General features: G+C 38.9%; 3 protein-coding genes across 3 annotated transcripts in view; all 3 read left to right on the top strand.

Moving 5' to 3' along the window:
• The first annotated feature begins 18,378 nt into the window (after nt 1–18,378).
• On the top strand, nt 18,379–32,903 carry LOC113568790 (plexin-C1-like). The gene is made up of 16 exons (XM_081712535.1): nt 18,379–19,369; nt 19,529–19,660; nt 20,623–20,757; nt 21,009–21,109; nt 23,149–23,254; nt 24,533–24,689; nt 25,025–25,127; nt 25,762–25,855; nt 27,754–27,792; nt 28,199–28,329; nt 28,414–28,590; nt 30,313–30,415; nt 31,464–31,643; nt 31,870–32,025; nt 32,283–32,374; nt 32,648–32,903. Exons 1-16 carry the CDS (start codon nt 18,449–18,451, stop codon nt 32,706–32,708), a joined length of 2,688 nt encoding a protein of 895 aa, XP_081568661.1. The 5' UTR covers nt 18,379–18,448; the 3' UTR covers nt 32,709–32,903.
• A 20,530-nt stretch (nt 32,904–53,433) lies between these two features.
• Nucleotides 53,434–61,439, top strand: LOC145657485 (plexin-C1-like). Its single transcript, XM_081712534.1, has 12 exons — nt 53,434–53,598; nt 53,886–54,019; nt 54,355–54,457; nt 55,486–55,579; nt 56,476–56,514; nt 56,921–57,051; nt 57,136–57,312; nt 59,033–59,135; nt 59,338–59,517; nt 59,744–59,899; nt 60,159–60,267; nt 60,549–61,439. The coding sequence occupies exons 1-12, from the start codon at nt 53,471–53,473 to the stop codon at nt 60,632–60,634; spliced, it is 1,440 nt and encodes a 479-aa protein (XP_081568660.1). The 5' UTR covers nt 53,434–53,470; the 3' UTR covers nt 60,635–61,439.
• A 2,063-nt stretch (nt 61,440–63,502) lies between these two features.
• The window catches only part of LOC118240958 (plexin-C1-like), a 17,014-nt gene continuing 8,427 nt past the window's right edge, over nt 63,503–72,089 (top strand). The window contains exons 1-5 of the mRNA XM_081713863.1: nt 63,503–67,607; nt 67,767–67,898; nt 68,828–68,962; nt 69,284–69,384; nt 71,750–71,855. Coding sequence (XP_081569989.1) covers nt 66,687–67,607; nt 67,767–67,898; nt 68,828–68,962; nt 69,284–69,384; nt 71,750–71,855 — 1,395 coding nt within the window. The 5' untranslated portion in view covers nt 63,503–66,686. The remainder of the gene's footprint in view (nt 67,608–67,766; nt 67,899–68,827; nt 68,963–69,283; nt 69,385–71,749; nt 71,856–72,089) is intronic.

Raw genomic sequence — 72,089 nt, 5'->3', positions numbered from 1 at the left:
AAAATATGGACTGTGGCTTTTTTCCCACAAAGTCTGCCAAGTAAGTTTACTCAATAATTCACCCTGAGAAATTTTTCGAGTGCAACTGGGAACTTTTACAATTTAATCGGAACACTCTTGGTAACAGCTTAGGCGTTTATTTAACATGGTGAGAGAAAAGCCTATACCTGTAGCCAAGGTATCTCAGAGGTCAGTGGCACCAGTTAACCCTAATTCCAGCATAGGAAATGGTACCCTTCAGTTCAGAATGATTGTGAATCAAAGAATATAGAGAACATAGAGTCTTACTGACATCTTCATGTTTTTCTTGCCAGTTCAATTCATCTGAAACTTAGCTTATGACTAAGTTGTGTTAAATCGTAGAATACACATGAGCTCCATGAACTAATAACTGATGAGGTGTTGTTAAACAACTTGGAGTCTTACTACTAATCACAGTGTGTGTCTTTGCATGTGCTGGGTTAGCATAGCTTGCCAGAGCAAACCATGTGTGTAAAATACTTTGGTAGCACAATAGTTTAAACAGTAAGAGTCTCACATTTACGTGGTAAATTTCTCATGAAAGTCATCTTTCATGCTGAGATTCTATGCGGCCACAATGGAAACCTTTCTCATCATCCTAGATCAAAGAAAGGGTGATGTAAACATAAGATATATTCTCATTGACAAAGTGAATTGACATGAAAGAAGAGCTGTACAGGGAGTCTGCGCACTCACAGGAGATGTTTTGATGGGGCTCATCAGAATAAACAGACCATTTCAGAAAGGTTGCAAGTAAGCAAGTATCCCCACACTTTAAAACAACTCAGAACTGTAACACAACAGACTCAACCCAGATGCTCACAGATAAAAATAGGTTAGATTTATTCAGAGAGGGATGATTTAAAGCTATTGTTATTAAACAGAAACAGGTCAAGATCCAGAGAACACACAAACAAAGCATGAATGGGATAAGCACAGGGGTAACCAAGATATCAGTTCAAAGAATACAAAACGAGAGAAGGATCGAGCAGAGTCAATAACCAGGAGTCAAAATAGTTCAGTAAAGGGAGAAATAAATGCAGGAAATGCTCAGTACAGGTGGAAACATTCAATAATCAGGGGAGGAGGATCAAAGGAGCTGGATACGATTGGTGGAACTGGATGGAGTGACAGATGGGCTGTTGACAGTTGGATTAGGGGAAACGTAGTCAGAGGCAGGGAGCGTGACAGGAACAAAGCAGTGTAGAATAGAGCTTTATCTCACCAAAGTCCCTTCATGCACAGGGCAAGTCAGTTTGAACTCTTTGCATCATTCACAGTTTATGACAGATGCACTTGTCTGGAGCAGGTTACAGAAATAACTGTAGGCAAGTTAGGCCAGAGTGTAAATCCCAGTGTAAATATATACATAGTGTTCAAATGCCTTGCCTAAAAATAATGAGCTATTTATCTGGGAACTACATGATTCCTTATTTGCAAAAGACACCTTATAGCAAACACACGAAGCACACACGTTTGATAATAAAACATCAATGCAAAAAGAATAAATAAATCTATAATTCACTATAACTTATTCACTATATAATAAGTCAAAATATAACATCATCATATTTCTCTGGAATATATATGCACACATTATGTTAACAATATGTGCTTCATGCATTACGAAATGTTTCGGGCATTATGAGCTTAGGTTTTCGGATCTAGATGCAGACAGTTTTCGGCTCAAAAAGGGTAGCACAAAAAAGGATAAAGAACACTAACCCAAAAATCTAACAAAAAACTTATAATAATAATAATGTTATTATTATTATTATTATTTACTTTATAGTTACTTTAGGTTGTCATCTAAAATGTATCTCATTTTTAGCAAGTTGGCACTTCACTACCCACAATGCTCTGTGTGTAAAACTGTATAATTTTGGCTAAAATGTTAAATTAGTTACCTGAGTAAGCAATACTTCAAGCATTATTCTTCGCTCTCTAATGATAACAATAGTAATATGTATTAGCACATGTGTTTGTCTATCTTCCCAGTGCAAACTTGTGTGAGCCTTTTGTAGTATATCAGTATAGTATAATCTAAGAGTCTCAACCCTTTCTCATGAATTTCTCATGAAAGTCAGCTTTGAATCAGATTTTTGGAGGTCACAGTAGGGAAACATTTGTTATTTTGCAGATCAAAGAGGATAATTTATAAAAGCAAATCATTTCTATGGAACATTCAAGAAATTCCAAAAAGGAAGACCACACTCACATGAGAGGTTTTCAGACCACTACTTCAGAATTCATACCACTTCAGAGTGTTTAGAAAACACACATTCGTGATGATAACAGTTCGGGGCTCCAGTTCCCAAACGTATGTAATGTATTGTTAAGAACATTTTAAATGAGACGGGCTGTGTTAAATATAAAAGCATTTAATGATGATCTTTGTGTCGCTATGCTTTTGGGAAACAACTTTGCCATTCCATAAAGGGGACTGTGTAAGACTTTACCAGGCATAGGGTCTGTGGGCATGACGGTATTCTGCTACTCTTCTTCTACAGCACCTAAAATGCATTAGCTGAGCCACAGAATGACCCGTGTGGTCTAAAGTAGTCAAATTCAATCACTAAGAGGCTGGGGGCATTTAGAAAGAAGAAACAAAAGGTCACATATGCGCCATTTCTGAATGTTTGTTTAATTACTTTTGATAAATCATCCAGTGTGACTCACAGCTAAATCTATATGCAGACAGGGAAAACAAAGGGAGGTATGTGGCTTCTGTAGACTGTCCTCATCTGGCTGAAAAATCTCAAATCCCACAAGCTAGTATTAATCAAAATGCCGACTGCAGTTTTTGTGAAAGTTTAGGAATGATTATAGATCTACATACTTGAAAACTCATCATTTTACGCATAAGGTGCTGCTAATCATTGTCAGTATTTGCTTATATCACCTATTTATTTATTTTAGGAATAAATCATTTCTGTGAGTGAATATTATTGTTAATTGCATTAAAATTGGACTGGTTGTTTACAATTATGTAAATAATTGTGATTCTTTCTCATCATTCACCTGATACAGCTCAACCTCAACAAAACCAGCACTGACTTTCATGTAATCTTTCACCTGCTAAAGTAAAGCAACTCTGAGATCAGAAGTGCTCATGACATTCACCATTCTCTGCCAGCTGATGTCTGTCTGAGGATGAAAAAGAGCACACTCTTCAATGTCTGACAGCAGGACCTCTAAGGCCCACTTCCTCTCTAAATATAGTATGGCTCCAGAAAGGCCCACTCATTCAATAAAGGCCCAGATGGACAGGATGTTTATCTATGCCACCAGGGTGTAGTTGTGTTTCTGCATCTGAAGTTTTATATGACTTATCGTGGGCCAGAAAACAGACAGAAGAGTGTCATGAAAAAGAGCAGCTTGCCAGACAGACGCGGCCTGTTTGCTTTATACGACATTTTGACCAAGAATGGAACGTTGCCGGGTCCGTGGGTCAAGCAGTGCTGTGCTGACGTGGGCGGGGTGTGATACTGACATGTCCCTACTTGCTCTTTATATTTCAGACAGTTCTTCCTCTGTAAAAATCATCAGCGTCTATCCTCTCAGGAACACTCTGAGCCAGCAGGGCTGCTCACATGTCATTCCCTGTCTGACATCAACAGGGAATGTTAGGAGGAAATAAAACCACAACCATGCAGGAATATGGCCTGAGCTTAGGTTACCACTTAAAACTGGCAATCAAGAGCCAGAGAGCAAATTCAATAGGTGCTTAACCAGCAGGAGAGAAACTTGCTTTCATTCAGTTTACACTTCGATTTCTGGCACCAGGTGTTCCAGCGTACTAATGCTTCAACTCCACTGAACTCAACCAAGGAAGAAAACTCAAAGGCTGTGTCTTCAGAAGCTTCATAACAGCACTGATGTTGGAACTGACCCTCTACTTCACACAGAGCTCTTTAGAAGTCCAGATGGCAGGCTTTGAGGAAGCAGAGAAGTGTGAATGCATGAAAGTAATACCACAGTGCAAGGAAAGACAGGTGTCCCTTGATCAATCTGGATGCTTTAATGTCATTTCAAAGTCCTTCACACTCAGACAAGTTTCTTTCTTTTTATGCACCCCCCCATCATTCATGTACAACTACTAGGATCAGTGTAGGACATTTGGGAGGCTTGCATGGACCTTTTAAAGCAAATAAAAGACAGAAAGACTGACAAATGCGGTAAACACTGCATAGTATTAAAAAGGTTTTCATTTTGGGGTCTCCTGTATTTTTGTTGGGGCCCCATTTACTGTTACTGAGGGGTTTAGGTTCTAGAAGAAACTATGAGTAATCCAGCAAAGGATTACAGATGAAATACTAAAAACATTAAATAATAAATGTTCTTAAGCAGTAGCAAATGAAACACATTATGATATTTCTTCTACATCAGTACTAAGCCATCACATATCTTCTGTAGATGAAACTATTGAAACCATCTTTGTAAACCATCTAGTGTTACCATGTAGTACTGGAAAACGAGAATGTTAGAGGTGGATAGATGTCTTACATGACAATATGAGCACCTGATGTTGAATACATGCAAATTTTGCTGTAGACAGATTCATTCTCTTACATAAGAGCACCTTGGGTACATGTCACAGCGACACTGTTACACACAATCAAATGAACATTAATGAGACACAATCTTGACTGTTATTGTCCTTACTAATACTACACTTTTTAATTAACTAGTCACATAAGTTATCCTCTCTGGGTTAAGTAAGGCTAGACAGAGAACTTTGGAGAGAAAATCTTTATTCAGTCATTGACACAAAACACATTTCTGAATCATTCTGAATTAAACTTAAAACATTTTTCTCCTCTTATTGAGGGAAGCTTGTCAGATGATGACAGATGACAGAGAGCTCCAGCTGCAGATGCTGGAAATAAGTGGAGCTTGTGAAGAGAGCCATGCCATCTATCATGACAGGCCAGCAGGCTGCTGTCCTGAAGGAAGACACATCTGTCAGGCCCAGAGTGCAGACCAACAGAGCAAGGACCCAGAGACACAGCAGGCCCAGAGTGCTAGACCAACAGAGCGAGGACCCAGAGACACAGCAGGCCCAGAGTTCAGACCAACACAGTGGGGACCCAGAGACACAGCAGGCCCAGAGTGCAGACCAACAGAGCGAGGACCCAGAGACACAGCAGGCCCAGAGTGCAGACCAACAGAGCGAGGACCCAGAGACACAGCAGGCCCAGAGTTCAGACCAACAACGCAGGGACCCAGATACACAGTTCAGACCAACACTTGTCCATCTGCTGGAGATTTCACATTGATGTTTTGTTTCAACTTCAAACCCATGTTAATGAGAATGTGAGTATTGATTCAAGATTTTTGGTTGTGGTTATGGTAAAGATTATGTATATTTACATTACGGTACTATCAAAAGGAAGAGTTCACAGAGAGTTCATAGTGAGGAAACTAAACCTTTTTCTCAACTGTGTGTGAGCTCATATAGAGTACTCAGTGGTAATACAGTAGTAATACTTTGTCTTGTTCTATCATTTCCAAATGACCACTTTTCCCAAAGCTCCAAACCCAAACCACAAAACTACAGATGATCGTACTCATCTTATCTCCATAAACATTTTACATGAAGAATACTGTCTGTACAGATGGAAAATGAAACTGAATTAAACAGCAATGCAAACCAGTTAAACTGTAATGCAAAAGTTTTAATCAAATGTAATTGAAGTCAAATGTAATTAAAACCATTTAAATGTTTCTTGTAAATGTTTCTTGTAAATTTATTTTGTATTTATGCAAAGGCAACATAATTATACAAAATCTCCTTTACTGGTAGAACCAAGTGCTTAAAGTACATGTGTGGGACTGCATGTAAATGTATGAGTTTTCCCTAAATTAAATTAATGTTGTAATAGTTCCTGAAACAGATATAGATAGTTTTGGGAAGTTGTCTTGAATAAAATGACATACTGCAGACAAGCATTGTCTTTGATCTGCCACCATACAACCATCAGCCAAGCGCAATCTCAATGCTGGATGATATATAGCAAGCTCTGAAAAGTTATTCCCTTTGTTTTATTATTATTGTATTTCAATATTTTACTATTTCTGTTTTGGACAATAATAAAACAAGTCATTTATAATCACAATAAGCCATTCATATTACCATATTACTCCACAGGAATGTTTAGCAGTATCCCATGGTAATATAGCCCACTGCTAGCAGTAGCCCAGCTGCTTTAGTGTTCAGAATACATTTACTATCACTATGTGTTTAAATTGCTAATAGCCAATTCTCCATAACTCATTCGTTTTGTGATCATTTTCCTTTTTCTCTGTAATTTTGTAACAGTTGTAATGTCAGAAAGCTATACAATCATATCTGCAGTAATGACGTAAATGAGATACTACTCTTATGAGAACAACAGAGAACAACAATAAAAAGATCAGACAAGAGAGAACTGTATGATGTGCGATTGCATTTTGCAGGTGAAGACCTTTGTATTTTGAATTGTCTTCCACAGTAGAAAGCGCATGCTGTGTCTGAAGTCTCTGAGTGGACAGTGGCAGGCAGCGTCATGGGAACATGCACCCCGGTATCTGGCCTTGTTTTCTCTTCTGAACACCCTTCTATTGTTTGATAGTAACATAACCAATCCACGTGCACAAACCTTTCTACAAAATGCACATGCATGTGCATGCATGTTTGCATGCGTTTGTGCGTGCGTTTTGTGTATGAATAAGCCAGGTTTTCCATCATACTCATCTGAGCCAAACAAAAGAAGAAACAAGACCCAAGGACAACTGCACAAGTGCTCAACTGCTTGTGTGGTGACATAAGCGCATCAGTGAGGTGGTGACGTATAGGTTAGTTTACTTAACTCTGCATGTGCGCGGATATGCACCCTTGACAAGGGAGAGCTCCCCCATGCATCACTGAATATTTACACAATTTATTATTGAAGCACAGATATTCTTAGACCCTTCTAAAAATAACCTAACTCCACTGCTTCAAGCAGTCTGCACTCACACCTTAACGTTTCACTTCTACAACTGTCAGAAGACGGACGTTAAAGGACCAGAATTCAAAATGCAGTATTGTGGCACCCTCTTGTGGTTGTTGCTCATATCAACCGCATTTATATCTGTAGGGATTTTGAACGCACTGTCGGTCCGCCGTAGATACTAAATGAACTAAAGGTATAATCAGTGGGCAGCTGTATTCACTTAACTTTGGCACTCACTTATTTGAAAAACGTTATAGTTAGGAATATGTAATTACAATTCATCACTGGTCATTATGGTGACCTTTGGATCGAAAAAAAAGTACTGCATTCATTCTGAAATTACATCACGGAAGGGAAGCACACATTTTTGTGTGATATTGTGAAACGATATTACAATGATGCTGCATCATGACCCCGCCGAAAGATCTGTGGTTGCTCCCAGACTGTGGAACATTAAAGCTTCTCACCGCCATCCCCGTTAAAACCGGCTAGCGAGCTCACTGGCGTTTGGGGCCAACTGAGCGTGGCTGCTTTTGGTTAAATGCACAGTATTTGTGGATTTAAAAGGATTTTTCCTTGATTTTGATCTGAATGTATTTCATTTGTGTGTTTTACTCTTAAATCTTAAAGTGTTTATTTTAGTGACTATAAAGTGTTTATTTTAGTGGCTATAAAGCACTTTCGGTTGTTTTTGAATGTGCTACACAAGTAAACGTCACTTGACTTTTCCGGAGTTGTCCTTTTAAACTGCATTTAAGAAAACATGTAATCGGGCCTCACATTTGTAGAAAGTAGCTACCTAAATGGATCGGAAATGGATTTCAGAGGCTACTGTGAGGTCTGAATCCTTGTGAGTGATGTGATTGGTGGGTGCGTTTGAGTGCTGTCTGGGGATTGGCAGGGATTGTGATACGAGATAAACTAGAAAATACCAACTGTACTCCGAAAGGAGGAATGAAATATTACCTTTAGTCTACTTTGACCATACATTAGCTAAAAGCAAAAAAATGAGCTGATTTACCAGGGTACTACAATTTGTAGTGATTGGCTTACAGCAGAAGTGACACCTGGTGGTTTTTTAAAAATTATAGCATGCATAGTTTCAAAACTGCATAGCACTGCCAACTATAAATTACTGCACCATTTTCAAATTTCAAGTTCTGCAATATATATATATATATATATATATATATATATATATATATATATATATATATATATATATATAATTTCTTCTTTTTGACATGAAAATGGAGTACTATAAAATGTCAACTATAAGCAAATGGCAGGCAATAGATTTACATATTCTGAAACTATTAATGTTTCTTCCCATCTTGTTGCTCCCATGTTTTCCACATTTCTAATGTTGTAGTAAAAAGATATCTGGGATTTTACACCCTCTTATAGTTCGCAAGTTATAGGGCAGTATCAAACCTATCTGAAACAGTCCCACGCCATCCATTTTTTAGATGATGTTTGAAGCTTTAGATGTCATTAATCACGTGGTAATAGTAACTTTGACACAGGCTTCAATGAATGGTATCGAATCAGTGTGCTTTACAGTAGTGATATGAGCTTTGATGTTTTGTTATCAAATGTCCCATCATTAATAGTTTGGAAAAAAGCTATTAGAATGGATAATAGAATAGATTCAGTTATAAAATGGCAGGAAAAGTATGAGCTACTGAGATCAACAGCAGCATGATACTGTGACAAGGGGAATTGGATCTGGAGAAAAAAAGATTAAGTGGGAAAATTAGGCTTATAGGCCCATTCTGTTATATATGACAAAGCCTTATACAGTGTTCATTTGGCAGGAAAACAATAAATGGTTTTTGACTGTCCTCTAGTGGCAGTGTCTGGGCCTGGTTAAAGAAGTGTTTCCCAACTGCTTTCAAACCGCACTCAAAAAATGTGGAACAGCAAAGAAAAAATTATACAGAAAACTTAAAAACAGCAGTGTTGTGCCACTTTAGCGTTATGGAAAACAATGATAACACTTTAGCGTTATGGAAAACAATGATAACACTTTAGCATTATGGAAAACGATAACATTTAGCGTTATGGAAAACAATGATAACACTTTAGCGTTATGGAAAACAATGATAACACTTTAGCGTTATGGAAAACGATAACATTTAGCGTTATGGAAAACAATGATAACACTTTAGCGTTATGGAAAACGATAACATTTAGCGTTATGGAAAACAATGATAACACTTTAGTGTTAAGGAAAACAATGATAACACTTTAGTGTTATGGAAAACTCTGGTCTCATGTAGCATGTAATGAGAGGGCACTCACTAATATATCAGTAGATCAGTGGAACAAGGCTGCTGGTTCTTTGGATACGCATTTGGGATGTTGTTCATTAATTTGTCCACTAGAGGGGGTGTATTACTGTAGATGTTTTAAAAGGTCTGAACGTCTATGCATGTTATCAATTTAAGTACAAAAGAGTGATTTGTAAAAATCAGCGACTACCTGTGTATATTAACAGTTAATCTTTAAAAGGGCTAAACGTTTTTTTGTCTGAAGCCAACATTTTAAACGTTAGTAGGAGGGTTTTGGTGTGTGAAATAATACAGTAATGAAGACAATAAATTCCATGTGTTATGTTCGTGTGAATTGTAACGAGTTTGTAGTTCAAGTATGAGTATTTGTAGACTGTGCTGGATTTTAGGCAGGATTTGACTTGTTTGTATTTTATCATCACAGATTAATATAATTTGTTATCATATTAATTTCATATGCTGAATGTATTTACTAAATATGATCTCATTTTTGTAAAGAAATTCCTCTGTTGTGACGTATTGTGACTAATTTCACGGCTGTAATTAAAATCCGTGTAGTTGACGTGATCGATTTTTGTCTCGCTCTCTGCTCCGCCTGGTTAGAGAGGACTGGGGTCAGACTGGTGGATGGTGATGGCCGCTGCTCTGGGAGACTAGACGTTCTTTATGAGAGAGGGTGGAGGAGAGCGGAGAGTCATTTCTTTCCCTGCAGTGGTGTTGCGTAGCGAGCTGGACTGTGAGAATGCAGTCGGTGTTACGACTGGACGTGAAGGTGTAGATGAAATTGACTTTTTATTGTAATGGGAATGAATCATCTGCTTCAGTGCCATCCCATCCGTCACACCCATCCTGATGCTCAGGTGAGAGTTGAAACCTTTTCACCACATATTTTGGTGGTTGATCATTTTATGTCTCCTCAGTCCTGGACCACAGTGTGTGAGACTGGCTTTGACTAGCAGGATGCAGAGGTAGTCGGTGGGGAGCTGGATTTTATAAGCTTCTTGTAAAATATGAGATGATTTGGTGAGCTTTTCCCTTATAAATAAAATTTTACATTGTCTCTTACTAGGAAATAATGATCTGAGACTGGTGAATGAGAGCAGTGGCTTTGTTGGGACTGCGGAGATGTTTCATAGCTGAGAGTGGAGGAGAGTGAAAGAAGATGAGTGGACCATGACAGATGATGCAGTGGTGTGCAGACAATGAAATGTGGATCTGCTGTTGCAGCTGCACTGAATCTGAACATGATGGAGTTGCTGACTCTTGGTCTTCATTACTTTAAGAAACACAGGTGACTCTCTGATTTTCTTTCAGATACTAGAGGAGTGGGGAACCAAATAGTTGTGTAGGTGTAGAGGAAAAATCAATAGGACTCGAGTCAGATGTGCAGATGAGCGAGCTTTATTGGTTCTGTCCCTTATGCACCGAGGGAGAGAAGCCTCAAACTTCTCTCTCACATGAGTTCATATACCCCCACCATTCCCCGTTGTTCTCTCATGAGGTAATCTCGTGACTCCAGGTGCCAGGCCTCTCAATCATCCTTGAACGTTCTTTCCTGCTAAAAGCAAGTTGTTACTCCCTGCTGCTGCGCCGCTGCCCAGCAACAGTTAAGCGATAACTGTCATACTCCATCACTTCTCTATTCGCCTTTCTTGCAGACTGGTCAAGTTGAGGGCAAAGGTCACTTAAAGGTCACATTTTCCTTACTTCCTCCTTTAAGCAAGCATTAAGCATTTTCCCTCACAGTAGGCGAAGAGGACTGTTACTTGCTATAGGGGTTATATTGTAAGGCTCTGTGATGATTACCCTTGTATTGACCATTTAGTTTGGATTTATGATAATAGAATTTTTACCTGAGTCTGTATCTGTGGTAAACAGGATTAAAGCATATATCTTCACACTTTTAATGAGCTTCTGTCTTCTAGTTTGAAGCTGGTATATGATAGAATTGTGGAGGTGGAGCCTTTTCAAACATATATAACTATCATAAGTACACTTCTACTTATAGACTATAAATTTCCATCAAAACAAAATAGTTTCCATTATATTTCACATTTCTGCTTAGTGAGCCGGCCATGACAATGAGGATTTCTATATAAAAAACATGGCTCTGTGAGCATATTAGCTAACAGGTAAGCTACACTGAACAAACTTAGGTAAATGTACATACACAGACATTATACATAGGTCTTTTCACAATTCTCCCCACTGATTTTACATTTCAGGGTTTCAAGGTCAGATATGAAACAGAAGACTAACCCTCATTAGCAGAAAGTATTTGCTTAGCTGTCAAACTTTGCTTAACACAAGATTAAAAGTAATAAGCACTAATAAACCCTGCCTGACTGGTTTTATTACCTAAAAAAATACTCAACCCAAAAAACTATGGGTAATTGGCTTATTATTTTTATTTCTGTATCATAACCACATCCAAATAAATCAACCGCATCACAGGCTAATCAATTTTGTAGAAGGCTTACAAGGAAACCTACGGGGGCTAAACGCGGTAATGGCTGTAAACCACTTAAACAAGGTGATAGCTTTGGGCTAAGGGCTCTAAGCACTCTTCTGGCCCTTTTATGCACATTGCTATAGAACAACTCTACTGCCCTCTCAAAAGAAAAATGTCGATGTAGAGTTTCTCTCTGCTCTCATCCACAAGGGGAGAAACAATGACAACGTGGTGGAGGAAACTTTCACTCACTGAAGAGTGGGGGCACTATCAATAAGTTTAACGCTTCCTTTCCATGAGAAATTTAGATGGTTTACATATGCATGAGATCAGGTTGATTGACTCAAAACCCTTCAGAGAAAGATCTTGCCACCTAGCTCCAGTAGATATAGAGGCTGTGCGCAAACATCTCCGTGAACTTCAAGAGAATGGGATCATCTCTGGGTCAAGAAGTTCCTATGCATCCCCAATAGTGGTTGTGCATAAGACGTCTGGGAAAGTCAGGATGTGCGTTAGCTGAGTGTCCAGTAATCCACAAACCATCCCCGACCATTATACCCTTCCATGAACCGTTACCATTGAGTATCCCCTTTACAGCATGTCAGAAAGTAAGTGGTTCACAGTCTTAGAGTTGAGAAGTGGGTATTAGCAAATTCCTATGAGTGAAGCTGATAAATAAAAGATGGCTTTTATTTGTCCTCTAGGCTTTTAACAATTTGAGCACATGCCTCAAGGAATTTGTGGAGCACCTGCAACCTTCCAGAGGGTTGTGCAACAAAGACTTTTGGGAGATGAACTTTCTTGAGGTGTTGGTATATTAGGATGACCTAATTGTTTTTGGAAAAACTCTGGAAGAACATGAAGACTTCTCAAAGTTCTTGATCGGTTGGCAGAAGAGTGTCTTAAACTATTGCTGGACAAATGCCAGTTTGGTAGGACCTCAGTTACCTATGTGGATCACATCGTGTCTCAAGATTGAGTAGTCACTGATCCATCAAAGATGTCGGAGCTGTCAGAGCTCAGATATTACCAGTGTTTTGTAAGGATTTTCCGGCATATCTTGTCCTCTCAATGAGTTACTTCAGCACTATCCACCACATTACAGCAGGAAAACTAAAGCTGGAAAATCCATCCAGAGTAAGACCTGCTCCAAGGCTTATGAATTTTTTGGCTCCCGATGGACTGAGGAGTGCAATGTTGCTTTTCAAGAGCTACAAGCTAGGCTGACCCAGGCTCCAGTGTTGGCTTTTGCTGATACACATAAGCCTTATGCCTTGTATGTTGATGCTAGCCTAGATGGCTCAGGTAGTGTTCTGTATCATGAGCATAAGAAACTACGGCCTGTTGCATTTATTAGCAGAAGCCTTTCTCCATCTGAGAAAATCTACCCAGCTCACAAGCTGGAATTTTTGGCTTTAAAGTGGGCTGTAGTAGATAACCTACATGATTATCTTTATGGAGCCTCATGTGAGGTAAGAACTGACAACAATCCTTTAACTTGTCTACATACAGTTTCAGTGTAAAATATAGACCTGGGCAGAGGAATACAGATGTAGACTCTTGGACCAGGCACCACCACACCTTTTTCTCGGGAGGGTGAATGACAAGAAATTCCTGCTCCCGGGGTGTGAGCAATGTGTCAGGGACTGTCACTTGACAGCAGGAAGAGTGCTCGATTGGGTTGCCTTGTAAATCAAATTGGGGCCCATGTGTCTGCCATACCAAAGGCTTATTGTCAAAGTATTATAGCGGGCACTGATCAGCTGAGTATTTTCAGTTCAGAAGATATCCAAAATGCACAGAGGAGTGACCCATGTATTGGAGAAGTTTGGTCATCTCTTAATCAAAGAAAACCTGCTGCGTGTTAGGACTAAACAACCAAAAAAAAGAGTTTTAAAGAGAGAATGGGGGAAATTGTCTTTTAACCCTCAATGACTATTGTAGCGAACCGTTAAGCTCCCTGAACAGTGAACAAGATGATAATTAGTGGTGTTGTACTAAAATCTTTGCAAGATGATAGTGGACATCTGGGTTTCGCCAAAACCTATGCCGTAGTATGAGACAGAGGCATGGCATGATGCCTCACCCACATCATATATAAAATATGTGTCAAGGATGAAGCAGGATTGGGAAGGACCTATCACTTAGCCCAGGCTACGGCTGTCAAAATGATCCAAAGCAACAAGGAGCAATATCGTCAAACAGTGCAATATCACTGAGTGAGTCCAGGGGACTGAGTTCTTATTCAATATCTTGGTCTTAAAGGGAAGCAGAAACTTGCTGACTGGTGGGGGTCAACTCTTTATGTACATTGCCTATAGCCCATAGTTGGGATGGGGCCTGTAAATGCACTGTAAATATTTCTTACCCCTTTGGACAGGAAGTTAGGTTAAATCTCCAAGTTGACTCTGAGCCAGTAATTTCAGCAAAGGCTCTGCAGTGGAGGAACGGTAAAGGAAAGAAAGCAGCTGCTGACCCAGACATATGATTCAGGTACTGAGTCGATACATGCGGCCCAGCGCCTCTGACTATGGGTGTTATGTGGGGGACCTTGGAAAGGGTTCTCAGAAAGGTGAAGAGGGTAGGGAGGAACCTACAGTAGAGTTGAACCATTTACCTGTTGAGAAGGTAGATGACTCCCTAGTCTATGTGACCCGGAAAGCTTTACCCAAAACATCTATACTCTCTTTGGAAAGGGAAACAGAAGAGAACCAGGGGGAGCATAAGCTAGATGGTCACCTCAAATATCCCTATTGCAGGGGTAACTGAAAGCCTAAGAAGGTTTGAGAGGAGTGAAAGGCCTGCTGAGTGTTTAACCTATAATAGTTTGGGTAAGCCTAGAAAAGAAGCCAGTGGTAGTAACTAACACGTGTGGTGTTGGAATACCTTCCAGAGACAAGACTTGTTTTCCGTTAAATTTTAATAATCATCACGCATGGTGGTGCAATTCCCATGATTTATATATGACTTGTTCAGGTACACCTATGTTATTGTATTGTCTAGTTGTTGTGAATTAAGCACAGGATGATACAATCCTTGTGTGTAATGCAAATGTTTGTTTTTAAGTCCAGCATGGGGACATGCTGAGATTTGGTGAGTGGTGAGTGTAGGGACCCCCCAAAAAAGGGGAAACCCCATATTGTTTATTGTCTGTTTTTTTTCTTTTATTAATGTTGTACTGAGTATTAAATACTCAACCTTCCAGCATACTTTGCTTTCGTGCCAGTTTTCTGGTAGGAGCTGCCAGCCTTTGAGCAAGTTGAGCAATCGGATGACTGCTAGGATTAAGTGACATTTTCGCTGACCTACCTGTGATGAAGATTATTATTATTAATTATTATTATTATTATTTGGAGAGAGAGAGAGAGAGAGAGAGAGAGAGAGAGAGAGAGAGAGAGAGAGAGAGAGAGAGAGAGAGAGAGAATTGATTGATTGGCATCTTCCCCTGAACTTAGTTTTTGGAGACTTAATATATGCAGTATATAGGCCCGAACTGTATTTTTTATTTTTTTTTTTTGCTTCCTTTTCAAGTCTACCATTGTTTGTTCCTTGAAGCGAGTTAGCCTTATTGAGTTGAAAAGCTAGCTGAAACTACATGCTACTTCATTGAACTAGCACCCCCTAGTGCTTGACTAACGGTGTTTGATTCTCAGCACCACTGCTTGTGTGGATGTACTAGGAGGACCAGTGCCTCAACAAAAATCGATGCACTTGTGTCGTGTGCGTAGCGAGAGGAGACACGAGTAGCGGCTCGCTCGGACGCTACAGCTCATCTCCACGTGCATCAAGGACTCGCGAGTATTGCCTCAACCTGCTCCTTATTTCCTGTACAATCTATTCGGCATTCTACACATGCGCACCAATGTTTGGGCCCCAAAGAGTGACGACGCAAACGCTTGTGAACGCCTACGTGCTTAGCTTGACATAGCCAAGCTCAGGTTCCTTGTTGCCTTTACTGTGTTGACAATTTACTATCGAGTGTTTTCATTTACTAATTTCATTGTTGATTATTTTGATTGTTGATGATATAAGTAATAATTTACAACTGAGGTCTCTGAGGGTAAAAGAAATATGGATATTAGTGACATTTGGGTATTTTCTTTGTGCATTGGAATTGTTTTCACACCGATGGTGGTGACTTTAAGGAGTAACTACATAATTAATTCATTGTACTTCTGTTGAATCCGTACAGCCACTGAGGACATACTGTTGTTTCTTTTCTGTTGTTTCACTTATTTCTTTCTTTTTTGTGCAGGGTTTTAAAACGTAAAAGTATGATAAGTATTTTTGGAGGCACTTATTACACTGCTAACACATTATTTCTGAGATGTGCGCCTCGCAAATTATATTTATTTTATTAGGGTGCCTTTAGGGAGGGGTTACATTGTTAATATTATTCATTATTCACAATATTACCCACTTTAAACATCTGTGCCTTTTTCATTCATCATATCTTAAACATTGCACTTCTCCTGCAGGTGACAGTAGCTACCCTCTTATGTGCTGACTCCTTACCCCGTTCTGATGCTCACATAGTGCAGCGGAGAGATGCTACAATTATGCAAATGGCGCGTGTCCTATTGCAGAGTGTGCCGCTGGGAATGTGAAAGGACTAGGATGTGTCTGGCGGGAGACTGCTCTACCATCCAGAAGAGGTCTGCTGGACTGTGAGGGCATGTGCCGGGCTGCACAACATGGCACAGCAGAATGGTCTGCTCGTCCCTGACAGCCCCACGACCTTGAACCAGACCTACATCCCTTCCCACCAGATGAGCAGAATCTTCACGCTGTGACTGCAGACGTGATGATTTGACTGTGAATGGGGGCCGGTGCAAAGGTATATTTAAGAAGCGCTTTTAAATGTAACCGAAATTTCAGACATGATCCCTTTTACTTCTTCTAATTCATTTGTAAGCTTTTCAAACGCTGTAATGGTATCAATTTGTGTTTGTAACACAGTATCAGTGAGTACTCAGCCAATGCTGGGGGCAGACAGATTGCCGTAGACATGCCTGGGGCAGATGGAATGCTGTAGACCCCGGTACTGGGCTGACAGTCTGTAGCTGTACCAACCCCACTGCCCCACTGATATTGATATTCTAATAAAATATCGTAGGCAAACAGTGGTTGTGTATATTGTATCTTTCAATCAAATATCATAAGTATAAAAGCATTTGTCTTGCTCTCCTGTGCTTCACTCATCAACAAAAATAGGTATTTCCCTCCTTTTCACTAACCATACCACATAATATGTATTCAATAATTTTAACCATTCTAACATCAAATGATTAGGCTGGAAGTGTAAGCCTTCCCCCACTGGTTACATAGATACACTGCCTTCCTGTCACTATCACTTCTTTGCTTTCATTTTTAGGTCTGACTACATTTTTTTTTCACCTCAGCAATAGTGTAGCTGGTGGAACGAACGAACATTATTTATAGCTGCAGATGCATGCTTGTATACTCAGTAAACTTCCATTCACTGGTGACGCCACTGCCAAGGCCACCAAACAATATATTTCTCCTCACCCGGATCTCTGCCACAAGAATCTCCAACTGAACCTTTCTGAAAAGTTTCCTTTTAGCCTGTTGCTCTGCCATTATCACCACAATCTCATACAAGAATGAGGTCAATTACATTGACCAGTTATGGGTGGTAGCAGGTCGGGATTTACGAGAAGGTTATGATTTATAAAAAGGAAACTAAAGTTGTGTATAATCACGGTTTTATAAATCTGAATTTTTTATGTATATGCCAGTTCCTGTCATTTTTGCGTAGGCACACTTTCACTTTGGATTCCACACAAAGTTGAATACATGAGGCTCTGGGACCTGAAATACTCCTTCCCTGCATATTTCAATGTTTTACACTTTCTTAGATGTCTTATTCAATGTACATTCTAATTAACAAGACAGAAAAATAAAACTCATCCAATCCATTTGAACATGTGGGTCTTTTGGAGGTTTATGTATAAGAACTTTTGTTTCCTGACAGTCAGGAACAACATAACATGTGGGGGGGACATATCTCACTGCAGAACGCTAGAAGCCCAAACATGACGGCAGGGATAACCTGAGGAAAGGTGAATAAGCAGATGTATTTATGTGTGATCCAGTGGCGTAAAAGAAAAGAATTTTAGAACAGGCTTTTACTATCTATACTACCTTATTGACTGGAGAAAGAGTTTAAATGTGTGCTGTGTTGAGTATATTTCACCTATTCTCAGACAGCTGATATGGCTACCCGTATCTTTCATTTAAAGACATCTTTAATGAGCTCCAAATTCTCATTGTACCTCAGAACTGATTATTAGGCTTATTCCCCAAAACGTTCTCAGTAGTATACTATTACTTAACCTTATCTAAAATTGATTGAGATTATATATAAAAAAAAATAAAAAATAAAAAAAAAAAAATATATATATATATATATATATATATATATATATATATATATATATATATATATATATATATATATATATATATTAGTGTTTTGCACTTTTAAATGTATCGTACGAAAGTCTCTGTTTATCTTTGCTTCTGCAGCGTAAGTTTGCAGTGATCCGCGAAAAACCGTAAAATCGCGCATATAGGTGTGTTCCAATTTAAGAGCGGATGACTTGACCGTCAGTCTCTCAAGCGCGGAATAGCTTAACCGCGGATGTGATTTCTGGTTATTATTTACCACATAGGAATGTGAAATGAGGGCTGTATTACTTGGAATACTGGTGTTATTCAACTTTGGCGTTTACGCGTTGGATTACAACTTTAAAGGAGAAATTAGAAACTTTGTTGTTGGACAGGGTAAGGTGTACGTTGTTACCGACTCTCGCCTCCACCAGATGCGTCTCGATCTAGTAGAGGAAAAGTTTAAGGATTTACCAAACCATACACATCCAAACAAAGTTAATATTTTATTGCCTTTCGACGCTAATGGTACACTGATTGTCTGTGGAAGTGATACAAGTGGATATTGTGAGGTCCTCGATATAAATGACATAACCAAAACTATCTACAGAGAGGCTCTGTCAGTTGTACCATTAGTGGATAAATCATCGATGGCATTCCTTGTCGATTTTGATCAAAGTAACGGAGTACAATCCAGGGGTACATATTTGTTGGTTGCCGGGGAGAATGAAGACAAGGCAAAAAAAGATACAGGGTGTAACTTCCAAGGAGGTGTAACCTTGTGGAATACTCTACACTCCCAGACGGGCGATATTTTCTCTACAACAGCCAGTGAACCAACCGACTCATGTGTTATAGTTAAGGATGTTGAGTGGGTGGACGGGTTTCAAACATCTTCGCACTCTCACTCGTACTTATTTCTCAACATTAAGTCTGCAACAGCACCGAGTGTTGTGCTCTTAAGGATGCATAACAGCCGCAAAAAATCAGACATGACCAGATCCCTGAAAGGTGCGCGGTTAAAGTGTTGTGAGGATAAACCCCGCCGCAAGCTCTTGTCCTCTGCCGTTATCTCCTCTGGGACCCCTCTTTTATGGGTGGGAATATTCACTGGGCAAGAAGAGCACGATGACACTGCTTTGGCTATATTCGACATCAGCGATCCAGGAAACCAAGTTCCTTCAGATTTCGAATGTAATCCAAAGTGTGCAGAGGTAGGAAACACAAACGTACGATTCAAGTGTGCACGTTTGAGAAACATGATATTTACTGTGATTTGCATGCCTTAAACATTATCGTCAGAATTCCCATTCACAATATTTTAATCAGTACTTGACATGTCTTTTTAAATTTTTTCTGTGTCGTTTCTGCAGGTTAAAAGGGACAAGGTATTAAAGCCACAGTCTGAGGTTTTCAAAGTTAGTTCAATGACCTCTGTGGCGGCACAAAAAAAAGGATCGTGGATTGTCCTGTACATTGGAACAGGAAATGGTCAGCTGATTAAGGTCTGTCTGCCTGCACCACTTTTATTCCCTAATGGAATATATCTGTTATATTGTTAATATATGACATATTTCAGTAAAACCATGACAGAGCACGCCAATATCCATGCATGTACTGACACAGGTGTGATTTCCTTTGCTATAATTTGAATAACCCAGTCTGGGGAATAGGCTATCTAGCTACTAGTGAAAGCATTTAAAGCATTTACATTTTCAGTTTGACCTTGAAGTGAATGAAATTCAGAGTCTAGGAAAGGAGAAAGAGCAGCAGATACCTGACAGAAACAGAAGCAGAGTTTGAGTGAACAGGCACTCCTAGTTCAGGTAGTCTCTCCGTCTGCTCACCTAGTGCCTGGTGTGCATTTGCTGTTTAGCAGGTAGAACAGCGATGTACTTCAGAAGTTCAGAAGTACAGTTATAAGGTTATTATTAAGTAGATGTGGAATTACAGTTGCATTCAGTAATAAGAAAATATGCAGACAAGCTATAGTGTAAAAACTGAGCAGAGACAACCAGACAGAGAGAGAGAGAGAGAGAGAGAGAGAGAGAGAGAGAGAGAGAGAGAGAGAGAGAGAGAGAGAGAGAGAGAGCTAGCTGGTGATGTCCAAGGCAGTAAATATAATCTCAGTAACTGAGACACTGACTGTAAGGCAATGGAAGCAAAAAAAAATTAAATGCTTTAGTAAACAGTTTTTTGTTGTCAATCCATGCATAACATCTCAAAAATATCATATATAATATATCTCACACAAAACAATTCCCCCAAACAACTAAACTACAGTTCCAATGTGGTTTTAAATGAAAAAATATTGGATCAGTGTTGATATTGGGCAACACTCAAATGCAAGATATTGGTATCAGTTTGGTATCAGAGAAACTGGCATCATGCCATCTCTAGTGATGTTTATTTCATTTGTCTCTCTTGACCAGACATCAGAGATTGTGTTATTTATTTGTGTTTTCAGCTTGTATTGGATAAGTCTTTCAGACCAGGATGTATGAAGGTGCTATACAGATCTGATGATGACAGAATGCTGTTTTCCAGAATGTACTTTGACCCAGTGGATCATAAATGCATCTACATAGCTTTGAGAAATCAAGTGAGTTTTAGAACTAAGGTCCCTTCATCCAATGCTTACATATGTATTGTTAAAATATTTCAAAAAAATTTTAGGATGATAATTTCATCTATGCAAAGTGTCCCGTAAGTATTTAATAAGTTCTTTAAAGAGCTCAAAGTGTAAACTCAGTGACTATGTTTTAATTTGAGGAAATGTATGTGTCCTGTTCATGATCATGTATGTGTCCTGATCATGTGATCCTAACCTGGTTTCCTGTGTGTATGTTGCAGATCCGGCGAGTGGCAGTAACTCAGTGTGGCATGTACAGCACATTGAGACACTGCAGGTCCTCTCAGGACCCTCTCTGTGGCTGGTGTATGAACACAAGCAAGTATGTTTCTCATCTACTCATACACATCTATCATACCCAACACTGCATTAACATTTTAACTTTTCTGGTATTTCATGTAATATAATAAGTTGAGTTTTACAGTAACACTTGCTAAAACACTAACACTGCCATTGAATAAACATCTAAACAGGAATAATGTATATTATGTATAATATATTAATGCTGTTGCTGTATTGATTTCCTTAATCTTTTGATATAATACCAAACAAAAGGTTAAGCTCAAGTATAATAGTTAATTATTCTCTATATTCTGCCAGCTCAATCATTACAGCAGCTATTCTACCATAATATCATACAGCCAATAAGACATAATGTAAGGGGAATTTTATTTAAAGCAATGGTACCCAGATATGTGTGCAAACATGTAGCAGCTATTGTAGTGTTAACGAGAAATTTCTCAGCAGACATTAACTCTGTTAATATAACGTGGTTTTTATTCCATAGCAGACTAGCCCAACTCTTGTGCAGTCTAACTGAACTTTCCCTGACTCAAAACAGCATAACAATGTACCACATACCTATTTCATCTTTCGTATTTATCCACACTAGCAGGATCCATCAGGGATGATCTGTCAGAAAGCCTGTTAGCATTTTTTGGCCCTAGCATCCAGTGTTTGCCATCCTCTATGCATTCCTCAATAATACTAAGATGATATAAGTCCTCTGGTTTGGCTGAGATATATATTTGAGTATCATCAGCGTAGCAGTGGAAACTAGCACAGTGTTTACATGTAATGTCACTTAGAGGTAGCATATATAAAGAAAAAGCAGAGGCCCTAGAACAGATCCTTGTGGGACACCATAGCTAACCTTGTTGTATGCTGTAAAGTCTCCATTTCTAACAAACTGGCAGTGACTGGCTAGATAAGATTTAAACCAGGAAAGGGCTGTTCCCCTAATCCCAACAAGTCTATCTAGTGAAATGTTGTGATCTATAGTGTCAAATGCTGCACTCAGATCAAGCAATATAAGCAAAGAAACAACCCTGGTCAGAAGCCAACAACAGGTCATTAACTACTTTAATCAGTGCTCTCTCTGTACTATGATGAGGCCTAAACTCTGACTGAAAGACTTCATGTATCTGGTTCTGATTCAGGTTTGAACTTGAAAATAAATGGAAGGTTTAAGATCTGCCTGTAGTTTGATAGCTGACATGATTTTTAGATTTTTTAGGTTAGATTTTTTGATAAGTGGTTGGACACTTGAATGGAAGAGGTGTGGTGCTCCCATGGGCGAGCCAAAGCTCAGCTATTTTGCCGTAGGGCTGTAGTGTTCCTGCAAGGGCTGTAGTGCCAGAGTTGAGGGCTTGTTAACTTTACTTAAGGCATCCAGAGCTTGTACTTCTAACTCGTCAATATGTCTAACACTTTCTAAGGTCTGGATGTCTACCTCTAGCATTAGAACCTTCTGTCAGACTAGCAATAAATCTACACTTCTCACAGATAAAACTATCACTAACGATGGACAAAGAATAGCTAAACATGTTGCACTCTGCACTATGAAGTGAGCAACATAGTCCTTCTGTATCGCCTTGGTTGAAAACAATGCAGCAAGGACTGCCATTTTATTTGTCACCAAAACACTGAGTTGACTTAGATGGCTGGTAAGAGGAAGTGGAAAGTACTGAGAAAACTGTCATGATCCAAAGTATATCACCTCATGCCACAATCATTTGTATTAAGGGTGTGTGTGTCTGCCATTAGAACTTTCATAGGTGATCATCTATGAAAACAAGAGAATGAGCACTAAAGTGTACAGAAGCATTTGCAAATACTAAATCTAGCATTTTTATGTAACAGTACTGTTGGACCATGGCAATGTGAAGACTGTGTATAAAAGGGATTTATTATTACCCAATATCAATGTAAACACCATCAAATTATAACTAATATTCTGCATTTATTTATTTACAATATCCAGTGAGTTGGTGGACAGACCAAAAAATACAAAAATAAATAACCAGCTATATATCAAATATTCACCATGTATGATTAATTTCCTCATTTGGGTCATTCTAGATGCTCTACCCAGGATGAGTGTTCAAACTCTACTTGGATCTCAATTCCAGATGATTCTTTTCAGAAAGAGCTGATTTCTTTTCAGGTGGCAAAGCACTCTGGAAATGTAAGTTACATATTCTGGATAAAGTTGTTTTTTCTCCAATAACATCTCAAGAAACAGTCAAATCTGATTAAATTGTTATTAAATTGTTCACCCTAGTAATTTACTTTTATATATAAACTTTAATTATCCCAAAGGGGAAATTTAAATACAATACATTAAAACAAATATTCACAGGACACTATATTAAATACAATACATTAACAACAAATACACACAGGACACACTATAAAAGTCATCCTAATAATGTTCATCAGTAGTCTTTCATTACTTAATTAAGTCTGAGGCAGGCATGGATGTCCCTTATTCAAAATACACATCGGCACCGACAGAAAAGTGGACCTCTTCTGAACGGTTCTGCAGCAGTGGAAGTCAAGACGTTGACCTTATGGGAGCCATTAGAAAGATGAATGCAGGACATAAGAAGAATAATTTTGTATATCCTTTCTATACAACGTTTTCTATACAATCTCTTGGTCACAATACAGGCACCGTACAGTGCCAAAGAATGTAACTGTGAAAATTATTTTAGACCCAGTAGTCATGATATAGTTAAGATATTTCTAAAGCGTCATGCTAAGAAAATATAACCAACATATGAGAACAAATGTCACTGCACAGGCCCGTCCTCCTGGACTCCTCCCTATGTTTGTTTGATGTCTTGTTTGTGTTACAACATGCAGCACTGGACGAGTTTTCCTGTGGGTTTTTAAATAGCAGAGAAACAAAAAGACAAATAAGGGACAGGTGCAGGTCATCAATAATCAGGGGATTGGGAATAGGGAAGGTGCTGTCTGTGTGTGTGTGTGTGTGTGTGTGTGTGTGTGTGTGTGTGTGTGTGTGTGTGTGTGTGTGTGTGTGTGTGTGTCTTCATTTCCACACCCCTCCCATGTATCACACCTGTCTCTTGTTATCTCCTTTGTTAACGTGTGTATTTAAGATCCAACAGATGGTTCCTATGCAGCTGGGGATGAGATATGCAGGAATAGTCCATGTCTACTTCTCCTGCATGGCCCTGTAGGTTTAGGATGTGTTCCCTTAAATAAGTTAGTTAATCCTCAACTTGCATCATCCACCTTTGGATGGTCGTGCAAATGAACCAACATCTGCACAACAGAATCCAAGGTTCCTGCATTTTGACAGTGCAACATAGATTATAGAGACTTAGAGACAACAGACAAACAGCCAATAGACAGACAGACAGACAGACAAAGCCCTGCTACAGGATGCCATATGAGCAGTGCATTCTTTTTTGGTATCTTTAACTACTTGCTCATTCAGCTCACTGTGACTCTTCACTTAAGTGTGGAAGCCACGGGACATTGTCCCTTATCATGCACCTTCAAGAGTGGAAGTAAGGATCTGTGTGACAGCCTTCCTACTGCAGTTTTCCCCAAATGTTCCTGTAGTTCCTCCAGCCAGGACCTGCCATCTAAAGGTCAGTCTTTTTACCGTTTTGACCATCAGAAGTTGTGACTCATTTGAAGTGTACAGTAAGGGTACAGCCTATGTGCTTTTAATGATCATTACTGTAGAATGGGGTTGTATTTAGTTAACAGTATATAATTCTTATTTCTAGGCGTGTTTTTTATAAAGCATAAATAGTTTAAGGTGCAAAGCATTAACATTGCAATCCTAATTTGCTCCTAAACATTCAAAAATATATAGTAATGGCAATTTTATTTAATGGCACATGCAAAAAATAAGTTGTTGAGTGTTTGACATTTTTCAGTAACTGAACATGTTTAACCAGTAATTGTTTTGGATAACCAGGACTCCAAGTCACAGCAACTGTCACTATTGGAGATGAGACTCTCACAGAAAGCCTGAAACTGAGAAATTGCCCAGACATCTCAGAGAGCTCACCATATGCTAAGTAAGAGCATTCATGTCATTTAAAAACAGTGGGTCATTACAGTAGATTTTCAGTTGGTGTTATTTTAGATCATTAGAAAGCTCACAAAGTCACAACTTAGCCATATTAATTCTTTTAGGAAATTAGTATGAAATATGAATAATACGGGTTCATATGGAGCAGGGAATGGTTTTACAGGATTAAAAACCCAGTAAAACGGCTGATCCCATTGGACAGTGCTGCTTGTATGGTTCAATATCACTGTCTATTCATTTAATAGAATTGTACCTTAAACACCATTTCTCACTAACAAGAAACTTGCTCCTTAATGCAGAATTATAATTTGAATACAGTTCATCATAATGCACATTAAAACACTGACATTATTAATAGTTTTTCCTACTGTAAATCTAGTGGTCAACATTCTGTTGTGTGGTACCCAGCTGGCCATCAGGTTTTAATTTTTTTGTACCAAAAACATGGAAACAAGCAAATTTGGGATCAGTATTGAGTGTGATGACTTGGTTTTAGGTTCAGGTGTTCAGATGAGGTTCAGCAGGGTTGTGTGTGTTGTATGTTCCAGTGTACTGCCTATGACTTGTTTACTGGTTCAGGTGTTCAGATGAGGTTCAGCAGGGTTGTGTTGTATTTTTAGGTGCACTGCCTGTGTCTCATCTGGGTGTCACTGGAACTCCAGTAACCAGACATGTACCTGGAATCATGGGTCTGCACCACAGGTGCACATGGAGGTAGGATCATGTAATCTATTCACATGCGCACATACAGGAAGGATCATGTAATCTATTCACAGGTGCACATACAGGTAGGATCATGTAATCTATTCACAGGTGCACATACAGGAAGGATCATGTAATCTATTCACAGGTGCACATACAGGAAGGATCATGTAATCTATTCACAGGTGCACATACAGGAAGGATCATGTAATCTATTCACAGGTGCACATACAGGAAGGATCATGTAATCTATTCACAGGTGCACATACAGGAAGGATCATGTAATCTATTCACAGGTGCACATACAGGAAGGATCATGTAATCTATTCACAGGTGCACATACAGGAAGGATCATGTAATCTATTCACAGGTGCACATACAGGAAGGATCATGTAATCTATTCACAGGTGCACATACAGGTAGGATCATGTAACCTGTTCACAGGTGCACATAAAGGTAGGATCATGTAACCTGTTCACAGGTGCACATACAGGTAGGATCATGTAACCTGTTCACAGGTGCACATACAGGAAGGATCATGTAACCTGTTCACAGGTGCACATACAGGAAGGATCATGTAACCTGTTCACAGGTGCACATACAGGAAGGATCATGTAACCTGTTCACAGGTGCACATACAGGAAGGATCATGTAACCTGTTCACAGGTGCACATACAGGAAGGATCATGTAACCTGTTCACAGGTGCACATACAGGAAGGATCATGTAACCTGTTCACAGGTGCACATACAGGAAGGATCATGTAACCTGTTCACAGGTGCACATACAGGAAGGATCATGTAACCTGTTCACAGGTGCACATACAGGAAGGATCATGTAACCTGTTCACAGGTGCACATACAGGAAGGATCATGTAACCTGTTCACAGGTGCACATACAGGAAGGATCATGTAACCTGTTCACAGGTGCACATACAGGAAGGATCATGTAACCTGTTCACAGGTGCACATACAGGAAGGATCATGTAACCTGTTCACAGGTGCACATACAGGAAGGATCATGTAACCTGTTCACAGGTGCACATACAGGAAGGATCATGTAACCTGTTCACAGGTGCACATACAGGAAGGATCATGTAACCTGTTCACAGGTGCACATACAGGAAGGATCATGTAATCTGTTCACAGGTGCACATACAGGAAGGATCATGTAATCTGTTCACAGGTGCACATACAGGAAGGATCATGTAATCTGTTCACAGGTGCACATACAGGTAGGATCATGTAATCTATTCACAGGTGCATTCAGCGAACAGTTCATCTAAGGGCACACGCACATGACGACTATTTCTTAATGCTTAAGGTCTTAATTTTGTTATTTCTATTCAGTTTTTATGTTTATTATTCTTAATTTTCTATATTTAATTCCCAGTGACATGATGATGTAGTTAATTTTTGTTTTAACTCATATTTCTACTTCATAACACTGAGACAGCTAAATACTGATTTAAGTAAAATAACACCATTAGTGCTGACTTTAGCACTGCCTTTCACACTGTTGACCATAATGTACTTAAGCTTGCCTTTTGGTTTTTAATGTAATAGAGTACCGCTGAAAACCAGGTTACATTGACATACAACAGTAACTTATGTAATCTAAAGACCGTTATGTCTTTTTAGAATTTCTACCATTAAATGTATTGGTAATTGGTTATTTCGTCCAGTGAATGAATGCATTGATGCATTTATTTGAGTATACCTGAATAAGATAGCAGTTGCCAACTGAAACAGTGTTTCTTTTAACAATCGCAAACAAACCTCCAATAAAATGTTCTGTTTTAAAAAAAAAAAAAAGAAAAAAGTTTGGCATTTTTGAATGTTGTGATTTGAATTGAGTGACAAATAAAATACAGTTGACTTGCTTTTTTGTTATTGTTTTCCTTCTCTGTAGGATATGTGTAAACAACTAACTGCTAGGAAGAACTACACAGTAAGTAAAGAGTCTCATACACTGTATCGGCGGAAAGATCTGTGTGTGTCTGAGGAAAGTGGGGGCCTTGAAAAGGGAAATGGACTCCAGAAGACATTTGTGTTCATAAATCGAGTAGCAAGTCTTCTTGCACAGGATAATTTGTTTGATTTAGAACACGAAACACAGAATGACTCATGCTTTTTGTATTTGTAAGAATTTCTTTACATTTTTTTTCTGTCTAAGACCAACATTGTTGATGTTGATTAGTTATGTACATAATGAGGCAAGCATGCAATGTAAAATTCTGTAGGCGTCATCGTTTCATTAACAGTGCATCAAACAGCCAGTATCAATGCAGGAAGTCTGTAGGCGGTGCATCAGATGGCCAGTATCAAACACTTCTTCTGTTCATGTTCTTTATTAGCCAGAGATCATTTCTCTGTGGCCTAGTCAGGTCTCTTTTCATGGCAAAAACAATGCAGTGATGAAGGGGAAAAATCTGGAACAAGTTGTGAAAATTCTCCTCCAAGGAATCATGGCCTGCAATTCAAAGGAGTGAGTGTTACAGGTGGTGTGTGTATTGGTGTGTATAGAGACACATTTGTTTTGTTTGTTTACTCTTGCTGTTTAATTCCACAGGATTCCTGTGTTAGAACGCTCCACTGACACTCTGAGGTTCCACATTCCAAATGGAAATAAAGGAGCTGTCAGGGTGTGTGTGGTGACAGCAGACGGAAGTTGTCATAGCAACGCCACCATCACCTATGGCTCCCAGCCTACGTGTACTGGACTGCAGCCTAAAATCACATGGGCCAGGTAAAGCACAGTGAAAATCTCTGACGGTCATAGCACCAAAATGATGCCAAAAATGTTAGAGTACAATACAAAGAACCAGTTTCCAGCTAAAATATTTAATTCAAATTTTATTCATTTTTGTCCAAAAATATTTATAACTTTTCTGACAAATGAGTCCCAATTCCAGCAACATGTTTTTGGGTTAAGAAATATCATACAGTCTCATAACACAATGTTATTACATTATACTTGTAAAATAGCTTGATCCATTTTGAAGACATACAACAATGCAAAATTAGTCAAGTTTGACATTTAAAAAAGAATAATTTGGTGGCATTTACACTTTTGGATACCCCAATGATAAGCTTGAAGTAAACTTTAAGAAATTTTCCAAGGAATCCTCAGAATCAGCTTTACTGGGTTGTAGCACACAATGGATTTAGTTTTATTATGACTTGCAGAAACAAGGTGATCTGAGGTGAGTGCAGCTAAACTCTTTGAGCTGATTGTGGTTTGAGCATCTATTGCTCATTCTCTAGCAGAGACCTGGTGATGGTTAGCCACTTCCTAACAGCATTGTAGCTAATTATACTTTGCTGCAGTGATGTAGGTTTCGTTTCAATTTTGGGGGTCTGCTAACTTGAAGCTCCAGCAAAAACATCAGACAGAGTATCACTGATAAACCTACCCATAGTAAAGACTTCATTCCCAAGGATTGCGATGGATAAAGTCAGTTCCTTACTCAGAAGTCAGCCAGGAAACCAATAAATACCAGTACTCTGTGACTATGCAACTCGCTACCCAGAGGCATTTCCCCTAAGGAAAGTCAAAACAAGGCAGTTGGTCAGTGCTCTTGTGCAGTTCATTACCAGAGTAGGCATACCGAGGAAAATACTCACAGACCAAGAACCACATCTTACCACCCTTAGACAGATGGCCTCGTTGAAAGATTCAGCAACACAGGGAAGGCCATGCTGAAGAAGTTTGTTGCAGACACGGATACAAACTGGGATACATGGCTCTTCCCATACTTGCTCTTCCTATACAGAGAAGTGCCACAAGCATCCGCCGGATTCTTTCCGTTCCAATTGCTCTACGACAGAGAAGTTAATGGTCCACTGGAAGGGGTCACAGGAAGTTCACGACAAAGGACAGGCTGTTGGGCTTTTTGTCAATGTCCGTAAGATGAGGATGAAAATGGCACCACTAACAGGGGGGCAGCAAAAACATGGAGAAAGCCCAGAAGATACAAAAGGAGGGGTATGCCAAAGCGATGCAAGTTCTTTCAGCAGATTGGACAGACATCATATGAGTTGCAGTGTGGTGCGATGAAACTTGTACTCCATCCTTGACACAAAACCACGCGTAAATCCAGGAAGTTCAGCGGATCATACCATCCATCTACGGGGCATTCTCACAGGGTCACAGTGCTCGAACCACCCAGCCTAAACACACATGAGTAGTGTAAGCACCCCAAAACTATGCCCTTTATTTGCGAGTTTCCTTTCTCTGCCCCATAAAGCCATGTAATGCTTGTGCTGCTGGCTTTAAAGCTACTTAGGCTACCAAAATATTTCTTGCTTGATAAATGGATCTTGGTTCAGCATTTCTTGAGAAACATGATTGCAATGTTCACACTTGCTGTTTCATGCTACCCAAGTGCTTTACTAGCTTTTATTTCACCTCTGTCACACTGTCTTGAACATTATCTGATTAAATAATTGTTTAACGTTTGTCTTTCAGTGGTGAGCGGCAGATTCATGTGCTGGGGACCAATTTGGAGTATGCAGAGGCAGTCACTGTTCATTTATCGTCCAAAGAGATTATACTCAACTCGGCCAACAAGGTATGAAATGGTGCTCAACCCTCAGAATAAGTTGAGGACAGCTGACTCTTGTTTGCTATTTAAAGCTGCTGTAACTGATTTTAAAAGTTCTTCCAAAGGAGTCCACTTGCTCCCTTCAATCCCACACCCTCCATCCCAACCTTTCTCAAAAGCCCACCCCCGCTCCAAACAGTTTTGGTGGCACATGGCAAACCATGCAAATGCATAGGACCCGAGAGATCAGGGGGCCCCATGCTGGCCCCCAAAAAACAGCTAAATGCTCTTTCTTTCATTGTTTGACACCAAAGTGATACCATAACATGCTAGCTAACTAATCAGAACGCTCGAGCTCAACTATGAAATGCATGTACCACAGTGGCATCAAGAAAGAGAAAATTAAGGAACTGAAACCAGAATGCTCACTTCTGAATGCAGTAAGTCAATAGGTAAAGATCGTACAGGCTGGGTAAATGTGTTTGGCAGTAAAAATAAAAATGCCTTTGATCAGGACCCCCACACAAAACTTTGCTTAGGGCACCAGAAATGCCAAATCCACACAACGCTCCAAAGACAAAGTGACTTTGTAATTATTTTAACTGTGTGCTCTTTGCACAAAATAATGGACAGGCAGGGAGGGCCACCTACTCTGGGTACAGCCATCGATAAAGTAGGCTTTGCAGATGGATGAGCTTTAATGAAAGAAAACAAACAGATCCAAGAACTGCAACAAATCATGCAGCTGAAACAATCAGAGAAATGTGAGTGTGTATGCAGTGTAGTGCAGTAGTCTGAAATCCGTCAGTCAGGTTTACTGATGGACACGAGTACAAAACATAATTAATTCTATACTTTAGAGTTAAATAATAGAATTAATTTGCAACATAGTTAATTATTAGAATACAATTTCTATTGTTTAAAAAATTAACAGCTACCTAATGGTCCAGTGTATTATAAACCATATTCCCCAAGTTAGAAACTCTTTTCCATATGTAGTATTTTATCAGTTCATATTATGTGTCTATAATTCAGAGTTTAATTTATGAAGTATGGCTTTTTCATATTATCTCAGTCCTTTTGGTTCCACTCTGACATTATGAGAGAATACCAGGCACCAGGGCCATTCAGTGTATCACTCAGAGTGGGAAACATAACAGTGCCCTGCGCAGAAACTCTCTACTACCACCCAGATCCAGAATTCACCAGCTTTGGCACATCTCTGGATGACAATGATGTGCTCATCACCATACAGGTAAGGCAGCATTTCCAACTTTCTTTTCAGATATACATGCTGTTGTAACTGCACTGCAAATCATAAAGTTCCAAGACCATCTTTGGAGTATTTTAATTCAGATTAAAGTGCTTGCTCTTCTCTAGCAAGCCTGATTATACTTACTCTTCCTTTGTTACAAAGATAGAGTTTTTGTGTTTTGTCATGTGACATGTTTTTGTGTTACACTCTCTCTCATGTTCTCAAGAAAAATGAAGACAGGTTGAATTTAAGTATGAAGGAGGTGAATGTGTTAGGGCTGCAGAAAGAGGAGCCGTTTCCGTGTTTGATACTAGAGATTAAGTCCACTGCTGTCCTTTGTAAGATTGTTGGAGGAAAGGCAATCAGCGTGGACTCACTGAGGGTAAGGCTGTTTAGTTTGTCATCATTTTACCATTGACTGTAATGTTCTCATTTGGACTGTTATGGTCTTGTTTGAGCACATTGTACTATTAAAAGTGTGAGCACCTCTGAATATTCCTGAGCACATTTTGTATTTAAAATAAATCTTTTTAAAAACAATTGTATGTTTTTTTCATATAATGCAAATCACTTTAAACACAGTTTCAGGATACTGTCTCAGTTGGTAAAAAGAACTCTGACTTCTTTCATATTTTTCAGATTGAGTTTGGCAGTATTAAAAAAACTCTACAGATGAAAACATTTGTACATACCTGTCATATTAATCGTTTTGATTCTTCTTGGTGCTATTGGTAAGTACTGAGCTGATGGAGAGTTTTAAGATTAATTCTTTGAACCCTGGTTTGTAGTAATTGTCATCTGGATGCTTAACGTGTGTATGTGTGTACCTCTGTTTAGCTGGAGTTTAGGTCCAGCATTTCAACATTTGCTTCTACATTTACTAATGTAGCAGATGAATACAATCTGCCTTCTCAAATGTTAATGCTTAATTTCATGTGTGTTAGTTTCCTTATTTGCTTGTTGGTTTTTTATTATTATTATTATTATTATTATTATTTTGGCAGCAGGAGGCTTGGCTGTGCGTCATCTTTGGGGCAGAGAGACTGCCCAGCAGGGGAGGGATGACCCTGCAGAAAGACAGCCTGGGTGATCTATAGAGTAACTCAACTTGGTTGCATCTTTGCATCTGACATTGAGCCATATTGCTGAAAAGCAAATCATACATCACTGAAGAACAAGACGTGTGTTGAAGGCCAGTTTGGGACTGTTTTTTGTTTTTTTACATTTCTGTGCAATTGAGCAATAAAGGGAGAGGGAGGTTGTGAGAAGTGTTCTTGTTTAAGAGGACTGTGACTAGGGAAAAAGGAGCTGTTCAGGTGCTGACTGGTGTGGTATCTCAGGACTCTTATCCTCAGTTTCTTCTGGGAGGGGAACCATTGGAAGAGAGAGTAGTTGGGGTGTGAGGGGTTGGCCATCATGTTTCTCACTCTCCTCTTTACCCTTGATGAGTAAGGGTGAGAAGATGACAAAGATTAATAGTCTTCTCTGCACTTCTCTCTCTCGTGCTCTCTCTGTCTCTCTCATTTATATATATATATATATATATATATATCTCTATATCTCTATATCTCTGCACTTCTGAAAAGAAGCTGACCTTCTTTTGCAATGCTTATTGCAGCCAAATACTTAACCATTTCTAATTGTGTTTACTTGTAATATTATACTAACCATCTAGGTGGAAATATATTAATTGATTTTAGTAGTTGTAGCTTTAAATTTAAAGTATAAAAGTAACTGTCCAAAAAATCAACTGTCATAGTTGTGGATAATGCATTTAATTTTTCATGTTATGTTCATTTATTGTGGTATGCAACAACTTTGAAGGCCATGTGGTACGAAGTGTTTCAAGACTTTTATATTTTTCATTTGTTACTTTATTCATTTGGTACTTTATTCCTCTTCATTCATGGTAAACCTCCCAAGAAAGCCAACCCCCTTTATATGGATGGAATAAAGAAGAATAATATGCAAAATCCAAAACAGACATGTCCCTTCCCCTGGACCTTTAGTTAAAAATTCCAAGTGCAGTTTCGTGAAATAGGTTAAGTGGGGACTTCGTTTAGTATGGTACGAAAACAACGAACATACTTTACACAAGAAGAAACAAAAAAAATAATTTTGTGAAGATTAAACCACATGATTTCCATTTTCAAACTGTTTTGTAGGATTTTTTTTGTGGTTAGCTGGCTGCTGTTGGTTTCATTATTCGCTTATTATTAGTAGACTTTTTGCTTCACTCCTAGCCAAGTGACAAGGGCATCCTCTAACGATTAGCCTCAGATCTTCAGATTAGGTTGTTAACAGAAGTACAGAAAAGGATCAACATCTCATTTTGGCCAAACTGTATCTCAAGAGCTGCATCTTAAGATGCATCTCAAGAATCAACATGGTCATCCCAGTATATCTGAAATGCCCCACTTGCAGGTGTAAGTGCGAGTTGTCCAGAAGCTGAAGAATCTATATTGCAGGGACAGATATATGGCATTGTCAGATCTGGTTGCACTGTATGTATACTGGAAGGGATCTTGGATAGCATCGGTTACAGTTTTGCAAAAGTGCAAAATAGGCATTTTAAAACACAATATCTGCAGTCAATGTGACTGTTTGGTAGGGTGATCAGTCTACCACCTCTGGCCATGACATATCCTTTGTCACTGAAAGTCTATTGTATAATTTGATGTATACTTTGAGATTTTATAAATAAGGATAATAGAACAACTGGCAGACAGTAGGCTTTGACCATTTCAGGGACTGTAAATTTGACTCAGGTGCAGTCACCAGGAATTTACTCTAATGTCTCAATGACCTAACTGTTAAAACACTACCGCTGGCCAGCTTTCATTAACTGACATTTTGTTTGGGTTAATCAGGGGAGAAAAAAATGGCAGCTCTGTAGCTGCAGCCTTATGATAAGACACACAACAATCATGTACTGATAGATTGCTGACCGGGGTGGAGTCAGTAATGACTGACAAGCCTGTGCCTTCTGATGTGTGTGGGGATGTCAACAAGTTGCCTGAGAGGAAAACAGTCCAATGATTGAAGAAATTCCAACGCAAAACGGCAGGAGGGGTACAGACATGGATGTTCATATCCCCCAGTAATATAATATTGGCAGAGGTTATGCAGAATGTTGAGAGAAGATAATACCTCTCAGAGTTGAAGGATGGGTTTGGTTTGGGTGGCGGATAAATGAGAAGCGTTATCCCAGAAAATGAGGGTTTACATTTAAATGTAAAGCATTCAAAAGAAAATAAATCAAGCAGGGGCAAAAAGGACAAATCCAGATCCCCCTGGTATATAACAGACGGAACAGCAACACGGTTTCTGCTGTGGGCTTTCTGAAGGTAACAACAGCCGGGTGGAAAGGTCTCATTTAAAAGAGGAAAAATATTTGGTTGATGCCAGGTTTCTGTAAGGCACATCAAATCCAAACACCAGACACCTGAATGTGGTCATATACAAGGCAAGATCTTTTGTTAGAAATTGTGCATTAAACGGCTCAGTCTACTGGATGAAGCAGTAAGTCTCAGCATCATCTGAAATAGATTGAAATCCACTCCAAGTGAAATTAACGGTTTGGCACAGGACACTTGAAATCCAATCCTGTGTATAATTACAATTTATGATGAGCACACATCCCAATATACAACTAATTCAGTATATTTTATTTTAATTTATATTTTAACTGTATTGGATTTAATACTTTTAATAGAGTGTCAACCATAATGGATAAAATTAATTGGGGCACAACACTGATTAACAGGGAAAATGTATTCATTTTAATTAATTTATTAATGATTAATAGTTCAGTCTTAACTCATGAAAGTCACCAATTCGATATGTGATTATTTCTCATCCTAATAAACATTGGAATATCACTCTCAAATCACAGATGTAATAACCAAGGGATGTTTATTGAATAAGCATAGGTAGGAAAAACATGCATAACAATCATTGACTAGCATACTACAAATGACCAGGAGTTTTACGTTCACAAGAATAACCATCCAAACAGGCAAGCAAGTGAAATTTAACACAAAGTGCTGGTTAGTGGTGGATGGGGAAGCTATTTAGGATTTTTTTTAAAGACAAAGGAAATTGTTTTAACCAGCGTCTGAGAATGACCCAATGGGGGTAATCTACTTATCAACCAAACAAGACCAACAAAGCAAACTTATTCAAAGAGTTAACTAACAGTAATAAATAATAAAGTTACTATTGTTACCAAACTGGTAACCCTGGTCAACCGTCTGTCAAAGAGTGTGTTCTACTGAAGCAAGAGAGAAAGAGAGCATCCCAAATGGAGAATCCATTTTCTTGGCACCATCTGATGACTCTGAGGGAGAATTTCAGTCTACATCACCTCGCCAGAGTGGCTCATTCAGAAAGAGTCTGTTTTTTTAAAATAATCTCATGACTGTGAAAGGGAGAGTTTGCTTTCCTTGAAATGATCTCATGGCTCTGGGAGAGAGTTTGCTTTCCTTGAAATCATCTCAGTGGCAGCGTATGAGCTATGAAGGCCGATGACGGTGAAGGACCAGGATACTTAGATGGAAAGTATAACCCTAAATTCCATCAGACTCAAGCTTAACAGGACAGCCAAAATTTTTCTGTACACATCTCATGGACAAAGGCACTTCCAAATGAACGTATTTGCAAACCTATCAACATGTATAATATATTTGTCTTTTATATGTCCATTATGCCACATGGAGAGGAGAAATGTCGATATATGTTTCTGTTCCCACAGATATAAGCTCTACAAAGTAATAACGGTTTAACGTGGTGTTCCCCATGACCTCAAATGGTGTAATATGCTCCATTAATGTCTTAATGTAGTCTATTGTTTGCTTTTTTATTGCCTTTATTATTTATTAATTCCTTTCCATTACTCATCGTAATTATCTTCAATACATGTGGCATACCTCATGTGTATTGTAAATAAAATTGTTAACCACTTCTAATTTTGTTAAGCTTATATGAACCAACCAGACAAAATATATTAAAGGTAGGACACTAGCTTTCAAGTAGGAAAGGAATGAAATTGAATGTTTAATCACCTTGTATGGTATATTCCTCATAATGTCTTATCCTTTAGTGCATGTTCATCAGAATTTGCTGATCACCACCTTTATTGTGATGTAGTGAAGATTAAAAATGATTCCCCTGATGATGTTCGAACCCAGGGCCACAGACCAGACCTGGGATTCGCTGGTGCCTTGAAAATTAGCAACAAAGCCATAAATGGCCCAGCTATCAAGATGGCCTAGCTCCTTAACCTCAAGCCCCTTCTCTCTAAGGGTCATAAACTGATGGATGGTAAGGTGAAAAGCTCTTACCAGCCTGGGTATAGTAAGGAAGACCATAAATTCCATTAGAGTCAAATTCCTAACAGGGTAATTAACTTTGCTCATCCCATATATTCACAAAGTAACAACTTACTATTTAACCTACTATGATGTCAAATGATCAACCAATAATGTATGGTGATTTTAATGTAATTTTCAAATTGTGATGTGTGTCCCGGTTATTTTATAAATACCTGTTGTTGCATTATTCTGTTCATTACTTGTGTTTCATTCATTTGTATTATTCACTCATATTACCTCATCTGTATGTCGCTTATGTCACGTCACAGCCCCGCCCCCTCCTCAAACATCGTCTGTGTGCCACGCCCTCTCGTGTCGTTCACCTGTTCTGTGTTAGGTGTAATCATAAGTGTATATATGTCTCCTATGTTGTGATGCGTGTTGTTGGTGTTTCACTTGTGCATAGCATTGTGTGGTTGTCGTATGTGTTGCGTGTTAGTAAGAGGAATAAAACTGTGCTTCATCGTGCCTCGTCCCCGCATCCTGCTTGTCCTTGAACCGTCACAGCTTAATCTCAAGCATATTGTAAGCAAATTGTTACTCACTCCTAGCTGTGTTTAACAGAAATCCTTTATTAACCAATTAGACAATATATTAAAGTTTGTAACATCTAGAAAGCAGGAAAATAATTTAACTGATTATCCAAATGCTATACCCTCATTATAAGACCAGGTAGAAATGGACTACGTTTTCGGGGGGGGGGTTCTGTTTCTTGAACAAGTCAATAAACTCTCGATAAGCAGCTAGAAATACTGGGTTATCTTAGCTTATCATATTTTAATTGGATGTCATTGTTTCTTTTATCATCTTATTAATTTATTTTTGTTAGTGTGTATTCGGCAGAAATTACCCATCAACGGCTCTTATTGAACACACCCGTCTGGCAAGACCGGAATTCCAGCATACTGCCGTTGAAGAACCCACTCAAATTTTAGAAAGATCCACCCGCAAAGGCCTATGTGACTCTCACTCAAGCCAGATCTGAAGGTCCAGTTCCTTGGTCTAAGAACCCTGGTCTTCACACTGTCACTGGAAGTCAAGAACTTCAAGGAACAGCAGACTGCTTCAGAGTCATCGGACAATCTGACAGCAGGGATGCTCCATTCATTCTCATTCAGGCAGTTGGATGAAAGACTGATCTTTACATCTGGCACACTGACTTTACACCTGAAGTTAAATGGACACTCTCTCTGTGCATTCTCCATGTTGTCTGGTTCACCAGTGAGTCGTAAGAGCCGACATTCCCCTCATATGTTACCAGTTGGTATCATTATTAGCTTTAGTGTTTATTAATCAAATTAGATTAGTTAATTTTTTTCCCCTCACCGGTGACAGTCTTGTAACTCTTAAACAGTTCCACACTTTCCACTGTTAGCTAAGGCTTTCTCTCCTGATCCTACTATTAGACTATAGGCATACTTTTATTAGGAATTTGTTGATTACTAAGTTTCCTTTGTTGGTCTTTATCGATAAGTAGAGTACCTGTTTGATTACTCCCATAGACTGCGTAAATCAATCTATTTACCTTGTTTCTCTAATTATTTTTTATTAGCTTCCGTAGTTACCTTTATACACCACAAATTGTTTGTGTTCACTTTAGTGTGTTTACATTGTCACGCTTGTGATTGTTATGCATAGTTTTCTTTTCTGTTTATTCAGTAAGCATACCTTGGTTTTACGTTTGTGAGCCAGCCTCGAGTGATATGTTTGATAGACGAGACATAATCACATATTGAATTGGCAACTGAATTTTTAGTCATTAATACATTCATTAAAATTAATACATTTTCCCTATTAATCAGGGTGGTGCCCCAATTAAATTTACCAACTGTAACTGACAATTCATTAAAAGCACTAAAAGCACTACAATGACCTATATATTTGATTAAGCCATTTTTATTTGTGCTGATAGATTTGTCATATCGTCAGTGATTAATCAATTATAGAACCTTCAGCAAAGATGAGAATAACCTACAGAACTGACCAGTACCAAGCCTCTTACTATGCCATCATCTGGAAAGGTCTTTACACAAAGTGTCCAGCAGACCACGAACAGCTGGGTCGTCTTATTGTCCGTAGACTCAACACCCCATGTGCAAGCTTGTGAACCAGCAACAGGATAGAAAGAGGACATTTTTTGGTTGAACCCATTGAAGTGTAATGCTGCACATCTCAAATGTCATCAGTGAGTACTGATAGAATTAGATCAGGTGACTCCTTTCTCTTGTCTGCTAAGTAACAGTTATACTTAGTTACAGTCACATGTTGCATCAATAATACTTTTAAAAATGTGTTTGTATTTTATTTTTTTCTCCCCTTTTTATTTGTCACACTTTGTTCACCATGAATCTTGTCTGGTTAACTTTGTTTTGTTACATTTGCCGTATCTTTATTTTAGTGAATTTGAGACTGTAATGGTGAGTGATAAGGAGGCAAACGCATGTGTGGAGAAGAGTGAGATTTATTAAAGGCAAATCCAGAGTCGTAGTCGTTATAGCCGTCCAGGGTCATAGAGCCAACATGGAGATTACGGGGATACACGATCAAACAAACAAAACACACAAAGGCAAACAGGGGAAGCAGGCTATAACAAAGGCTAGGAAACACGAAAGCTAGCATAAACACAAAGGCACGGAGTACAAACTTAAATACATGCATATACGGACTTTCAAAAACATTCACCAAACACAAACGCAACGAACAGCAAAAACACAAGGAATCAGATAGGGCTAAAACGCAAGCTAGAAACGAGGGAGAGGTGTGAGCAACCAAATGAGGGCCGAAGAAAACGAAACTCCGGAATGGATCTTAAATACACAAGCCAGGGAAAACATGGAACACGGAAGGGTGGAAGGGACTAATCGTGACAGAGACCTCTGGTCATTATTCCTTAAACTTTATGCATTTTCCTTTATCTCTGAGTACTCAATAAATATATATTTAGGAGCAACAGTTTTGATTCTAGAGTAGTATTCCAATTTCAGGTAGACAGACATCACATTGTGAAACTTCTGACTTTTGAGTTAACATAATAATCAATTAAATAATAATTTAGAATTCATTAATTTTATCAATTTAATTTTGATTGCTAATTTATTAAGGTGTTCATAACACTACGAACTTGAGACATGGCCTACATAAAAGTGGAATCTCAGGAGAACACAAAGAAAAAATTTCATGCTTTGAAGACCTTGATCAAAACCTTGGGACAAGATCATTGGTTTCTTCAGTGGATCTTGTCCAAGCCCATGAAAATACCTCAGATACTATGAAGATATTGGATTACATGGAATGCATTTCATTATTCCAACACTACATATGCACAACCACTGATAGCCACATCCTTTGCCTGTGCCACAACGGCCCATGTCACCTCTGGACAAAGGAATGATACCTGCAACTATGCCCATGCCTCAGCAACTCATGCAACCACCCTAGAACCTTGAAGGAGACATGACTCCAAATCCAACTAATGGCTCACATGGCAACTCACTTGTGTCATCTATATGACAAGACACTAACCAGCATTTCTGCATTATACATTGTACAATGTAATTCAGTGGCCATTTGTGTTCGTGAATTTGTTAATGTGTTCACCATGGTGACTCTCTTGTTTTTACATGTGTTTTGTCACACTATTTTCACCAAATCGTAGAGGGACTGACATAAAATAGGACTGAACAATGACTTTATATTTCATATCAAGCCTCATGGAATATCAAAATATCAAGCTTCATGTGTGTTAGTGAAAAATGAGCATTACAACGACTATAAACAAAATATGTCAAAAACAGAAAAATATCAGATAACAAATATCAGATGCACATTATATACACATTGTAAAAACACATTGTAATAACAATGCAATAACATAAAAACACTGAGCAATAACACTTTGTAAGAAAATTGTAATAACAATGCAAGTAAATATGGTAATAAAACATTGTAAAAACAATAATTATACATTGCAATAATTACATATTTTAATAACATTTTGCAATAACACATTGTAATAAAAATGTAAGAACATTTTAATTACACACTGTAAAAGAAATGCAATTCTACATTGTAATAACTACATAATAAAACTTTGTAATTACAAATCAAAGTGTGTGCACATGTGTGAGGAACGTTTTGAAGGTAGAACACTTGTGAGGTGCAGAGACTTACAAATTATCACTTAGATCCAGAGCTCAGCCATTTATCAAGATGTCCCATATCCTTCTTTAAGAGCTATTTAATATGATCATAGACTATACTTATTGAACACATCAGCATTACTTATGTGCTCTCCAGAAGGACACCCAGGTAATAACAACTTGGACCTCCTTTGGCCTTTAGAACCACAGCAATTTGTCATCTCAGATACCAATATTGTGCTGAAATCATTCTGTAAGAATCTTTGGCCAACTAGACATGATAGCTTCTTGCAGTTGCCATAAATTAGATAGATGTACTGACATGCTGTGAACAGCCTGTTCTACCTCATCCAGAGATGCCCTACAGGATTAAGATCTGGAGACTATGAAGGTCATGGAAGAAAGGAAACCTCGCATAGTGCATCTGAAGGTATCCTTTTGCTATAAGGTAAACAACTGCCATGAAGGGAAGAACTTGGTCAGCCATAATGCCTAGGTAAGCCCTACTCTCTAAATGTCTATCCAAGGACTGAGGTAATAAAAGCATGTTAACAGGCAAAAGAGGCCTAACATTGCATTAGACATATTAATAAAGTAAAACATAAAGGAGAATAGAGAGTCTTTGTCCTTTTAGAATGATTTGCATACAAAGCAGAGACCTCTACAGAGGCTTTAGCAAATGATCCTGCTTAGACTTTGGTGGACCTCAGGGTAAGATATATGACCTCTCCACCAGGCTCAGGATGGTACAGAAAAACAATTTTCTTTAGGGCAAGGTCAAGAGAAGTCTTCTATTGGAATGTGGTGGTAACGGGTTTCAACTGGTGTGGGTGTTGAATGTCAGTTTGCATATGTTGAATAATGTGTAGTTTGGATGTAACGGTGGCGAATGCAAACCCTGATATGTAAAACAGTGGCGTGAATACATAATTAATTCTGACCAATGTATAAACATGTGGGTTCTTTGTTTGGTTGTTAGACATTTTCCGGAGGGTGCCTCAATAATGTTTGTTAACGTTAACTTGCAATGAAAGAACAGATGACTGGGGATTTAGAAATGACAGGACCCAGGATGTTCCAGGAAAATATTCCCCACACCGCTACTCTCAAGGTACAGCCCCTCCTCCCATATATTTCCTTATGTGCGTGTGTGTTCATCAGTGTGGCCATGCCCCCCATGTTCTACACTTGCTCCTCGTTGTTTCATTAGTAAGTGTGTATAAAAGTCTAGCGTCTATGTGTTACTGTTGTTGGTGTTTGGATATGATAGACTGTGAGCTACAACTGCTCCACCTTCACCAGCATGAACTGTTGACCCTCCCCTTAACATGGTGCAACAGAAATGTAGATTCATCTGAGCAGATGATGTTTTCCATTGCTCAGTGATCCAATTTTTGTGTTGTTTTGCCCTTTGAAGTTTTGCTTTTCTGTTTCCCTTAGACAGCAATGGCACTCAAACTGGTCATCTATTGTTATAGCCCATCTCAGCTAAGGAATGATGAGCTGCGTGTTGGGACACATTAGTTGGAACACCAGTATTGCTTTTGGCTGCAATGTGCTTGACTGTGCACCACCTTTTTGTCAGAATAGTTCTTGGCATTCTCTTCTGACCCCTTTCATTGACAAGTCATTTACTGGCCCCAGCTAGTCTAGCACCCATGACCATTGCTCGTTCAAAGTCACTCAGATTGCTCAATTTTCCCGTTCTAATCTGGGTTTATAATGAAACTGATTTTATGCTGCACTCCAGGATCATGTCTCTAATTTCCGTACATGGAAGCGCCAGTCGTATAAGGGTAGGCATCTTAAATAAAGTGACCATTAAGTGTATGTTTGTTTTTTACAGTGCTCCCAGGGTCACACTGCTTTACCACAGGATGTGTAGCCTACTACACAGTACTTACATACTGATTGAGCCCCGAAACAGTATGCCATATGCAGTATGTGACCAACATTATTTTTCCAGTAAGAGAAAGATACCCATATGATGTATTACTGCAGCCAAATATTCCAGTATGTGACCAGAGGTATCTTTATGGTGTACTGGATCCTGTGAGGCGATGGCATTGGAAAAAGAGTCCTGTATTTTCATGCAGTGACAGAGAATACCTCATCCCTCACAATAAAACTTTAGGACTTATAGGTTTTAAAATGTTATTTGCTCTTATGACAATAGAATGGCACAAGCCAGTGCAAATGTAGCAAATATGATAGATATCATTTTGGTGCAATTTGGTGTAAACTGTAGGGGGAAAGGGGTTGATGTCATTCACTTAAAAACTATTGCTTAGACTATAACTGCAGAAGTATAAAAATGTAATAGCACTGTTTCTTTTTGTAAGGTGGGCTTGAACGCAGGTCAGCTAGGTGATGACACCAACAGCCCACTGGGTGAGCAGCCACACTCTAACAGTGGTGGGCCTATGTGTAGAACGGTTAGATCTTGGATCAGGTAAAACAAAAGGAAAAAAACTAAACACCACGCCAAGCGTGGAAAAAGGGAGAACAAAGGATGCCACAGGAAGAAATGGCAGCCCCGATGCACTGGGGAAAACCAAACTAAAACTTCCTAAACAAAACCAGAAAACGGGGAGGAACTTGAATAACTAAGGGAAGCCTCGGGAGAGAGACAGACACAAGAGGGAAAACTGAAGATGGGAGGTGACGTGCACAAACACAAACATCCTTGCAGACAAGAAGTGAGGTGTAGCACAAGGGCTCACAGACCTTGATACCCAGAGTTACCAGCTAGGAGCTTGGCTCAGAACTTTAGCAAAGACCCAGCACTGAATGACTGGCTCACTAGGGTTATATAAGTTCTAGCCCAGCTGTTGAGTGTTAAGCCTGATTAGTGGTGTGCCTGACTCGGCGCCTCCCTCTGGTGGCCAAAGGGGGCCTTCGCTCGGCACCAACCCTTACACTTTTAGCAGCTATTTGCATGCAATTTAGACATTGAGGGTGGGGCTGTGTGATTTCATTCATTTAAAAACTATTGATTAGCTTATAGTTTGAGAAATTTAATGGCACAAAAGCTTCTTTTAGCGGCACAGTCCGGCACAAATGAAGCATAATTAAACAAGATGGGGGCTGGGCGACATCATTAATTTAAGTCTATTGTTTAACCTATAACCTAAGAGACTAGCACAAATGAAGCAAAAATAAACAAGATTATTTTGGTGAGATTTAGATGTTGATGGTGGCTAGATGATGTCACTCGTCTAACCATTACCGCTTTATAACTGGACAAATATATCAGCACAAATGTTTGTTTGGTTTTTTTTAGAGGAACAAACCAGCAGAAATGAAGAGCAAATGAATGAGTTTTTTGGTGTGATTGGGACGTTAATGGAGGGCCTGCTGATGTTTTATTTAATTTCTCAAAAACTGTCCCAGCACAAATGATAATTTTACTGCACAAACCTGCACAAACGCAGAATAAACTAACATACATTTTCCTATTTCTGATCACATGGGTTGCCAGCTTTATGCAGGTTGTAGTTACACATTGTAATAAAAATGCAATAACAACAAAATAACATGTAATAATATAACATATTGTATAACATATTATAATAATATAACATATTGTAATAATACAGTGTAATAAAAATGCAATAACAATGTAACATAGGGTAATAACACAGTGCAATAACATTGTAAAGATGAGTCTGAGGATGCATAAAATCTGTTTGAAACTGCATAATGAATTCATGCTCTTCATGTTTTTATATTCAGCTTTGGCATTGTAGAAATTACCCTCCATCCATTCAGCTAACACATCTTCCCCAAGATGCACCAGTTAGATTGCCTGTCTTTGGGATGGGTACTGGTTTTGCCTTCTTCTTGCCTCTACAAGGCGTAGGTATGGGTGCACGAGTTCCGAGGGTGTGAGCCCTAGTGGAGGGAGTGTCCTCCTCGGACGACGGTGACACCTCTCTGAAAGTCACAGGAGGAGGTTTGCTTGGCTCAGAGTGACGTGCCCTGGGTGGAGCCTTGGGTGGAACCTTGGATACCATAGGCTCATCGCTCTGCTAATCTGCAGATGCTGTATCACTGACCGAGGGACAGTCCCCATAGAGGACCTCCTCCACCTCCATCGGAGGATCCTCCCCACGGTCAAACTCAGAGTCCGACCGTAGACTAATGTTGCTGTACTCCCCATTCCTTTCATAATCCATGTAGCCCTCATGGTAGTCCATGGAAGGGTAGTAGCACCCTGCAGAGTCCACTTCCGAGTGCCGATCCTCGTAGTCTGGCTGGGGTGTGTAGGACTCCGCAGAGTCCGACCCTGAACTATATTCAGGGCCCCCCCAAAATCGTCCAGTGGCCTCCTCCCCTGCTGTGGGAGTATGGAGTGAGGCCAAGATGACTGAAGTTCTTTCTGCGGGGTAGCAGGACCCTGCGGAGTCCGACTCCAAGTACTAGACATCATTGTACCAGTCCCGGTAGTTCAGTGAGTGTCTGTAAGACTCCAAAGAATCCAGCCCTGCACTACACACAGGATCTTCCCAAGATGTTCCAGTGGCACGGTCGTCTGCAATAAGGGTATGGAGCGAAACCAAGATTATGGAGGATCTCTCCATGAGAGCTGTGGAAGGGCGTTTGCTTCCCTTCTTCCCTTTCCTTCTCCTTCTCCTCTTCCCAGGCATGCTTCGTCGGACGGTGTTTCTGTAATGTTGGTAGGTAAAGCAGGATGCGGGGACGTATTGCATAAAATATAGACATATGTAAATGCTGTAATGCTGCAAATAGTATGCCTTCTCTGTGTTCATTTAGACTTACAATTTGTAGCATGATTGCTGTAGGAAGCATTTGTGATGGAAACATCGCGGTACATGCTAGAAGCCACTGAACCATAACTCTCAGCTTCCAGCTCATAACCACTGGTGGTGGACTTCCACAGGTCAAAGTTCTCTTCTCCTACCCCAAAGAACATTCAGGGAAGAACATTAAAATCATCAAAACCTATAAGCATGTGGGGATTCGTCTGAACAACAAACTGGACTGGACTAAAAAGACACACGTGCTCTGTACAAGAAAGGCAAGGGCAGACTCCACTTGCTGAGGAGGTTCTGGTCCTTTGGAATACAGGGTACATTCGTCCATTATTTCCATGACACTGTGGTGGCATCAGCCAACTTTTATGGAAATGCCTGCTGGGGAAATGGTATCACAACAGCAGATAGCAAGCTGGACAAATTTAGCTGGAAGGCGAGTTCTGTCCGGGACTGTACACTAGATTCAGTGGAGTTAGTGGGGGAGAGAAGGATGTTGACCAAGCTGGCATCCTTAATGAAGAACATCTCCCACCCACTACAGGAGACAATTGCAGCACTGGGCAATTCCTTCAGTGACAGGCTCCTCCAGCTCTGGTGTGTAAAGGAGAGGTACTGCAGCTTCTTCCTCTCTACTGCTATTAGGCTTTACAACTGGCACCACCCCAACAGAGCATCAGACACTCTACATTATAAATAACACAATAAATACTGTGCAATGTTGCTGTTGTGCCTAATCACCCAAATAATACTTACTGCCAATATCATCTTTCTATAAATGCTGCAATAAAATGTTTCCTGCGCAATATTTATACAATATCTGTGCAATACCTTATATTGTACAATAACACGTAGAAATGTGTAGAATTCTGTTCTTTTTTACCTTGCCTTTGATAATAGATGTTTGTATTTTATTTATTTACAGGTCATTTTAGATTTTGCACCTTTTGGACCTTTCTGAGTGATGCTTGTTCATATTATATATTTACTGTAAATTCTACTGCTGTAGCAACATAAATTTCCCCAGGAGATATAATAAAAAACAATCTTATCTTATCTTATCTTATCTTATCTTATCTTATCTTATCTTATCTTATCTTATGTCATACTTGTGTGTCCTTGTTTTGTACTGTTTTGTGTTCTCATGGCAAATGAAGTCTTGCACATTGAGTAATGTGAGTTTATGTTTATGTGAGTAATACTCACTACATTTCACAATAGAATAAATTCTCAAATGGTCATTCAAAAAAATGTAATTTATAAAGTAAAATGAAATAGCTGAAGCACCAGACAAATTGTAAATAATATATACAGCTACAAGCAGTGATCACAGGGTCCAAGCACTAGTCTGAGTATTAACTTGTATGTCTGACATGACTGTACACTATGCACCAGTCTGGGCAATAACTCTTATGTCTGACTGATGCATTCCATAAGCATCATTATTAAAGATGTTAAGTAACTTCATTCATCATTGCCTGAAGTGTGCACTGGTTGGGATTTAAGCCACAGACATTCCATAGAGTTGGTGCATGCAGTAGCTGGGGGAGTCACCATGGGAATAGTAAAGTGAGTCACTTTGGGAGTTTTTGTTAATAGGCTTTTTAAAGCTGGTAGTTAATTAATTTTAAAATTCAATTTTAAACATATAAAAATATACAAACTTTTTTCACAGTAATAAATATGAATAAAGACATTTTTCCATTTTACTATAAACCTACACTACTTGGTAGTTGAATGGCCAATGTCAAACCTATTAAATGCATGATGAGGATGAATTGGCTGATAGTGGCCATGTTTTTTGAGCTATGACATCATCACTGAGTGCCCTGATAGAAGTTTATGATGATGTAGACACATTCAAGGAGGGTCTGACCCTCCCTGTGCAGTTTAACCTTTCATTAATATTAAGTTTGCTAATATTTTTTGCTAATATTCTTTATTTTCACATTTAAAACTCTTATTTTTATCTTTATTGAATTTTACTGTTGCGCTTTACTTTTTTTCTGTTTTGTTATTTTATTTATTCGTATTGTATCCTTTTATAAAGTACTTTGATTAATAAGTGATATATAAATAAGGCTTCATGGTACTATTATTATTACACATTTGTACACATTTTGTTTGTACACATTGTGTCACGATTGGCCACCCTCCTGGCATCCATGTTTCCATGGTTTCCCTGTCGCGTATGTTTTCATTGACTACTTGTTCCGTTTTTTGGTTTCGTTTTCTCCGCCCGGTCGTCGTCCTTCCTTTTCCGTTTGTTTAATTCGTGTTACCAAGCATACAAATCCAAAAGATACAGGCAAAAAGCAAATAAAAAAACAGGGTCAGAACACTGAAATAGCAAGACACACTTACTGTACCAAGCAACAATGGCAATACTTCACAAAAAGTGAGTCTGTTACGCACGTATAAATAGACAGTTGAAATGAGGCGCATCTGAGATTAATAGTGTGATGAAATGTAGCCTGTGCCTGGTTGGTGATTGGTCTTCTGGGTTTAGTATGGGATTCTGGGATTTGTAGTGGAAGGTGGCTGAGGGTGACATGACAATATTAAACTAAAATAAAATTGCATTTGCTAAACATGCAGTTAGCAGCTTGCAAAGTGTATCGGTTCCAACAGGAACAAGGCGAGCGGCAGACGGCAAATGCAGGAAGTGGTTTATTGAGCTAGGGAAACAAAAACACGGCAGGCTTATAAACAGAGACAAAGGGAAAAAACTGAAGCGAAATAACACACGAACTAAACAGACGGAAAAGGAAGGACGACGACCGTAATCTAAACACGACAGAACAAACCTAACTTAACAAAATAACCGACAAGCTAGGGAACGAAACGCGGCTTAAATAACCAAGACCATCAAAGACTAACCAGATACAGGTGAACATAGGAACAGCGAAAACTAAAACAAGAATGGAATAAAGGAACATACGAGGGGCGGAGAAAACGAAACCAAAAAACGGAACAACAAGTAGTCAAGGAAAACATACGCGACAGGGAAACCATGGAAACATGGATGCCAGGAGGGTGGCCAATCGTGACACAATGTGTACAAACAAAATGTGTACAAATGTGTAATAATAATAGTACCATGAAGCCTTATTTATATATCACTTATTAATCAAAGTACTTTATAAAAGGATACAATAGGAATAAATAAAATAACAGAAAAAAAGTAAAGCGCAACAGTAAAATTCAATAAAGATAAAAATAAGAGTTTTAAATGTGAAAATAAAGAATATTAGCAAAAAATATTAGCAATCCTAATATTAATGAAAGGTTAAATTGCACAAGGAGGGTCAGACCCTCCTTGAATGTGTCTACATTATCATAAACTTCTATCAGGGCACTCAGTGACGATGTCATAGCTCAAAAAACATGGCCACTATCAGCCAATTCATGCTCATCATGCATTTAATAGGTTTGACATTGACCATTCAACTACCAAGTAGTGTAGGTTTATAGTAAAATGGAAAAATGTCTTTATTCATATTTATTACTGTGAAAAAAGTTTGTATATTTTTATATGTTTAAAATTGAATTTTAAAATTAATTAAATACCAGCTTTAAAAAGCCTATTAACAACAACTCCCAAAGTGACTCACTTTACAATTCCCATGGTGACTTCCCAGCTACTACATGCACCAACTCTATGGAATGTCTGTGGTTTAAATCCCAACCACTGCACACTTCAGGCAATGATGAATGAAGTTATTTAACATCTTTAATAATGATGCTTATGGGATGCATCAGTCAGACATAAGAGTTATTGCCCAGACTGGTGCATAGTGTACAGTCATGTCAGACATACAAGTTAATACTCAGACTAGTGCTTGGACCCTGTGATCACTGCTTGTACTATGATGAGGCCTAAACTCTCACTGAAAGACTTCATGTATCTGGTTCTGATTCAGGTTTGAGCGTAACTGCTGAGCTACAGATTTTTCTAGGAACTTGAAAATAAATGGAAGGTTTAAGATCTGCCTGTAGTTTGATAGCTGACATGGTTTTTAGATTTTTTAGGTTAGATTTTTTGATAAGTGGTCTGATTACTACTCATTTGAATGATTTAGGTACATAGCCAATGTTCAAGGATGAGTTTAGTAAATGTAGTAAAGGTTGAATTACTTCAGGTAGGATTTCCTTAAGAAAGTTTGTGTGCAGTGAATCTAGAAAGCAAGTGGAGGATTTTGACTGCTAGATCAGAGATGTAAATTCAGGCTCTTGGATACGTGTACATGATTCTAGAGTCTTTTTTGGCTTGGTTGTTCTGATCTCTAAGTAGCTTCCCGATGTCATGTTAACACTCTGACTGTTATCTCTAATGTGCTTAATTTTCTCATTGAAGAAATTCATGAACTCATTACTGCTATGTGAAGTTGTAATCTGAGCATTGGTGTGAGTTTTATTCCTAGTTAGATGTGTAATTGTACTAAATAGAAATCTATGATTATATTTGTTATTTTCTATTATGGTTGAGAGATAAGCCGTTTGAGTAGTAATAAGTGCCTTTCTATTCTTGAAAGAACTCTCCTTCTATGTAAGCTGGAAGAATGCAAGTTTAGTGTCGCACCACTTACTTTCTGTTTTTCAAGTGTTCTGTTTTAATTTGTGAACGTGATCATTATACCAAGGTACTCATTTTTTGTCCCTAATTTTTTTGTTCTTAAGTGGAGCTACATCATTGAGTGCACAACATAATACTGTTTCTAAGCATTCACTTATCTGATCATTTCATTTCGTGGGGCTTGAGGGTATCCCTTTAATGAATGATAAGTCTGGGAGATTAGCAAAAATTCTAGATGCAGTGGCTGGCATGATCATTCGTCTGGTGTGGTAGCGAGGTGAGGTTACTATATGGTAGCTCATATGTATTTAGAATGAAATGAGGGAATAGTCCAAGATGGCATCAGAGTGGGGTAGTATGACTATGTTCTCTATGTCTACATCGTATGTCAATAGTAAATCAAGCGTATGTCCACCAGAGTGTGTGGGTTCTCCTATACATTGGGTGAAACCAACTGATTCTAAAATCGATCTAAAGGCTGGACTCAGAGGGTCTTGGTCACTATCAAAATGATTATTGAAATCACCAACCATAATGGCTCTTCCTACTAGACTGAATTGATTAGACAGGAAATCTGCAAGCGCATTAATAAATTCTGAATAGGGTGGCCTGTAGATGCCAATTAGTGGAAGAGGCTTGGTGGACTTCTTATCACTGGCTACATTGTTTATTCTAGTACAAATAATTTCAAAGAACTTGAAATCATAACCAGCTTTCTCGTTTATGCCTAATGTGTCATTATAAATAACTGCAATGGATACCACCCTTCCCTAAAAGGCTAGGCTTGCCCTCACCTGTTTTGTGAGCATCACTTGGACATCCAGCAGTTCAGTGAAGATAACCGGCTGTATGTTATATCACCGGGCCACATTGGGATGGGACCAGAGCATATTACAGTATCAGACATCGCCTTCGCTAAATAAAACACCTCTGCAACATTATTCTTAGTAATCTCTGACTGGCGAAGGCATATATCATTAGCTCCTACGTGAATGACTATCTTGGACAACCAAAGTTTGCCTAAGACCTTAAGATTACCTGCAATGTCCAGTGCCCTGGCCCCCTGGTATACAGATAACTACTTCTGCTGTTGTCCCTAAAGGGATAGCTAATAGCTAATGTGTCACAAAATAGAGTCCCCTATAACCAGAGCTCTTTCAACAGGCTTCTCACCGGGTGCCTCGCTGAGTGGGGCAAATCTGTTGGACACTTGAATGGAAGAGGTGTGGTGCTCCCATGGGCGAGCCAAAGCTCAGCTATTTTGCCGTAGGGCTGTAGTGTTCCTGCAAGGGCTGTAGTGCCAGAGTTGAGGGCTTGTTAACTTTACTTAAGGCATCCAGAGCTTGTACTTCTAACTCATCAATATGTCTAACACTTTCTAAGGTCTGGATGTCTACCTCTAGCACTAGAATCTTCTGTCAGACTAGCAATAAATCCACACTTCTCACAGATAAAACTATCACTAACGATGGGCAAAGAATAGCTAAACATGTTGCACTCTGCACACTGAAGAAGTACGGAAGCGGCCATGATATAAATATAAAAATGCTAATGTTGCTTACATTTTTAAGTAGTTCTTTGGATGTAGTTTTTGATGATAGTGTAATCTTCAATGTCTAGTGGAAGTTGCCAGTTTCCAAGTATAATGTAGTTTAAGGAAAGTCGAAGGAAAAACAAATGGTAAACAATTAGAGAGCATGAAAGGTTAGTATGCCTAAAACTTCATCTCTGCATTTTTTTTCTTTAAAAGTCTCAAATAATCTATGACAAAGCAAATGTGAACACAGTGTAACACGATTTAATTTACAAGATGAATTTGTGTAAGCTCCACTATGAAGTGAGCAACATAGTCCTTCTGTATCGCCTTGGTTGAAAACAATGCAGCAAGGACTGCCATTTTATTTGTCACCAAAACACTGAGTTGACTTAGATGGCTGGTAAGAGGAAGTGGAAAGTACTGAGAAAACTGTCATGATCCAAAGTATATCACCTCATGCCACAATCATTTGTATTAAGGGTGTGTGTGTCTGCCATTAGAACTTTCATAGGTGATCATCTATGAAAACAAGAGAATGAGCACTAAAGTGTACAGAAGCATTTGCAAATACTAAATCTAGCATTTTTATGTAACAGTACTGTTGGACCATGGCAATGTGAAGACTGTGTATAAAAGGGATTTATTATTACCCAATATCAATGTAAACACCATCAAATTATAACTAATATTCTGCATTTATTTATTTACAATATCCAGTGAGTTGGTGGACAAACCAAAAAAATACAAAAATAAATAACCAGCTATATATCAAATATTCACCATGTATGATTTATTTCCTCATTTGGGTCATTCTAGATGCTCTACCCAGGATGAGTGTTCAAACTCTACTTGGATCTCAATTCCAAAATTCACATCGGCACCGACAGAAAAGTGGACCTCTTCTAAACAGTTCTGCAGCAGTGGAAGTCAAGACGTTGACCTTATGGGAGCCATTAGAAAGATGAATGCAGGACATAAGAAGAATAATTTTGTATATCCTTTCTATACAACGTTTTCTATACAATCTCTTGGTCACAATACAGGCACCGTACAGTGCCAAAGAATGGAACTGTCAAAATTATTTTAGACCCAGTAGTCATGATATAGTTAAGATATTTCTAAAGCGTCATGCTAAGAAAATATAACCAACATATGAGAACAAATGTGAATGCACAGGCCCGTCCTCCTGGACTCCTCCCTATGTTTGTTTGATGTCTTGTTTGTGTGACAACATGCAGCACTGGACGAGTTTTCATGTGGGTTTTTAAATAGCAGAGAAACAAAAAGACAAATAAGGGACAGGTGCAGGTCATCAATAATCAGGGGATTGGGAATAGGGAAGGTGCTGTCTGTGTGTGTGTGTGTGTGTGTGTGTGTGTCTGTGTGTCTGTGTGTGTGTGTCTTCGTCTTCATTTCCACACCCCTCCCATGTATCACACCTGTCTCTTGTTATCTCCTTTGTTAACGTGTGTATTTAAGATCCAACAGATGGTTCCTATGCAGCTGGGGATGAGATATGCAGGAATATTCCATGTCTACTTCTCCTGCATGGCCCTGTAGGTTTAGGATGTGTTCCCTTAAATAAATTAGTTAATCCTCAACTTGCATCATCCACCTTTGGATGGTCGTGCAAATGAACCAACATCTGCACAACAGAATCCAAGGTTCCTGCATTTTGACAGTGCAACATAGATTATAGAGACTTAGAGACAACAGACAAACAGCCAATAGACAGACAGACAGACAGACAAAGCCCTGCTACAGGATGCCATATGAGCAGTGCCTTCTTTTTTGGTATCTTTAACTACTTGTTCATTCAGCTCACTGTGACTCTTCACTTAAGTGTGGAAGCCACGGGACATTGTCCCTTATCATGCACCTTCAAGAGTGGAAGTAAGGATCTGTGTGACAGCCTTCCTACTGCAGTTTTCCCCAAATGTTCCTGTAGTTTCTCCAGCCAGGACCTGCCATCTAAAGGTCAGTCTTTTTACAGTTTTGACCATCAGAAGTTGTGACTCATTTGAAGTGTACAGTAAGGGTACAGCCTATGTGCTTTTAATGATCATTACTGTAGAATGGGGTTGTATTCAGTTAACAGTATATAATTCTTATTTCTAGGTGTGTTTGTTATAAAGCATAAATAGTTTAAGGTGCAAAGCATTAACATTGCAATCCTAATTTGCTCCTAAACATTCAAAAATATATAGTAATGGCAATTTTATTTAATGGCACATGCAAAAAATAAGTTGTTGAGTGTTTGACATTTTTCAGTAACTGAACATGTTTAACCAGTAATTGTTTTGGATAACTAGGACTCCAAGTCACAGCAACTGTCACTATTGGATATGAGACTCTTCCAGAAAGCCTGAAACTGAGAAATTGCCCAGACATCTCAGAGAGCTCACCATATGCTAAGTAAGAGCATTCATGTCATTTAAAAATAGTGGGTCATTACAGTAGATTTTCAGTTGGTGTTATTTTACTTGGGGGGGGGGGGGGGGGGGGGAAGTTATGAATACCTCAATAAATTGGAGATTAAAACTGATTACTTGTTTGTTCAAGGCTTAAGTGCTGTATTATGGTTGCTGTCGTTAGACTTGCTGGCACTAAGGACGTCCTAGTTGCTATCACAGAGAAAGGCATGAAAATGGAATAATGAGAATCTCTCACTAGAAAGCTCGGCGGTGGCGTCCGTCCATCCTAGTGGTGCCGCTGGAGACTTCCAAACTACAAGGTGGTACCGAGCCGAACACGGACCCGACGTCAGGCTGTGGCAACAAGCCGGTCGGTCATCTTTTGCTGCAGCCCAAAGGATCAAAAAGATCCAAACGGCTGATCCTGCACTGGCCAGACAATGCTAGGAAGAAGAGGAAGAAGATCATTAGAAAGCTCACAAAGTCACAACTTGGTCATATAAATTCTTTTAGGAAATTAGTATGAAATATGAATAATACGGGTTCATATGGAGCAGGGAATGGTTTTACAGGATTAAAAACCCGTTAAAACGGCTGATCCCATTGGACAGTGCTGCTTGTATGGCTCAATATCACTGTCTATTCATTTAATAGAATTGTACCTTAAACACCATTCCTCACTAACAAGAAACTTGCTCCTTAATGCAGAATTATAATTTGAATACAGTTCCTCATAATGCACATTAAAACACTGACATTATTAATAGTTTTTTCTACTGTAAATCTAGTGGTCAACATTCTGTTGTGTGGTACCCAGCTGGCCATCAGGTTTTAATTTTTTTGTACCAAAAACATGGGAACAAGCAAATTGGGGATCAGTATTGAGTGTGATGACTTGGTTTTAGGTTCAGGTGTTCAGATGAGGTTCAGCAGGGTTGTGTGTGTTGTATGTTCCAGTGTACTGCCTATGACTTGTTTACTGGTTCAGGTGTTCAGATGAGGTTCAGCAGGGTTGTGTTGTATTTTCAGGTGCACTGCCTGTGTCTCATCTGGGTGTCACTGGAACTCCAGTAACCAGACATGTACCTGGAATCATGGGTCTGCACCACAGGTGCACATAGAGGTAGGATCATGTAATCTATTCACAGGTGCACATACAGGAAGGATCATATAATCTATTCACAGGTGCACATACAGGAAGGATCATGTAATCTATTCACAGGTGCACATACAGGAAGGATCATGTAATCTATTCACAGGTGCACATACAGGAAGGATCATGTAATCTATTCACAGGTGCACATACAGGAAGGATCATGTAATCTGTTCACAGGTGCACATACAGGAAGGATCATGTAATCTATTCACAGGTGCATTCAGCGAACAGTTCATCTAAGGGCACACGCACATGACGACTATTTCTTAATGCTTAAGGTCTTAATTTTGTTATTTCTATTCAGTTTTTATGTTTATTATTCTTAATTTTCTATATTTAATTCCCAGTGACATGATGATGTAGTTAATTTTTGTTTTAAATCATATTTCTACTTCATAACACTGAGACAGCTAAATACTGATTTAAGTAAAATAACACCATTAGTGCTGACTTTAGCACTGCCTTTCACACTGTTGACCATAATGTACTTAAGCTTGCCTTTTGGTTTTTAATGTAATAGAGTACCGCTGAAAACCAGGTTACATTGACATACAACAGTAACTTATGTAATCTAAAGACCGTTATGTCTTTTTAGAATTTCTACCATTAAATGTATTGGTAATTGGTTATTTCGTCCAGTGAATGAATGCATTGATGCATTTATTTGAGTATACCTGAATAAGATAGCAGTTGCCAACTGAAACAGTGTTTCTTTTAACAATCGCAAACAAACCTCCAATAAAATGTTCTGTTTTTAAAAAAAAAAGAAAAAAGTTTGGCATTTTTGAATGTTGCGATTTGAATTGAGTGACAAATAAAATACAGTTGACTTGCTTTTTTGTTATTGTTTTCCTTCTCTGTAGGATATGTGTAAACAACTAACTGCTAGGAAGAACTACACAGTAAGTAAAGAGTCTCATACACTGTATCGGCGGAAAGATCTGTGTGTGTCTGAGGAAAGTGGGGGCCTTGAAAAGGGAAATGGACTCCAGAAGACATTTGTGTTCATAAATCGAGTAGCAAGTCTTCTTGCACAGGATAATTTGTTTTATTTAGAACATGAAACACAGAATGACTCATGCTTTTTGTATTTGTAAGAATTTCTTTACATTTTTTTTCTGTCTAAGACCAACATTGTTGATGTTGATTAGTTATGTACATAATGAGGCAAGCATGCAATGTAAAATTCTGTAGGCGTCATCGTTTCATTAACAGTGCATCAAACAGCCAGTATCAATGCAGGAAGTCTGTAGGCGGTGCATCAGATGGCCAGTATCAAACACTTCTTCTGTTCATGTTCTTTATTAGCCAGAGATCATTTCTCTGTGGCCTAGTCAGGTCTCTTTTCATGGCAAAAACAATGCAGTGATGAAGGGGAAAAATCTGGAACAAGTTGTGAAAATTCTCCTCCAAGGAATCATGGCCTGCAATTCAAAGGAGTGAGTGTTACAGGTGGTGTGTGTATTGGTGTGTATAGAGACACATTTGTTTTGTTTGTTTACTCTTGCTGTTTAATTCCACAGGATTCCTGTGTTAGAACGCTCCACTGACACTCTGAGGTTCCACATTCCAAATGGAAATAAAGGATCTGTCAGGGTGTGTGTGGTGACAGCAGACGGAAGTTGTCATAGCAACGCCACCATCACCTATGGCTCCCAGCCTACGTGTACTGGACTGCAGCCTAGAATCACATGGGCCAGGTAAAGCACAGTGAAAATCTCTGACGGTCATAGCACCAAAATGATGCCAAAAATGTTAGAGTACAATACAAAGAACCAGTTTCCAGCTAAAATATTTAATTCAAATTTTATTCATTTTTGTCCAAAAATATTTATAACTTTTCTGACAAATGAGTCCCAATTCCAGCAACATGTTTTTGGGTTAAGAAATATCATACAGTCTCATGTTATTACAATGTTATTACATTATACTTGTAAAATAGCTTGATCCATTTTGAAGACATACAACAATGCAAAATTAGTCAAGTTTGACATTTAAAAAAGAATAATTTGGTGGCCTTTACAGTTTTGGATACCCCAATGATAAGCTTGAAGTAAACTTTAAGAAATGTTCCAAGGAATCCTCAGAATCAGCTTTACTGAGTTGTATCACACAATGGAGTTAGTTTTATTATAACTTGCAGAAACAAGGCGATCTGAGGCGAGTGCAGCTAAACTCTTTGACCTGATTGTGGTTTGAGCATCTATTGCTCATTCTCTAGCAGAGACCTGGTGATGGTTAGCCACTTCCTAACAGCATTGCAGCTAATTATACTTTGCTGCAGTGATGTAGGTTTCATTTCAATTTTGGGGGTCTGCTAACTTGAAGCTCCAGCAAAAACATCAGAGTATCACTGATAAACCTACCCATAGTAAAGACTTCATTCCCAAGGATTGCGATGGATAAAGTCAGTTCCTTACTCAGAAGTCAGCCAGGAAACCAATAAATACCAGTACTCTGTGACTATGCAACTTGCTACCCAGAGGCATTTCCCCTAAGGAAAGTCAAAACAAGGCAGTTGGTCAGTGCTCTGGTGCAGTTCATTTCCAGAGTAGGCATACCGAGGGAAATACTCACAGACCAACAACCACATCTTACCACCCTTAGACAGATGGCCTCGTTGAAAGATTCAGCAACACAGGGAAGGCCATGCTGAAGAAGTTTGTTGCAGACACGGATACAAACTGGGATACATGGCTCTTCCCATACTTGCTCTTCCTATACAGAGAAGTGCCACAAGCATCCGCCGGATTCTCTCCGTTCCAATTGCTCTACGACAGAGAAGTTAACGGTCCGCTGGAAGGGGTCGCGGGAAGGTCACAACAATGGCAAAAAGCCCAGCAGCCTGTCCTGTGTCCTTAAGATGAGGATGAAAATGGCACCACTAACAGGGGGGCAGCAAAAACACGGAGAAAGCCCAGAAGATACAAAAGGAGGGGTATGCCAAAGCGATGCAAGTTCTTTCAGCAGATTGGACAGACATCATATGAGTTGCAGTGTGGTGCGATGAAACTTGTACTCCATCCTTGACACAAAACCACGCGTAAATCCAGAAAGTTCAGCGGATCATACCATCCATCTATGGGGCATTCTCACAGGGTCACAGTGCTCGAACCACCCAGCCTAAACACACATGAGTAGTGTAAGCACCCCAAAACTATGCCCTTTATTTGCGAGTTTCCTTTCTCTGCCCCATAAAGCCATGTAATGCTTGTGCTGCTGGCTTTAAAGCTACTTAGGCTACCAAAATATTTCTTGCTTGATAAATGGATCTTGGTTCAGCATTTCTTGAGAAACATGATTGCAATGTTCACACTTGCTGTTTCATGCTACCCAAGTGCTTTACTAGCTTTATTTCACCTCTGTCACACTGTCTTGAACATTATCTGATTAAATAATTGTTTAACGTTTGTCTTTCAGTGGTGAGCGGCAGATTCATGTGCTGGGGACCAATTTGGAGTATGCAGAGGCAGTCACTGTTCATTTATCGTCCAAAGAGATCATACTCAACTCGGCCAACAAGGTATGAAATGGTGCTCTTCATTTGGTGCTCATACAATTTCTATTGTTTAAAAAATTAACAGCTACCTAATGGTCCAGTGTATTATAAACCATATTCCCCAAGTTAGAAACTCTTTTCCATATGTAGTATTTTATCAGTTCATATTATGTGTCTATAATTCAGAGTTTAATTTATGAAGTATGGCTTTTTCATATTATCTCAGTCCTTTTGGTTCCACTCTGACATTATGAGAGAATACCAGGCACCAGGGCCATTCAGTGTATCACTCAGAGTGGGAAACATAACAGTGCCCTGCGCAGAAACTCTCTACTACCTCCCAGATCCAGAATTCACCAGCTTTGGCACATCTCTGGATGACAATGATGTGCTCATCACCATACAGGTAAGGCACCATTTGCAACTTTCTTTTCAGATATACATGCTGTTGTAACTGCACTGCAAATCATAAAGTTCCAAGACCATCTTTGGAGTATTTTAATTCAGATTAAAGTGCTTGCTCTTCTCTAGCAAGCTTGATTATACTTACTCTTCCTTTGTTACAAAGATAGACTTTTTGTGTTTTGTCATGTGACATGTTTCTGTGTTATACTCTCTCTCATGTTCTCAAGAAAAATGAAGACAGGTTGAATTTAAGTATGAAGGAGGTGAATGTGTTAGGGCTGCAGAAAGAGGAGCCGTTTCCGTGTTTGATACTAGAGATTAAGTCCACTGCTGTCCTTTGTAAGATTGTTGGAGGAAAGGCAGTCAGCGTGGACTCACTGAGGGTAAGGCTGTTTAGTTTGTCATCATTTTACCATTGACTGTAATGTTCTCATTTGGACTGTTATGGTCTTGTTTGAGCACATTGTACTATTAAAAGTGTGAGCACCTCTGAATATTCCTGAGCACATTTTGTATTTAAAATAAATCTTTTTAAAAACAATTGTATGTTTTTTTTTCATATAATGCAAATCACTTTAAACACAATTTCAGGACACTGTCTCAGTTGGTAAAAAGAACTCTGACTTCTTTCATATTTTTCAGATTGAGTTTGGCAGTATTAAAAAAACTCTACAGATGAAAACATTTGTACATAAAATACATTTGTACATACTTATCATATTAATCGTTTTGATTCTTCTTCGTGCTATTGGTAAGTACTGAGCTGATGGAGAGTTTTAAGATTAATTCTTTGAACCCTGGTTTGTGGTAATTGTCATCTGGATGCTTAACGTGTGTATGTGTGTACCTCTGTTTAGCTGGAGTTTAGGTCCAGCATTTCAACATTTGCTTCTACATTTACTAATGTAGCAGATGAATACAATCTGCCTTCTCAAATGTTAATGCTTAATTTCATGCGTGTTATAGTTTCCTTATTTGCTTGTTGGTTTTTTATTATTATTATTATTATTATCATTATTATTATTTTGGCAGCAGGAGGCTTGGCTGTGCATCATCTTTGGGGCAGAGAGACTGCCCAGCAGGGGAGGGATGACCCTGCAGAAAGACAGCCTGGGTGATCTATAGAGTAACTCAACTTGGTTGCATCTTTGCATCTGACATTGAGCCATATTGCCGAAAAGCAAATCATACATCACTGAAGAACAAGACGTGTGTTGAAGGCCAGTTTGGGACTGTTTTTTGTTTTTTTACATTTCTGTGCAATTGAGCAATAAAGGGAGAGGGAGGTTGTGAGAAGTGTTCTTGTTTAAGAGGACTGTGACTAGGGAAAAAGGAGCTGTTCAGGTGCTGACTGGTGTGGTATCTCAGGACTCTTATCCTCAGTTTCTTCTGGGAGGGGAACCATTGGAAGAGAGAGTAGTTGGGGTGTGAGGGGTTGGCCATCATGTTTCTCGCTCTCCTCTTTACCCTTGATGAGTAAGGGTGAGAAGATGACAAAGATTAATAGTCTTCTCTGCACTTCTCTGTCTCGCACTCTCTCTGTCTCTCTCATTTTTATATATATATATATATATATATATATATATATATCTGCACTTCTAAAAAGAAGCTGACCTTCTTTTGCAATGCTTATTGCAGCCAAATACTTAACCATTTCTAATTGTGTTTACTTGTAATATTATACTAACCAGCTAGGTGGAAATATATTAATTGATTGCATTTAATTTTTCATGTTATGTTCATTTATTGTGGTATGCAACAAATTTGAAGGCCATGTGGTACGAAGTGTTTCAAGACTTTTATATTTTTCATTTGTTACTTTATTCATTTGGTACTTTATTCCTCTTCATTCATGGTAAACCTCCCAAGAAAGCCAACCCCCTTTATATGGATGGAATAAAGAAGAATAATATGCAAAATCCCTAACAGACATGTCCCTGCCCCTGGACCTTTAGTTAAAAATCCCAAGTGCAGTTTTGTGAAATAGGATAAGTGGGGAGAATGTAGTACATCCCTTTGTGAACCAGTGCTGTGCTGTGCTATTGTACATCCCTCCTTCTGACACATGGTCCCTACCATGGGTCAACTTAGCATAGTATGGAAACATCCCTTTGGCAGACAGGGTTTACCACTGGGGCCATACCATATCCTGCTTTATATATCCTTACTTTACATGTGCACCTGCTTTTTTCCTTACGGACCTCTCCTCTGGTAGCACGAGGCTGTGGAGCTCCATAAAGTCAGCTGTTGGGGTAAACGCGTTAGTAGGAGGAAGTGCGTTAGTTTTACACAGGATGTACGATGCTGTGCCAGGCTGTGACTTTTCCACTAATTTGCATGCCTCAGTCAATGCCACTACCTTTGCTGCTTGTGCTGATAGATACCCTGGTAGCGAGCCTGCCAGGAGGGTTTAAATTTGGTTTACTACTGCAAATCCAATGCGGGTTTTCCCTGATTCGGCATCCCTGAATGCCGATCCATCCAAAAATAGCACCAAGTCAGGGTGGTGTAGCGGTGATTCCCCAAGATCTGTCCTAGGAGAGCAAAGTACATTTGCAAAGTACATTTGCATAGTGCGCCGTTTTCAAAGTTATATTTGGCATTTCTAGCAGTATTGTGTGATACTTGAGCAACCTCAGTACTGTAATGTGTGATATTTTCTGTTCCAGTAGTAACTGTGCGACCGCATGAGGCACTGACAATATCAGCGGGCTATAACCCACAATGTTATCTGGGTTATGTGTAATAGCAGTAGAGAGTAAATTCTACTGCTGTAGCAACATAAATTTCCCCAGGAGATATAATAAAAAGCAATCTTATCTTATCTTATCATATCTTATCTTAACTTATCTTATCTTATCTTATGTCATACTTGTGTATCCCTGTTTTGCACTGTTTTGTGTTCTCGTGGCAAATGAAGTCTTGCACATTGAGTAATGTGAGTTTATGTTTATGTGAGTAATACTCACTACATTTCACAATAGAATAAATTCTCAAATGGTCATTCAAAAAATGTAATTAATAAAGTAAAATGAAATAGCTGCAGCACCAGACAAATTGTAAATAATAGTAAATAATATATACAGCCACAAGCAGTGATCACAGGGTCCAAGCACTAGTCTGAGTATTAACTTGTGTGTCTGACATGACTGTACACTATGCACCAGTCTGGGCAATAACTCTTATGTCTGACTGATGCATCCCATAAGCATCATTATTAAAGATGTTAAATAACTTCATTCATCATTGCCTGAAGTGTGCAGTGGTTGGGATTTAAACCACAGACATTCCATAGAGTTGGTGCATGCAGTAGCTGGGGAGCCACCATGGGAATTGTAAAGTGAGTCACTTTGGGAGTTTTTGTTAATAGGCTTTTTAAAGCTGGTAGTTAATTAATTCTAAAATTCAATTTTAAACATATAAAAATATACAAACTTTTTTCACAGTAATAAATATGAATAAAGACATTTTTCCATTTTACTATAAACATACACTACTTGGTAGTTGAATGGCCAATGTCAAACCTATTAAATGCATGATGAGGATGAATTGGCTGATAGTGGCCATGTTTTTTGAGCGATGACATCGTCACTGAGTGCCCTGATAGAAGTTTATGATGATGTAGACACATTCAAGGAGGGTCTGACCCTCCCTGTGCAGTTTAACCTTTCATTAATATTAAGATTGCTAATATTTTTTGCTAATATTCTTTATTTTCACATTTAAAACTCTTATTTTTATCTTTATTGAATTTTACTGTTGCGCTTTACTTTTTTTCTGTTTTGTTATTTTATTTATTCCTATTGTATCCTTTTATAAAGCACTTTGATTAATAAGTGATATATAAATAAGGCTTCATGGTACTATTATTATTACACATTTGTACACATTTTGTTTGTACACATTGTGTCACGATTGGCCACCCTCCTGGCATCCATGTTTCCATGGTTTCCCTGTCGCATATGTTTTCCTTGACTACTTGTTGTTCCGTTTTTTGGTTTCGTTTTCTCCGCCCCTCGTATGTTCCTTTATTCCATTCTTGTTTTAGTTTTCGCTGTTCCTATGTTCACCTGTATCTGGTTAGTCTTTGGTGGTCTTGGTTATTTAAGCCGCGTTTCGTTCCCTAGCTTGTCGGTTATTTTGTTAAGTTAGGTTTGTTCTGTCGTGTTTAGATTACGGTCGTCGTCCTTCCTTTTCCGTTTGTTTAGTTCGTGTGTTATTTCGCTTCAGTTTTTTCCCTTTGTCTCTGTTTATAAGCCTGCCGTGTTTTTCTTTCCCTAGCTCAATAAACCGCTTCCTGCATTTGCCGTCTGCCGCTCGCCTTGTTCCTGTTGGAACCGATACACTTTGCAAGCTGCTAACTGCATGTTTAGCGAATGCTATTTTATTTTAGTTTAATATTGTCATGTCACCCTCAGCCACCTTCCACTACAAATCCCAGAATCCCATACTCAACCCAGAAGACCAATCACCAACCAGGCACAGGCTACATTTCATCACACTATTAATCTCAGATGCGCCTCATTTCACCTGTCTATTTATACGTGCGTAACAGACTCACTTTTTGTGAAGTATTGCCGTTGTTGCTTGGTACAGTAAGTGTGTCTTGCTATTTCATTGTTCCGACCCTGTTTTTCCTTTTGGATTTGTATGCTTGGTGTTTGATCCTTGCACATCTTTTACTTCATGTTTGTTGAAGCTATTTATTATTTATTTATTATTGAACTTGCATTAGTTATATCCACAAGCATTTGATCGGTTTTGCAACCTAACATTTATCAGTAATGTTAACCTAATGCTACACAATTATGGTGGCATAGTATATTTACATTTACAGCGTTTAGCAGAGGCTCTTATCCAGAGCGACTTACAAAAGTGTTTTGTCATTTACTCATAGAATACCTCCTAGTACAGTAGGTTAGAGACCATAATACCAATGAAGTAGAAAGCTGTTGAAATACAGGGATCAATGCTGATGCACTGATGATGTGCAAAGTACATAAGCTCAGACAAGGAGAGAAGAAAAAATACTGAAGAGCTTGCATCGATCAGATGCTGATTATTAAAATTTTCCTCTGTAGTAGGATAACTTCTCAGAACTTGGAAAGGAGAGACTTGTATGAGCTGAGGTCTGACTCTAGGTGAGTTTTCCTCCACCATATTTCTTTAGTCCTTAGTTCTCTCAGCAGAGTGTTTCAGCAGGAAGGTGAGGGAGATCTTGCAGGTCTAGAGGAGAGAGTGCACAGAAGATTCATTGATGAGGAGAGTGTAGAAATGAAAGTATTAGTAACTGTATCCAGAGAAAGAGAAGAAAGAGCATCAGAGTGAGGAAGGGTGGACGAAATAGTAGAAGTAAAGGATGATGGAGTGATGGAGCGTAGATTGCAACAGAAGGATGAAGAACACATTGGGGAGATAGGGATGGAAAGAGAAGGGAGGGAGAGAGAGGAGGATAGAAGGTGTTGGTCTGAGAGGTGGAGGGGGTGACTGCGATGTCCAATGTTGTGGTGGTCCGGGTGAAAATCACGTCCAGAACATTGCCCACTCTCTGAGACAGGTTGAGGGTGTGGTCAAATGAGGTCAACAGTGGAAGGGTGCAGTAGGAATGTGGCTTGTCTGATGGAAGGTCGAAGTCACCAAAGAGAATTAATGGATTTCCTTCACTGGGGAATTGACTCAGGAGGACATCAAGCTTGTCAATGCAATGAAGTTATCTAGGGAACCTGGAGGGCGGTAGATGACAATGATGGGACGTTTGGTAGGGAAGTACAGGAAATAGGATGAAATTCAAAAGAAGGGATGGAAAGTGGAGTGAAATGCTGCTGTTGTGACAATTGTAAACCTGTGCCACCACCCCTGCCAAGACACCCCAGAGAATGTGTGAATGAAAAGGCAGAGGACAGGAATCACTGAGTTCTCAGGGGTGATCCAGGTGTCTGTTAGAGTCAGGAAGTGTAGTGAGTGGAGGGATGCTAGGGCTGGACAGCAGATTGGCAATTCCAGAGCCATCCTTCCACCACTATCTGTGATTGTGCAGAATATTTAAAGTCATTTGATTCCACATTTGCTATAGAAGCAGATGAAAATTATCTGCCTTTTCAAATGCTAACATGTCTAATTTCTTATAAGTGCTAGTGTTATTTGTGTGCTGGTTTATTATTATTATTATTATTAGCAATTGTGGTGACCTGGTAGCTTCCTGAAGGTTCCTTTTGAGACCTTCTTGATGGTACCAAGAGCTCCGATCACCACTGGTACCACTCATGTCTTGGTGCTCTACATTCTCCTAAGCTCCTTCTCCAGACCCTTATATTTGCTGACATTTTCAGCTTCCTTGATCTTAAGGTTCCTATCATCTGGGATTGCCACAGCTATCAGGAAGTACTGCTTACTTATTACTACTGTGTATTATGATCCTGTTTAGTATATTTATAAGGTTCATTATATATTTTAGTATATATATCTCAAATTATGTAAAACAATGCCTTTATGATATCTAACAGAACACACCTAATTTATCCTTTCTATGATGGCTTGTTTAGGCATTGCTTGTTCATGTTCATTCACTAAACCCAAATTTAAACAGGACATAAATTGCAGTGTTTGTAAAAAAAATTAGTGTATACGAACTTTGGTTTATATTGAGTTGACTGTAGGGTTTGACTTCTGAACCTTTATGATAGTAGGGTTAGAGAGAGATATACAATACAATAACTTTGCTGCGACTAATATATTTAATATAGACTATATATTTTTAACAGTTAAACAATTAAAACAAATCATTTCTCCATCGGGGTGCAGTACTGAGCCTTGAAGAATCGATGGACTTGCAAAAGGTATACAACTGCTATTAGTTAAATGAAATTTCTGTGATTCTTACTTGATAATCGGAAAATCTACGTGTCTGCAGTCGATCGGATCTAACAATGTCGAACAGTTTCTAAGGATCATCATCTTTTTTCTGTAAATAAAAGTTTTCTTAGGCTGCAGCTGTACACACACATTTGGAAACCGTCACTGACTGAGGATGTTAAAGAGATGACGCGGAAGTAATCGCTTCTACTTTTCGTAGAGTTCTCTGATGCATTTCCATGAACTGCGCTAAGTGCTGCATGTCGCGTAGACAGCTTCGATTTTGTGTATTGTTCGTTCGCCACTTGGCAATGCAAAATGAGGGCTGTATTTCTTGGAATACTTATTTTATTTAAATATGGCGTTTACGCGTTGGAGTACAACTTTAAAGGAGAAATTAGGAACTTTGTTGTTGGACAGGGTAAGGTGTACGTTGTTACCGACTCTCGCCTCCACCAGATGCGTCTCGATCTAGTAGAGGAAAAGTTTAAGGATTTACCAAACCATACACATCCAAACAAAGTTAATATTTTATTGCCTTTCGACGCTAATGGTACACTGATTGTCTGTGGAAGTGATACAAGTGGATATTGTGAGGTCCTCGATATAAATGACATAACCAAAACTATCTACAGAGAGGCTCTGTCAGTTGTACCATTAGTGGATAAATCATCGATGGCATTCCTTGTCGATTTTGATCAAAGTAACGGAGTACAATCCAGGGGTGCATATTTGTTGGTTGCCGGGGAGAATGAAGACAAGGCAAAAAAATATACAGGGTGTAACTTCCAAGGAGGTGTAACCTTGTGGAATACTCTACACTCCCAGACGGGCGATATTTTCTCTACAACAGCCAGTGAACCAACCGACTCATGTGTTATAGTTAAGGATGTTGAGTGGGTGGACGGGTTTCAAACATCTTCGCACTCTCACTCGTACTTATTTCTCAACATTAAGTCTGCAACAGCACCGAGTGTTGTGCTCTTAAGGATGCATAACAGCCGCAAAAAATCAGAAATGACCAGATCCCTGAAAGGTGCGCGGTTACAGTGTTGTGAGGATAAACCCCGCCGCAAGCTCTTGTCCTCTGCCGTTATCTCCTCTGGGAGCCCTCTTTTATGGGTGGGAATATTCACTGCCCAAGAAGAGCACGATGACACTGCTTTGGCTATATTCGACATCAGCGATCCAGGAAACCAAGTTCCTTCAGATTTCGAATGTAGTCCAAAGTGTGCAGAGGTAGGAAACACAAACGTACGATTCAAGTGTGCACGTTTGACAAACATAATATTTACTGTGATTTGCATGCCTTAAACATTATCGTCAGAATTCCCATTCACAATATTTTAATCAGTACTTGACATGTCTTTTTAAATTTTTTCTGTGTCGTTTCTGCAGGTTAAAAGGGACAAGGTATTAAAGCCACAGTCTGAGGTTTTCAAAGTTAGTTCAATGACCTCTGTGGCGGCACAAAAAAAAGGATCGTGGATTGTCCTGTACATTGGAACAGGAAATGGTCAGCTGATTAAGGTCTGTCTGCCTGCACCTCTTTTATTCCCTAATGGAATATATCTGTTATATTGTTAATATATGACATATTTCAGTAAAACCATGACAGAGCACGCCAATATCCATGCATGTACTGACACAGGTGTGATTTCCTTTGCTATAATTTGAATAACCCAGTCTGGGGAATAGGCTATCTACCTACTAGTGAAAGCATTTAAAGCATTTACATTTTCAGTTTGACCTTGAAGTGAATGAAATTCAGAGTCTAGGAAAGGAGAAAGAGCAGCAGATACCTGACAGAAACAGAAGCAGAGTTTGAGTGAACAGGCACTCCTAGTACAGGTAGTCTCTCCGTCTGCTCACCTAGTGCCTGGTGTGCATTTGCTGTTTAGCGGGTAGAACAGCGATGTACTTCAGAAGTACAGTTATAAGGTTATTATTAAGTTGATGTGGAATTACAGTTGCATTCAGTAATAAGAAAATATGCAGACAAGCTATAGTGTAAAAACTGAGCAGAGACAACCAGACAGAGAGAGAGAGAGAGAGAGAGAGAGAGAGAGAGAGAGAGAGAGAGAGCTAGCTGGTGATGTCCAAGGCAGTAAATATAATCTCAGTAACTGAGACACTGACTGTAAGGCAATGGAAGCAAAAAAAATTAAATGCTTTAGTAAACAGTTTTTTGTTGTCAATCCATGCATAACATCTCAAAAATATCATATATAATATATCTCACACAAAACAATTCCCCCAAACAACTAAACTACAGTTCCAATGTGGTTTTAAATGAAAAAATATTGGATCAGTGTTGATATTGGGCAACACTCAAATGCAAGATATTGGTATCAGTTTGGTATCAGAGAAACTGGCATCATGCCATCTCTAGTGATGTTTATTTCATTTGTCTCTCTTGACCAGACATCAGAGATTGTGTTATTTATTTGTGTTTTCAGCTTGTATTGGATAAGTCTTTCAGACCAGGATGTATGAAGGTGCTATACAGATCTGATGATGACAGAATGCTGTTTTCCAGAATGTACTTTGACCCAGTGGATCATAAATGCATCTACATAGTTTTGAGAAATCAAGTGAGTTTTAGAACTAAGGTCCCTTCATCCAATGCTTACATATGTATTGTTAAAATATTTCAAAAAAATTTTTAGGATGATAATTTCATCTATGCAAAGTGTCCCGTAAGTATTTAATAAGTTCTTTAAAGAGCTCAAAGTGTAAACTCAGTGACTATGTTTTAATTTGAGGAAATGTATGTGTCCTGTTCATGATCATGTATGTGTCCTGATCATGATCATGTATGTGTCCTGTTCATGATCATGTATGTGTCCTGTTCATGATCATGTATGTGTCCTGATCATGTGATCCTAACCTGGTTTCCTGTGTGTATGTTGCAGATCCGGCGAGTGGCAGTAACTCAGTGTGGCATGTACAGCACATTGAGACACTGCAGGTCCTCTCAGGACCCTCTCTGTGGCTGGTGTATGAACACAAGCAAGTATGTTTCTCATCTACTCATACACATCTCTCATACCCAACACTGCATTAACATTTTAACTTTTCTGGTATTTCATGTAATATAATAAGTTGAGTTTTACAGTAACACTTGCTAAAACACTAACACTGCCATTGAATAAACATCTAAACAGGAATAATGTATATTATGTATAATATATTAATGCTGTTGCTGTATTGATTTCCTTAATCTTTTGATATAATACCAAACAAAAGGTTAAGCTCAAGTATAATAGTTAATTATTCTCTATATTCTGCCAGCTCAATCATTACAGCAGCTATTCTACCATAATATCATACAGCCAATAAGACATAATGTAAGGGGAATTTTATTTAAAGCAATGGTACCCAGATATGTGTGCAAACATGTAGCAGCTATTGTAGTGTTAACGAGAAATTTCTCAGCAGACATTAACTCTGTTAATATAACGTGGTTTTTATTCCATAGCAGACTAGCCCAACTCTTGAGCAGTCTAACTGAACTTTCCCTGACTCAAAACAGCATAACAATGTACCACATACCTATTTCATCTTTCGTATTTATCCACACTAGCAGGATCCATCAGGGATGATCTGTCAGAAAGCCTGTTAGCATTTTTTGGCCCTAGCATCTAGTGTTTGCCATCCTCTATGCATTCCTCAATAATACTAAGATGATATAAGTCCTCTGGTTTGGCTGAGATATATATTTGAGTATCATCAGCGTAGCAGTGGAAACTAGCACAGTGTTTACATGTAATGTCACTTAGAGGTAGCATATATAAAGAAAAAGCAGAGGCCCTAGAACAGATCCTTGTGGGACACCATAGCTAACCTTGTTGTATGCTGTAAAGTCTCCATTTCTAACAAACTGGCAGTGACTGGCTAGATAAGATTTAAACCAGGAAAGGGCTGTTCCCCTAATCCCAACAAGTCTATCTAGTGAAATGTTGTGATCTATAGTGTCAAATGCTGCACTCAGATCAAGCAATATAAGCAAAGAAACAACCCTGGTCAGAAGCCAACAACAGGTCATTAACTACTTTAATCAGTGCTCTCTCTGTACTATGATGAGGCCTAAACTCTGACTGAAAGACTTCATGTATCTGGTTCTGATTCAGGTTTGAACTTGAAAATAAATGGAAGGTTTAAGATCTGCCTGTAGTTTGATAGCTGACATGATTTTTAGATTTTTTAGGTTAGATTTTTTGATAAGTGGTTGGACACTTGAATGGAAGAGGTGTGGTGCTCCCATGGGCGAGCCAAAGCTCAGCTATTTTGCCGTAGGGCTGTAGTGTTCCTGCAAGGGCTGTAGTGCCAGAGTTGAGGGCTTGTTAACTTTACTTAAGGCATCCAGAGCTTGTACTTCTAACTCGTCAATATGTCTAACACTTTCTAAGGTCTGGATGTCTACCTCTAGCATTAGAACCTTCTGTCAGACTAGCAATAAATCTACACTTCTCACAGATAAAACTATCACTAACGATGGACAAAGAATAGCTAAACATGTTGCACTCTGCACACTGAAGAAGTACGGAAGCGGCCATGATATAAATATAAAAATGCTAATGTTGCTTACATTTTTAAGTAGTTCTTTGGATGTAGTTTTTGATGATAGTGTAATCTTCAATGTCTAGTGGAAGTTGCCAGTTTCCAAGTATAATGTAGTTTAAGGAAAGTCGAAGGAAAAACAAATGGTAAACAATTAGAGAGCATGAAAGGTTAGTATGCCTAAAACTTCATCTCTGCATTTTTTTTCTTTAAAAGTCTCAAATAATCTATGACAAAGCAAATGTGAACACAGTGTAACACGATTTAATTTACAAGATGAATTTGTGTAAGCTCCACTATGAAGTGAGCAACATAGTCCTTCTGTATCGCCTTGGTTGAAAACAATGCAGCAAGGACTGCCATTTTATTTGTCACCAAAACACTGAGTTGACTTAGATGGCTGGTAAGAGGAAGTGGAAAGTACTGAGAAAACTGTCATGATCCAAAGTATATCACCTCATGCCACAATCATTTGTATTAAGGGTGTGTGTGTCTGCCATTAGAACTTTCATAGGTGATCATCTATGAAAACAAGAGAATGAGCACTAAAGTGTACAGAAGCATTTGCAAATACTAAATCTAGCATTTTTATGTAACAGTACTGTTGGACCATGGCAATGTGAAGACTGTGTATAAAAGGGATTTATTATTACCCAATATCAATGTAAACACCATCAAATTATAACTAATATTCTGCATTTATTTATTTACAATATCCAGTGAGTTGGTGGACAGACCAAAAAATACAAAAATAAATAACCAGCTATATATCAAATATTCACCATGTATGATTAATTTCCTCATTTGGGTCATTCTAGATGCTCTACCCAGGATGAGTGTTCAAACTCTACTTGGATCTCAATTCCAGATGATTCTTTTCAGAAAGAGCTGATTTCTTTTCAGGTGGCAAAGCACTCTGGAAATGTAAGTTACATATTCTGGATAAAGTTGTTTTTTCTCCAATAACATCTCAAGAAACAGTCAAATCTGATTAAATTGTTATTAAATTGTTCACCCTAGTAATTTACTTTTATATATAAACTTTATTTATCCCAAAGGGGAAATTTAAATACAATACATTAAAACAAATATTCACAGGACATTATATTAAATACAATACATTAACAACAAATACACACAGGACACACTATAAAAGTC

Source organism: Electrophorus electricus, chromosome 4 (assembly GCF_041902795.1).
Source record: "Electrophorus electricus isolate QZ-2024a chromosome 4, ASM4190279v1, whole genome shotgun sequence".
NCBI classification, from domain to species: domain Eukaryota; kingdom Metazoa; phylum Chordata; class Actinopteri; order Gymnotiformes; family Gymnotidae; genus Electrophorus; species Electrophorus electricus.
Note: the sequence above shows the minus strand (reverse complement) of the source record. Positions and strands in the feature narration are given on the sequence as shown.

Bases quoted from the DNA above. Each gene is read 5' to 3' on its own strand.
- LOC113568790 (XM_081712535.1), top strand. From the start codon at position 18,449: ATGAGGGCTGTATTACTTGGAATACTGGTGTTATTCAACTTTGGCGTT. The intron at 21,110-23,148 runs GTATGTTTCTCA...GGGTCATTCTAG, and splicing joins TGGTGTATGAACACAAGCAA to ATGCTCTACCCAGGATGAGT. The intron at 28,330-28,413 runs GTGAGTGTTACA...TTAATTCCACAG, and splicing joins ATGGCCTGCAATTCAAAGGA to GATTCCTGTGTTAGAACGCT.
- LOC145657485 (XM_081712534.1), top strand. From the start codon at position 53,471: ATGTATCACACCTGTCTCTTGTTATCTCCTTTGTTAACGTGTGTATTT. The intron at 54,458-55,485 runs GTAAGAGCATTC...TTGTATTTTCAG, and splicing joins GAGAGCTCACCATATGCTAA to GTGCACTGCCTGTGTCTCAT. The intron at 59,900-60,158 runs GTAAGGCTGTTT...CATATTTTTCAG, and splicing joins TCAGCGTGGACTCACTGAGG to ATTGAGTTTGGCAGTATTAA.